At 42.1% G+C, this 72,089-nt stretch overlaps 1 protein-coding gene and 1 pseudogene across 4 annotated transcripts; both read right to left on the bottom strand.

Annotated features, from left to right (window-relative positions):
* Positions 1-4,360: 4,360 nt before the first annotated feature.
* Positions 4,361-21,457, bottom strand: LOC133258892 (ankyrin repeat domain-containing protein 26-like). Of its 4 annotated transcripts, XR_009740190.1 has the most exons (5): positions 15,011-15,122; positions 11,877-11,944; positions 9,082-9,115; positions 7,887-7,956; positions 4,361-4,878 (listed from the first exon to the last, which is right to left on the bottom strand). XR_009740190.1 is itself a non-coding variant. In XM_061435577.1 (4 exons), exons 1-4 carry the CDS (start codon positions 15,117-15,119, stop codon positions 4,780-4,782), a joined length of 312 nt encoding a protein of 103 aa, XP_061291561.1. In that variant the 5' UTR covers positions 15,120-15,130; the 3' UTR covers positions 4,361-4,779. The 4 variants fall into 4 exon arrangements, 1 of the variants encoding a protein (XP_061291561.1); XR_009740191.1 differs by lacking the exons at positions 11,877-11,944; positions 15,011-15,122 and adding an exon at positions 21,324-21,457; XR_009740192.1 differs by lacking the exon at positions 7,887-7,956 and having other exon boundaries at positions 15,011-15,127.
* A 9,894-nt stretch (positions 21,458-31,351) lies between these two features.
* On the bottom strand, positions 31,352-59,712 carry LOC133258893 (liprin-alpha-1-like; annotated as a pseudogene).
* Positions 59,713-72,089: the final 12,377 nt, after the last annotated feature.

The raw sequence follows: 72,089 nt of genomic DNA on the forward strand, positions 1-72,089 counted from the left end.
CAGCATAGAAATACAAATGATCATAAGAGACTACTATCAGCAACTATATGCCAATAAAATGGACAATTTGGAAGAAATGGACACATTCTTAGAAAAGTATAACTTTCTAAAACTAAACCAGGAAGAAACAGAAAATCCTAACAGACCCATCACAAGCATGGAAATTGAAACTGTAATCAGAAATCTTCCAGCAAACAAAAGCGCAGGTCCAGACGGCTTCACAGCTGAATTCTACCAAAAATTTAGAGAAGAGCTAACACCTATCCTACTCAAACTCTTCCAGAAAATTACAGAGGAAAGTAAACTTCCAAACTCAATCTAGGAGGTCACCATCACCCTAATACCAAAAGCAGACAAAGATGCCACAAAAAAAAAAAAACGAAAACTACAGGCCAATATCACTGATGAACATAGATGCAAGGATCCTTAACAAAATTCTAGCAAACAGAATCCAACAACATATTAAAAAGATCATACATCATGACCAAGTGGGCTTTATCCCAGGGATGCAAGCATTCTTCAATATCCGGAAATTAATCAATGTAATACACCACATTAACAAATTGAAAGATAAAATCCATATGATTATCTCAATAGATGCAGAGAAAGCCTTTGACAAAATTCAACATCCATTTATGATAAAAACTTTCCAGAAAGCAGGAACAGAAGGAACATACCTCAACATAATAAAAGCTATATATGACAAACTCACAGCAAACATTATCCTCAGTGATGAAAAATTGAAAGCATTTTCCCTCAAGTCAGGAACAAGACAAGGGTACCCACTCTCACCACAAGGGTGCCCACTCTATTCAACATAGTTCTGGCCACAGCAATCAGAGCAGAAAAAGAAATAAAAGGAATCCAGATTGGAAAAGAAGAATAAAACTTTCACTGTTTGCAGATGACATGATCTGCTACATAGAAAACCCTAAAGAATCCACTAGAAAATTACTAGAGCTAATCAATGAATATAGTAAAGTTGCAGAATATAAAATTAACACAGAGAAATCCCTTGCATTCCTATACACGAACAATAGAAAACAGAAAGAGAAATTAAGAAAACAATTCCATTCACCATTGCAACGAAAAGAACAAAATACTTAGAATATATCTACCTAAAGAAACTAAAGACCTATATATAGAAAACTATAAAACACTGTTGAAAGAAATCAGAGGACACAAATAGATGGAGAAATATACCATGTTCATGGATTGGAAGAATCAATACAGTGAAAATGAGTATACTACCCAAAGCAATCTCTAGATTCAATGCAATCGCTATCAAGCTACCGACGGCATTTTTCACATAACGAGAACAAATAATATCACAATTTGTACGGAAATACAAAAAAAAAAAAAAAAAAAACTTCAAATAGCCAAAGCAATCTTGTGAAAGAAGAATGGAACGGGAGGAATCAACCTGCTTGACTTCAGGCTATACTACAAAGCTACAGTCATCAAGACAGTATGGTACTGGCACAAAGACAGAAATATAGATCAGTGGAACAAAATAGAAAGCCCAGAGATAAATCCATGCACATATGGACACCTTATTGATGACAAAGAAGGCAAGAATATACAATGAACAAAAGACAGTCTCTTTAACAAGTGGTGCTGGGAAAACTGGTCAACCACTTATAAAAGAATGAAACTAGAGCACTTTCTAACACCATACACAAAAATAAACTAAAAATGGATTAAATGTCTAAACATAAGACCAGAAACTATAAAATTCCTATAGGGAAACATAGGTAAAACACTCTCCGACATAAATCACAGCAGGGTCCTCTATGACCCACCTCCCAGAGTCATGCAAATAAAAGCAAAAATAAACAAAGGGGTCCTAATTAAACTTAAAGGTTTTTGCACAACGAAGGAAACTATAAGGATGGTGAAGAGAGAGCCTTCAGAATGGGAAAAAATAATAGCAAATGAAGCAACTGACAAATAATTAATCTCAAAAATATACAAGCAGCTCCTGCACCTCATTCCAGAAAAATAAACGACCCAATCAAAAAATGGGCCAAAGAACTAAACAGACATTTCTCCAAACAAGACATGCAGATGGCTAACAAACACATGAAAAGATGCTCAACATCACTCATTATCAGGAAAATGCAAATCAAAACCACTTTGAGGTACCATCTCACGCCAGTCAGAATGGCTGCTATCCAAAAGTCTACAAACAATAAATGCTGGAGAGAGTGTGGAGAAAAGGGAACCCTCTTACATTGTTGGTGGGAATGCGAACTAGCACAGCCACTATGGAGAACACTGTGGAGATTCCTTAAAAAACTGGAAATAGAACTGCCATATGACCCAGCAATCCCACTTCTGGGCATACACACTGAGAAAACCAGAAGTGAAAGAGACACATGTACCCCAATGTTCATTGCAGCACTGTTTATAATAGCCAGGACATGGAAGCAACCTTGATGTCCATCAGCAGATGAATGGATAAGAAAGCAGTGGTACATATACACAATGGGATATTACACAGGCATTAAAAAGAATATTTTTAAATCAGTTCTAATGAGGTGGATGAAACTGGAGCCTATTATACAGAGTGAAGTAAGCCAGAAAGAAAACCACCAATACAGTAATAACACATATATATGGAATTTAGAAAGATGGTAATGATAACCCTATATGCAAGACAGAAAAAGAGACATAGTTGTAAAAAACAGTCTTTTGGACTATATGAGAGAAGGCAAGGGTGGGATGACTTGAGATAATAGCATTGAAACATGCATATTATCATATGTGAAACAGATCGCCAGTCCAGGTTCGATGTATGAGACAGGGTGCTCAGGGCTGGTGCACTGGGATGACCCAGAGGGATGGGATGGGGAGGGAGGTAGGGGGGGAGTTCAGGATGGGGAACCCATGTACATCCATGGCTGATTCATGTCCGTGTATGGCAAAAGCACTATAATATTGTAAAGTAACTAGTCTCCAATTAAAATAAAAAATGAATAAACAAAAATAACGTGGAATGTACATCTTGCTAGAGATATTTGTAAAAGAAAACATATCTTCCACAGATAATTTTATAAGCTCTGGTGGTAAGTTTTCTTTCCTTATGGTTTAATAATAACAAGTAGTCTATATAAATGGCAACCCACTCCAGTGTTCTTGCCTGGAGAATCCCAGGGACAGGGGAACTTGGTGGGCTGCCGTCTATGGGGTCACACAGAGTTGGACATGACTGAAGCGACTTAGCAGCAGCAGCAGCAGTCTATATAAGAAAAAAGCATAAATCGTGATTTCATTCATTTAATGTATGTAATTACCCATTATTTGCTGACATTCAGAAAAAAGAAATCAGAATCTCTCCAGAGGAAAAAAATATACTTCTACATTTCTTCTTTAGGACTGTTGCAGCTGAAAATTTTTTTCATTTAATGAAGAGAAATTAAGAATCTCATTTATAAAATTATAAATTATAATTTTAGTAAAGAGAATAGATAAAATGCTTATGTATTTCCTCTTTATTTTCAGAAAGATCTAACCCACCAAAGTTATAGTGAACAGTAAGATAAATTCAACAAGTACATTAAGTATTTAGCGTTGGACACGACTGAGCAACGGAACTGAACTGAAGTTAGAAACCACGAGAAACAGAAGGGCCAGAAATTCTTAGTTCATAATACATCTCCAAAGGCCTAAAACAGGACTCATCTTGAATTATCTCTAAATGAAAGTTTTACTAGGTTAAATAGAAGACATCACTTCATTAATTTCAAAGTTAGAATTTTTTAAAAAAGAGAAATCACTTCAAATTTAAGTGAACTTTCAGAGGGAACTATATTAAATATATATATACATACATACATACATATATATGTACATATACATATATATATGTATATATACACAAATATAAACAAATCGCATTGCTGCACACCTGAAAATTACACAGTGTTTTAAACTGACTACACTTCAATTCAACGAAAAAACAAGAATCACCATCAACCTCGAAAACAACCACCAAAAAAAAAATAAGGAACACATTTTTTTTTAGTTATTCATAAAAATCAGCTATATGTCATTCAAAAGAGTATGAGAATTGTTTTTTTTTTTTTTTACAACCTCACTTTCTCTTCTTAAGTTGAATTTGAAATAATTTCTCACATATTTATAATATAGAGTTCCTGGTCTGACTGACCCCACTATTTCTGTTGTTTTTGTATAATCTCTGTCTCATCCTCACCCTCATTTCATCTTATATTCATCTTGTCCTTCTTAAATGAATTCTTCCCCTTTATTCTCCTCCCCATCTTCATATTCATCTAGTTGTTTTTCCTCAGTGCTTTGTAATTCTTTTCTTTCATAACAGCATACTTAGTATGCCAATATTTATAAATCTGAATCATGCACATGTGCGGCTCTTATTATCACACCATTTCATATCGTGACTTTGAGGGCTTCTATTTCTGTGGTGGGATCCTTTTTGTCACCATAAGGATCAGGGGACTGATATGTGAACAAATACAGGGAAAGAAGAGTTACAAACGGAACAACTTACCTTTGTACGACCAAGGCCTGCTACAGACTTGAGAAGTTTTGAAACAGGCTCAGGTGATGGGAAGGCAGGATGACAAATGCCCTCAAACCAGGGTGATGGTTTGGGAAATGTTTCAACCACATCTTCAATGTTACTATCAGAATTATTGTCCTGAGAGAAAGTTGTACTCTCTGGTCTCAAAATGCCACATTTTGCTTTTAGTACAGTGAAAAAAAGAGACAGTACATGAGAACATGTGTCATTTCAAATCAAGGAATAACACCAGGACAGTCTTCAAATAACTTACTGTTTCTCTTGGATTGCTGAGAAGCCTTCATTAGCTTCGTTAACTTTGACTTCAGGACATGCTGGAGAAGAAAATAAGAGCTTGAAGAATATAAAAAGTATCAACCTGAATAAAAGAATTATAACATCCCCCATTCCTCTATGATCTTACACAAAGAGCACAGGCTCTGGAGTCATTCAGATGTGGATTCAAATCCCAGTTCTTTCACTGACTGACCTGCTCATGGGGAAAGGATTATGACAGATGACATCAGAAGCCCCAGATGTTCCTCTCCTTACCCCTAATTGACTGCTATACAAATACTAGGACACCCACTAGATTACTTTCTCTACCAAAATGTTCTAGAGTAATAATTTATCCCCGGTAGTTTAGAGCATTATTGAAAATCTAAGACATTTAAATTAATTGCTATATTTTGAAATTTGCTTCCATGATTAATATATACATGGATTATCACTTGTGAAGGGAAATATGAAAGTTTAGGTTTTAACAGAACCTTATTTAAATGGGCTAGAACTGCAAACACAACAAGCTACTTCTATTCTGTTTGTAAAACAGCTAGAGACCAGTGAAACAGGGGAAAAAATTCAGCTGCTTCCATGAAACAGGGAAAAAACAAGGTTAAACCCATAGGGCAATGATTATGAGTGAAAGCCACACTCTAAGTAGAAAGCCATAAGCAAACATGTTCACAAATGGATTCATTTTGATGTTTGGCAAAACTAATACAATTACGTAAAGTTTAAAAATAAAATAAAATTTAAAAAAAAGAGACAGAGAGAGATGGAGTGAAAGACACTGAAGAAATGTGTTCTGCAAGGAAAAATTAGGTTAACAGTAAATATAAAAAATTTTTTTAAAAGGTAGAAGAGGAAGAAGAAAGGAAAAAATGAGGCATTCCTAGTCAAGAACAAACTTTACAGAAAAAAAAAGTATAATAAGGTATGTGGAGAAACACATATATTTAGACTTTATATACAATAGATCAGTAACATATCAGTATTATTAAGGATATACTATGAGCAAAGCCTCCATTTCATATGATTTTATTAATATATTTTTATGCATCTACACTGTTCTTCAAATTTTATGAAAATATCAACATCAGTTCAGCTCAGTTCAGTTGCACAGTTGTGTGCAACTCTCTGCAATCCCATGGACTGCAGTACACCAGGCTTCCCTGTTCATCACCAACTCCCAGAGGTTTTACAAACTCTGGTCCATGGAGTCGGGGATGCCATCCAACCATCTCATCCTCTGTCGTCCCCTTCTCCTCCAGCCTTCAAACTTTCCCAGAACTGGTATTTTCCAATGAGTCGATTCTTCGCATCACCAAACTATTGGAGTTTCAGCTTCAGCATCAGTCCTTTCAATGACTATTCAGGACTGATTTCCTTTAGAATGGACTAATTAGATCTCCTTGCAGTCCAAGGGAATCTGAAGAGTCTTCTCCAATACCACAGTTCAAAAGCAGCAATTATTTGGTGCTCAGCCTGCTTTATAGTCCAACTCTCACATCCATATGTGACTACTATAAAAACCATAGCTTAGACTAGACAGAACTTTGCTGGCAAAGTAATGTCCCTGCTTTTCAATCTGCTGTCTAGGTTGTGCATAGCTTTTCATCCAAGAAGCAAGCGTCCTTTAATTTCATGGCTGCAGTCACCATCTGCAGTGATTTTGAAGCCCCCCAAAAGAAGTCTGTCACCGTTTCCATTGTTTCCCCATCTATTTGCCATGAAGTGATGGGATCAGATGCCATGATCTTAGTTTTCTGAATGTTTTGTTGTAAGTCAACTTTTTCACTCTCCTCTTTCATTTTCATCAAAAGTTCTTTAGTTTTTCAGTTTCTGCCATCATGATGGTGTTATCTGCATATCTGAAGTTATTGATATTTCTTCTAGCTATCTTGATTTCAGCTTGTGCTTCATCCAGCCTGGCATTTCGCATGATGTCCTCTGCATATAAGTAAAATAAGCAGGGTGACAATTTATATCCTTGATGTACTCCTTTCCTGATTTGGAACCAGTCTACTGTTCCATATCCAGTTCTAACTGTTGCTTCTTGTCCTGTATACAGATTTCTCCGGAGGCAGGTCACATGGTCTGATATTCCCATCTCTGGTTCCTCTGCCTTTTCTAAATCCAGCTTGAACATCTGAAGTTCATGGTTCACGTACTCTTGAAGCCTGGCTTGGAAAATTTTGAGCATTACTTTGCTAGCATGTGAGATGTGTGAAATTATGTGGTAGTTTGAACGTTCTTTGGCATTGCCTTTCTTTGGGATTGGAAGGAAAACTGACCTTTTCCAGTCCTGTGGCCACTGATGAGTTTTCCAGATTTGCTGGCATATTGAGTGCAGCACTTTCACAGCATCATCTTTGAGGATTTGAAATAGCTCAACTGCAATTCCATTACCTCCACTAGCTTTGGTAATAGTGATGCTTCTTAAGGCCTACCTGACTTCGCATTCCAAGATGTTTGGCTCTAGGTGAGTGATAACACCATCCTGGTTATCTGGATTATAAAGATCTTTTTTGTAGAGTTCTGTGTATTCTTGCCACCTCATCTTAATATTTTCTGCTTCTCTTAGGTCCATACCATTTCGTAATTTATGGTGTCCTTCTTTGCATGAAATGTCCCCATGGTATCTCTAATTTTCTTCAAGAGATCTCTAGCCTTTCCCATTCTATTGTTTCCTCAATTTCTTTGCATTCATCACTGAGAAAGTCTTTCTTATCTCTCTTTGCTATTCTTTGGAACTCTGCATTCAAATGGGTATATCTTTCCATTTCTCCTTTGCCTTTTGCTTCTCTTCTTTCCTCAGGTATTTAGAAGGCCTCCTCAGACAACCATTTTGCCTTTTTGCTTTTCTTTTTCTTGGGGATGGTCTTGATAACTGCCTCTTATACAATGTCACGAATCTCCATCCATAGTTCTTCAGGCACTCTGTTTATCAGATCTAATCCCTTGAATCTATTTGTCACTTCCACTGTCTAATCATAAGAGTAAACACTACATGAAACTAATTTCAGAGCAGGAAAACTAATTTCACAACAGAACACTTTACCTTGGTTTTAAAATCTAAGACTTCATCATTTGATGTAGGCCCTAAATCAATGCCAGGTTTGTTGGGAAACCTTTAAAGCAAAAACATACAATAAAAATGAGTGAGCTCATGTCATTGAACAAAAGAAAAAAAAAAAACAAGTTAAAGTTTGTCTATATATTAAATGAACTTTCTTGACAATTTGGCCTGAATACAATTAGCCTGTTTTAAAACAGCTTAAAAAAAATTTTTTTTTTAAGATTTCTTGATGTGGACCACTTTTAAAGTCTTTACTGAAATAGTTCCAATGGTGCTTCTATTTTATGTTTTGGCTGTCTGACCCTGGGTCATGTGAGATCTTAGCTTCTCTGACCAAGTATCGAACCCACACTGCCTACACTGGAAGATGTCTTACTAACCATCTTAACCACTGCACCCCCAGGGAAGTCTCCAGGAAAGTTTTTCGTTACCTATTTCTGCATTCATCTCTCCCAACCTATGAAATATGTAGTTAACACTCATTCTTAGTTTCCATAACAGAGAGTGACAGCCAATGTATCAGCAGAGCCTAAAAATAATTTTTCACTAAAAGTTCTAATAGCTGAACTGAAAATTCAGTTGATGGATTGAAATAATTCTTGTTTGTCCAAACTGGAATAAACCTGATGACTTAAAACAAAGTGGAAGAATAGGCTTTTCCTTCTCCATTTTCTTTTCAAGGTTCAGAGACAAATCTGAGTCCATCCAAAATGGGAGTATTGGTCCATCAGCAGGGATACCACTTACTGAGATGGCACCACTTCTCTCCTTTACTCTAAGGGAGTACAAGGAGTTTCCCCACAATGTCGAAAATTAAAATGTACACAAGCCAAAAAACTAATTGATATCTTTAAATTATATGCTACATGGGAACTTCTGAGTCTCTGCTGAGGGCCATGGGAGTGTACATGAGAGTAAGGAAGGCCAATTGTCAAATTACAGGTCAGCTCATTTAAACCAGGGTCAATTCATTAACCTCCTGAAACCACAGTTGCCTAATTAAGTAAAAGTAGGACACAGCTACTTTACAAAGCTGCTGTGATGACTCTATGAGGTCACAAATGTTAAGCACATAATGCAGTGTCTAACCCAGAGTAGAACACTCAACAACCATTAGTTTCTCTTGTCCATTTTCCCTTAGTTAAACATATAATTTAAAACATCAATAAAATCCTACCTCCTTGAAGAGTCCTCTTCAGAACTCTCATCCACTATTAAAGAAAAAAGCAAGATACATTTTAAATCAATGGAAGAAAAATACAGAATATTAAAATCTCAAGACTGAGGCTTTGTTTAAAAGCATTCCTTTCAAACCACACCTGGAGGCCACACTAGAGGAAGGGAACAGTGGTTGTACTATACTGGTAGGCCACTAATGCCTAAGAATCACTCTTCACCTTTATAGTCATCAAATGCAAAACAAAACAACAAAGAAAAGAATTGCTGTTTACAATGACCTAACCAAACTCCAGGAGACTGACAGAAAATGATACTATACCATTAATACAATAACTACTATAAGCTGACAATAGCACACTTAAACAGCATGGTATTTCTGGATTTCTATTGCCTGGAGGACTGAACAGAGACTATAGGTGTCTTGCTGGGACATGACTACTCTGGATCTTCAGTTCACAATGAAAACACCCTATCACAGGGAAGCTTGGTCAAAGGCACTGGACCTCAGAGCAAGGTAAAACATTGGAAACAAAAGTCTTCTCTTCCTGGCCCTCTTTCCAAAGGCAAGAGAAGTATGAAATATGTAGTGATTTCAGGTTTAGTAAGGATAATCTCTTGAAAGGCAGGTGGGGGTGAGCAAATGGGTAAAGGGGCTAAATTCAGTGGTGAGAATGGGGACTAGACTTTGTAGTGGTGAGCATGAAGTAGGGTACACAGAAGCTGAACTTTTTTAAAAAGTTCCATAAATATATATGGAACTTTTTAGAAAACATTTTTAAAACTTTTTTTAAAAAGTTCAGCTTCTATGTGTGTGTGTGTATACACATACATACTAACATGTTCAAAAAGAATCTCTTGAGACTATCTCCTCCCATTACTCAAGAGTATCTGGACCACACAGATCAGGATGGTCCAAAGAGTGCTGTTTACTAGTGAAGGATATAATTATATCAGTCCTTCCCATTATATGGCAAATATTTATAGAAATCATGCTTTTTAAGCTTGGAAGGCATACATCATCACACCCTAAACTGATGAACTAGGGGAGGGAGGGAGGGATGGAGGGAACCATGGACTCTGGTGCTGTTGGACATTTCCCAGGGTCGTCATGATCTGATGCTGGAGGGATGACGCACATGCAGTGACTCCACGGGGAGAGGAGCACTGCAAGCTTGAGCAAGGAGAGCAGGGGCAGTGATTTTTAAATGTTTTCACCCTGTGACATCAGAACAATGCTTAGTACATAAAAGACACTTGAAATGTGTCTGTTTAGTGAACAAATGAACAAATAAATAAGCATGTTTTCTTTGAAAATTTATTTAGAAAAATACAGAAATTAACCAGAGAAAAACTCTATTCTGAGCGTATTGAAGACCAAGACACTGTCATCTCTGTATCTCCTCTGACTAGTGTAGTAAACCAACCTACAGTTCTTTGATAGACGTTTTTGTGGTTCAGTCACCAAATCGTGTCTGACTCTTGTGATCCCATGGACTACAGCTAACCAGGCCCTTCTGTCCATGGGATTTCCCAGGCAAGAGTATAGGAGTGTGTTGCCATTTTCTTCTCCATGGGATCTTCCCGACACAGGGATCAAGCCGTATCTCCTGCATTGGCAGGTGGATTCTTTACTACTGAGCCACCTGGGAAGCACCCTTTGATTAGACAGAGGTCTACTCAGTTAAAGGTATCCTTGGATACCCTGTACAATGTGCTAGATGCCACATCCAGTGGACCTAATGCTGTTTTTGTTAATGCAAAGTATTTTTGTGCTTTTATTAGAACCTGCAGATTCCCAAGTTGTCCCAAGTCCCAAGAATATCTATTATGATAATCTTTTAACTGATGGCAAGAGAATATCTTTTTCTTACAAAACTATACTCTCATGACAATTGGCCAACACACAAAAGAAAATATCCGATCCTAATGAAGTCAACCTATCTCACTCTCTCTGGATCTGTAAGGAAAGAAGTTGGTAATCTAGACCTGCTTGGTACAACAGGCAAAATAACTGGTTCTCAACCAGGCATTGCTTTTCTGCCTTCTGTACAATTGGTAGGTATCTTTCAGAAATAATCTCTCACTACTATGCTGCACACTGCCTCAGCTTTGCAGTTATTGTTTATCATTTCTTATCCTACCAGGAAGGGATTATTTAAGTTCCCAGTTTTAATGATGGTAACTATTTTAGTGAGACTAATCACTACACAGTGAAAGTCAAGTCACTCAGTCCTGTCCGCCTCTTTGTGACCCCATGGACTGTAGCCTACCAGACTCCTCTGTCCTTGGGATTTTCCAGGCAATAATATTGGAGTGGATTGCCATTTCCTTCTCCAGGGGATCTTCCTGACCCAGGGATCGAACCCGGGTCTCCTGCATTGTAGACAGGCGCTTTACCATCTGAGCCATCATTCACTAAATACAAACCATTTCTAAAAATGAAAGTTCACTTTCATAAGACATCCAATCTGCTGTACTATGACTATAGATGAAATATACATCATACTCACTTAATTATTTTTTCTGATTTACACAAAGATCTAATATAGGACTTTAGGGGCCATATTAAAGAGATGGATTTCTTTTCAAATAGTACTGTCTTTGATGTTAAATCAATTACAATTAACTTGTTAAAGAATTCTGAATACTAGAGTATAAAGAAATTAATTTAAAAATGAAATTCACATGCAATTTACACTACTTTTGTCATAGTTCTTTCATTATTGAAACTTCCTCATTCCTACTTTATCTATGGTAGAATCACCGAGAGTAATTCGGTATCAGATGACGTACCTGGGTTGCTATTTTCAGGAGAAGTTTTAGATCTCTTTTCTTTATATTCAGAAATCAGTTGGCAAAAGCTATGTATTAAAAATGTGATAAATAATATTTTAACACTGATACGAAAAACAACTATCAAATTCTTAGATCATTTCAGACAATGTCAGAGATAATATCAAAACTTCAATTGTCATATACATTTCAAGTTTCTAAGTTCTATAAACTTATATTTAGCATGTAGTAAAGGAGAAAGTAAAGGTATATTTTCACTCTGCTTATTTAATTTATACACAGAGTGCATCATGAGAAACACTGGGCAGGATGAAGCACAAGCTGGAATCAAGATTGCCAGGAGAAATATCAATAACCTCAGATATGCAGATGACACCACCCTTACGGCAGAAAGTGAAAAACTAAAAAGCCTCTCGATGAAAGTGAAAGAAGAGAGTGAAAAAGTTGCCTTAAAGCTCAACATTCAGAAAACGAAGATCATGGCATCTGGTCCCATCACTTCATGGCAAATAGATGGGGAAACAGTGACTGACTTTGTTTTTTTTTGGGCTCCAAAATCACTGCAGATGGTGACTGCAGCCATGAAATTAAAAGATGCTTACTCCATGGGAAGCAAGTTAGACCAACTTAGCATATTCAAAAGCAGAGATATTACTTTCTCAACATAGGTCCATCTAATCAAGGTTATGGTTTTTCCAGTAGTCATGTATGGATGTGAGAGTTGGACTATAAAGAAAGCTGAGCACAGGAGAATTGATGCTTCTAAACTGCAGTCTTGGAAAAGATACTTGAGAGTCCCTTGGACTGCAAGGAGATCCAACCAGTCCATCCTAAAGGAAATGAGTCCTGGGTGTTCATTGGAAGGACTGATGTTGAAGCTGAAACTCCAATATTTTGGCCACCTGATGCGAAGAGCAGACTCATTTGAAAAGACCCTGATGCTGGAAAAGATTGAAGGCAGGAGGAGAATGGGACAACAGAGGATGAGATGGTTGGATGGCATTACCGACTCAATGGACATGATTTGGGGTAAACTCTGGGAGTTGGTGATGGACAGGGAGGCTGGGCGTGCTGCAGTTCATGGGGTCCCAAAGAGTCAAACACAACTGAGCAACTGAACTGAACTGAAAGGAGAAAGAAAAGGAAAATGAAGTAGTCCTGATCTCAGGGCAGTACAGCTCCAATAATTAACTAGATTTAGCTTGGCATATGAAAAATCTCTCGAGCTTGCAAATCCTACCTCTATAACCAACTGCTCTTTGTTCCTGGAGGAGTTGTTTCTCTTCAGTTCAAAGTCCTTCCTCTACACAACTGGGATATTACTATCTTATTTCAAAAGAGGATTAATAGGATGTAATGAGATAATATACCCCCAAAATGCTTGCAGAAACAAAGAGTGGAATAATTCCATCTTCAACTTTATTGCTGTAACTACTTTGGAATTCCAAGTAAATCCCAATGTGTGCTTTTTCATGCATCTAACGTTCAAGTGTTGTATGAAACTGTTATTAATTCTGGTGATTAGCTGTTCTTTGTTGTTTGTAATTTAGGGAATCTCAGCTTTTAGATAATGTGTACCTAAATTTATTTATAACATATGAATTCACTGCATTAGAGAACATAATGAACCCCCATTATTGCAGCTAATTACACCAAGAGCAGAAAACTAATCACAATCAAGACCTGGCCTGGACCACCACTCTTCCTTCTCTACCTACTCAAACTCTGAACCAGCAGATCTTTCTGACAATGATGTTTAATCTCCATGTTCCTCTCCAATTCACTTGGAAGACATATCCCTACTCTTACAGTGGGTACTTGAAAGTTCTAGACAGGGCTTACCTCTCTGAATTTCAACTATCTTACTTGAGATTTAGGGATTTCTGTTGAATGGGTTCCTTAAGGGGCAGATTCTGAAAACATTTAAGTTGGAGGCAGACAGAAACCCGTTGGAAGATTTTCATTATTACAGAAATGGATCCCATGAGGGGCCAAGCATAATTAGGGAATCTCAGACAAGCTGGCACCCACTACTCTGGGAAGGATGACAGGGAACCTGTGACCTAAGAAAAGGTGCCCCCACAGGACAGAAAGCCACATTGAGGTTCAAGTCTAGACACAAAGGAGAAAGGGAAGTCTGCTCAATCCCTGCAAGAGCACTTGACCCTCTCTGACAGCCTAAAATGGCCCCCACTGACATCTGCTAGAAGAAAAGATAAATAAGAGCCTCAAGAGCACCTTATCATGAAGATCTAGGCTTCCACGTGGGCTCCACATAAGGTCTCTGAGTGAGGGGGAAAGCTAGGCAGCCCAGCTGCCCAAACCGGGTGCTGGAGCTTTGTTTGCAGCAGTGACTGAGTGACAAGCATACATATGAGAAGAAAGGAGCTCTCACTCTGAAGTCGAGATGTGCATCACCTTAAAGGCTGGGGAACCTGGACCCAGAGGGGCGGCCTGGGAGCAAAGGTTAATCATGAGCCCACTGCAGGATGAGGGTTTTTTTTTTTTTTTTTTTTTCCTTTTAAAATGATTTTATTGAAGGTCTTTATAGAGCCACATCCAGACTGCAGATCCAGCTGCCAAGCAGACCCTGTCAAGACCAGCTGTAGCAGCAGTGCTGCAGCAGTAGAATCAATGCAAGGAACAGAATGATGAGAAGGAACTATTTTCTCCCCTCAAATGACTTGTGGAAGAGGACTATTTTGTTGATCTTAGGGAATCCTCCAGGTTCTTGGAAAATTCAAGCAGAAGTGTATAGAGAGGCAAGCCCTCAAGGGAAAACAGGATTTGATGCTGAAATAAATATTTCAAGACCCAAAGAACTAGTTAGAAATATCACAACTGTGACACTGTTCATACGATCAAGGGGTCACACTTGGAATGAAATAGCTAATGTCAAGCTTCCTAAGGATCAAGGTCTACATGTCCTGAGATAAAGCACCCCCGAGCCCACAGCCAAGAGTCACTAATTGGCCTTTGCTTGGCTTTCAGCTCTTGAGGGGGAACATCTCACCACCATTCTCCAAACTGCCTGCACCAAACTGGAACTCTCACTGGTCACATAGAAAGTTAACAGTTAAAATTATTTTTGGCTGCAGTTTAGTGAGAACTGGCATTTTAATGTGAACAGTTACATATTAAAACCACTAATAACAGCATATTCTTCTGTAGTCCACCCAAAAACATCTTGAGAAAAGATGTCAGCACATGGTTGAAGAAGTCTGACGACATTTGTTGATTCATACTTGACAGCAAGCATGAGGGCTGTTCTAAAACAACAGAGAGATGACTTCAGCCCAGGAAGTTGAGTTGACTTACTTAAACAGTTAATTTGATATGCTTTACCAACTGAATGCCTTGCCCTTTCATGAAGAGCTGACCATTTACAGGCTCAAGTGTTCATCTTTGCAAATTACCTCCAATGCTAAAATGAAGGGACAGAAAAGAAGCCTCCTATCCCACTGGGATGCCATGTAGCAGCACTTACTATTTCAAAAGTCCTTGATGGGGACTTCCCTGGTGGGCCAGTGGATAAGACTCCAGGCTCCCAATGCAGGGGGCTTAGGTTCCATCCCTGGTCAGGGAACTTGATCCCATATGCTGCAACTAAGAGTTCCCACAACTAGGACCCCATGTAGCCAAATAAATAAATGTTTTTTAAAAATAATAATAAAGTCCTTGATGGAAAAGAAATGATGCTGAGGTCACTTATCTAAGGCAGATGACTATTTAAGGGTTAAATTCCCTATTTCCTCCTTAGTCTGATATATTCGGCTTCAAAGTCAGCTAGAGGTTGGGTTAAGGAAAGGCTACTTGCAGGTTTAAATCAAAAATATTGATAATAATGGGAATAAAAATAGTCATGGTGTCAGTTAATGATGTGGACAAGCATGTGCTAGGCACTAAAAATGAAATACTATATATAAAACCTTTCTTACACACAGGCACCTTTGAAAGATGCATTACTATTTGCCTTTTGTATCAGGAAACTTATTTGCTGATGATAATCCTAATTGGTAGAAACCTAGGAATTGAACCTAGCCTGAATCTAAAGCCCATCATTTTCTTCTGTATCATTCACCTCTGACTTGTCTTGGTTAAAGGAACTGTTTATCTGATCAAAGCTATCTTTCTTGCTTCTACCTGCATTAAAAACAAAAATATCAAAATGTACTAAAATGAGAAAGCATAAAAACTGATGAGCCACAGGATCAGATGACCGTGAGTAATAATCACATTTTTGTGGCTGTTGTTCTTTAGTTGCTATGTTTTATCTGACTCTTTTGTAACCTAGTAACATCAGCATTCTTCAAACAAAGTAGTAATTTAAAGCAAAGAGTTATCCAAAAGGCAAAATCAAGTCTTTTAGTTTTACTATGCATCTTTTAAATATATATATAGTAGATACAAAGTAGAGGTTAAAGAATTCTTTTAAAAGAATTAAGAAACTCGATACTGTCATGAGGTAAACTCAAAAGCGGAATCCATATTTCACAAAGCTAATAAAACTAATTTGAAATACCTCAGCTATTACAAGATCAACCAACCAAACAAAAAGAGGCTGAATATGACATCGGTCAATATTATAAAGGAATATGAATCCTGGAGAAGGCAATGGCACCCCACTCTAGTTCTCTTGCCTGGAAAATCCCATGGATGGTGAAGCCTGGTAGGCTGCAGTTCATGGGGTCGCTAAGAATCGGACTCGACTGAGCGACTTCACTTTCACTTTTCACTTTCATGCATTGGAGAAGGATATGGCAACCTGCTCCAATGTTCTTGCCTGGAGAATCCCAGGGATGGTGGAGCCTGGTGGGCTGCCGTCTCTGGGGTCGCACAGAGTCGGACACGACTGAAGCAACTTAGCAGCAGCAGCAGCATACATTCCTGCTATATATTGTTCATGATTCCTGGTCAGAATAATTGATTTTCTACCTAAGTAGATCACAAATGAATCCTCTTATTCGTTAAATCTTGATATTACCATCCTAGAACAGCACTAAGGGTTTTAAAAAGAAAAACAACAACGGTACCTTCTCATTTATCAACTGCATGTATATTTGCTTCTTAACTAAAAACTCCACCATTTGCCCTCTCCTTTCACATATCGCAAGTAACAGTGGTGTCAGGTCATCCTGTAAAACAGGGAAAACCATTTCTAATGTACACAGTTAACCTATTACTAAACTGAAATTAAAATCGTGCAATAGATTCTCTGAACTTAAAAATAAAAGTCAGAAAGTAAATGAAAGAGAGCCCCCTCCTCATTGCCCTGTGCATCTTCTTTCTCTTTAATATGCTCCTCCTCTGGGCCTTCCCTGGTGGTCCAGTGGCTAAGTGTCAAGTTCCCAAATGCAGGGGGTGCAGGTATCATTAAGCTACTGTATCAACTGCATATTTTAGGGACAATGCTGAGGCAGAAATATATAATACTATCTGTAGCATGCATAACCTATCCAAGGATGACCATGAGTAAACTCAAAAGTTTTACAGACATTCCAGTGGGAATATTATTCTCTACATGAACATGCAAAGAGAGAAACTTTTTTTTTTCTTTTTCAAAAAGTCAACTGTGGGAACCCTGTTTTACTGCTTTCTCAGAAATGTCTCCTGGAATTTAATCTTACTCATTCTCTCTCCCTTGCTTGCTCTTTCTACCACACTTCCTTAAGTTAGACATTCTGGCTGAGAGGTCAGCATTAGCTATATGCTAACTGCATGGAGAATGAGCACCCTCCCCACCTTATCTTCAAAGACCCTTCTTGATGACTCTTATGTGATTACCTCCAGACTATCAGAAGAAATCTTCCAAAATCCTAGAGTTCTGGTGTCTGTCTTGCTTTACTGCTTTTAGTTAAAGATTGCAACATAAAATTACCAATAAATACATGCTCAACATTTTCTCGGGGATTTGCTCTGCCACCAGCTATTCCTCCACTGTCTATTATAATCTTGTGTGTTTGTGAGAGTTATTCAGTGCAAAACAGCCACAACCAACTTAAAAATTCTAATTTAAAAATTCAATCCCATTCTTAAAAGATTTTTAAATTATGAAATCAATTATAGATTAATTAGACTGTTTTTAAAAACCTTCAAATATTTATCAAAATAAACTATAAACCAACAATTGGAAACTCAAATGCTTATGGATGGAAAGCTGATTACCTGAGTAAGAGAAAAATCCAGGTGAGACCAGTAACTCCAAAAACACATGTCCCACACAGAAGGGGTGGCCTCTGCATGCAGACCAAACAGTAGGATGGGCTCAAGGGGGTCCAGATTTGGTCCTTAGAAAAGCCTGAACTTCTGCATGAGCCTTCTAAATTTGAAATGTTGACTCAATGTATGGAGGTAAACTAAGCATATCCAAGGGCCATGTTTGGTTTATGGCCCACTTTTGGTTTTATGTTTGCTGTTTCCAAACAGGTGGGTATAAAGCAAATATTTGTATGTGAAACCTTTCCTTTCTTTAGTATCATATGTTTCACAAAAAAACTGGGTCCCAATATGTAATAAATATGGCTATTAAGACTCATAATTCAATTAAACATAAATTCTTTTAAAAAGACTCATAATGCACAGTCAAGAATGTTTCCACTGCCTGTTGAAACTACAATCTGTCTCTAGAATTCTTCTAGATTGTTAATAAAATGGATCACGAGTTTCCAAGCCTGCTCAAAATAAATGCTGAAAACAATTCCCCTCTGTACTGTTACTAACTTCATGGGTTTTAAAGCTCTCATCTGCTTATGCCAGGGATCAGCAATTCTAACAGACATACTGCAAGAGTCTGTCCTGCAGCTGACACCAAAAAAGGCTCGTGAGTTACTATTACTGCAGTCAGGAAAACCCTATTGGTAACAAACATCTGTTGACCTAATGACCTGGATGATAAGTGAAGGTGCAAAATCCTTAAAGGGTCAGACTCTGCAGACGAAGTGACTTCACCATGAGCAAATCGCTAAAGACTCTCGGAGTGTCACTGAATGATGAGTGGTTGGAAGGAAAAGGAGTTATCGTTCAAGCCCATAGATATTGCCAAAGACACTCCTTTAATATCTCAAGCACAGGGGCAGAGAAAAAGTGAGGCTAATATTTTTGGAAAGAAGGGAGCTGATGGACATAGCTAGCATTGATCAAACTCCAATGCCTCAGGAGACTACTTTCTTCTTTGAAGGGTGCATTTAGAAATTACATGTATTCACTTCATAGTTATTCATCAGGATTGGATTAGAATCTCAAGGGAATAGTTCTAAATACACATGTCCAAGTGTTCCTCGATTTACTCAGTCAGAATCTACAATGAACAGCCTAGGCTTATACATTTTTAAAATAAGTTTTCCCAAATAATTGTGGTTCACCAGCAGAATATAGCTGAGAATTAGTGCAGCAACCACTCCAGTCTCATCTCTTACTCACATGGCCAATTCCTTCTCTTATGTGAAGGTTTGAATAAAAAAGAAAAGTAAGAGGCAAGAGTCATCAAAACTGCAATTTTTAAAAATTTTCCTGGGTAAACAGTGGTAGAACAGGGACTAGTAAACCCAAAAGGCAACCTGATCTCATTATTTATAAACCCCTTACTTCCTTCCCATCAAGACATTCTAGATGAGAGAGCAGAGTCTAGATTCTTATCTACGTGGATGGTTCTGCCAGAATAGGATAAATCAGGTAGTTATTTGTTCTTCTCTCTTAATTCCCACTTAATCACCACCTGTTCACTGTCAGTCTGTTTTGATCAGTCTTCTTAAAACTGGCACCTAGGCAAGTTTACAATTCACTCACACTCTTTTTCAAAATAACAACTATTATCCCTGAAAATGGAAAAGCATATAAGAAATATATAAACTGAAGGGAATAAAAAGCACAACCCAAAATCTCAGGACTTCTGTGGTGGTCCTGTGGCTGGGTCTCAGTGCTCCCAGGAAAGAGGGCCTGGGTTCGACCCCTGGTCAGGAAACTAGATCCTACATGCTGAAACGAAGCCCAGCTCAGCCAAATAAATAAATATTAAAATAAATAAATCCTCTTTTTGGCATTTCCCAACTGCCAAAATTCCAGCTTGACTTGCACTTTTCACTTGCTTGTTCCTTTTCCTTTCCTTTTACTCTCTTAAGACTTGGGCAATGAGAGAAAAACTGTATTTATATAACCATTTTTCATAAAATGGGAATTTGTGAACAGCAGCAAGATTTCTAATATGTTGTAAAATGCTTTCGTTATGTTTGAATTTTAAGATAAAGTCTACTGAGCCAAATTTTGCTTTACTGTGTTATTTTAGACTGATTACCAAAAAAAAAAAAAAACCCCTTAATTGGGGGAAAATATTTGGAAAATGTTTTACCTTTAACAAGTGCAGTGTTATCATGAATACCAGCCATAAACGCATAAATAAATGTTTTACTCTCTAATGCTTGAGAAATATCATGATTTAAAGTGAAATCTTAGACAATTTTGTTCCTTCAAAATACTTTCACTCAGGGAAGGCTGGAGCTTCCAAAGAAGGAAAGCAGCCCACCTGTAAGAGTGGAGGGAGTTCCTGGTGGGGCTGCAGCTGCAGGACGTCACGTGTGTCCTGGATAAAGCAGGAGGGGTGGCTTCGCCATCACTAGCTCCACACACACAGCTGCAACCCCACCAAGCAGCTCCCCAGGGCTGAGCACGGGAGACCCTGAGGTGTACATCGCGAACCAAGTTGTCACCAGCACAAGTGAACACCCTTGCTTGGAGTCAAACATGACCTGACCTTCTTGGCCAGATCTCAGAACCTGGGTCCTGGAGGGCTCAGGGCTCCAGGCCTGCTGCCTCCCAGGCCCACTTGCACTCACCTGGCTCCCCCTCATGGGCACTGAGTCTTCTTCCTCCTCCCACCCACCCCCAGGGGCACCCATTCTTTGAGCCCCTGGAAGCAGCCACTTCTCACATCACTTTACTCCCCCCAGGTCTTCATTATTTGTGGGCTCTGAGTCTACCACCCACTCCTGGGCATGTTCTGATGGGAAATCTTCCTTCTGGGGTAGACGGCTGGCTGGGAGACACAGCTTTGCCCTCTCTGTGGGCTCCAACATTTTTCTTCCTGCAGTGGCTTTGGAGTTGTTTCCATGGTAACAGGGCTTGATGGACACTATTCACTTTACCTATTTACATAGTTAGAAATAAAACACTTCTACTCTTGCCTGGAAAATCCCATGGATGGAGGAGCCTGGTAGGCTGCAGTCCATGGGGGTCGCAAAGAGTGGGACACGACTGAGCGACTTCACTTTCACTTTCCACTTTTGTGCATTGGAGAAGGAAATGGCAACCCACTCCAGTGTTCTTGCCTGGAGAATCCCAGGAATGAGGGAGCCTGGTGGGCTGCCGTCTATGGGGTCGCACAGAGTAAGATAGGACTGAAGCAACTTAGCAGCAGCAGCAAATATTTTGAAAATAAAGCTAGTTGAGATATACCTTGTTCCTGGCTTCTATATTGGTGTCGCAGGAAAGCAGCTTTGCTGCAAGTGATATATTCTGGCAAAAAACAGTGTAGTGGAGAGTGGTGTTCCCACAGACGTTCATGACATTTGGGTCAGCACCATGCTGCACACTCCTCTTCTTAACATTCTATGGCCTGACAGTGATGTGCCAAGAAACAGAGTGTAAATTCTAGGAATTCCAAGTAAACAGTCCACAAGCTTCCCCGGTTTGCTATATCTAAATGAGATGAATTCACTTTTAGTCTTAGTAGTTAAATCACATCCACCTCGTGTGGACACGGTTCGCTGCCCCATACCTTCATCAGTGCTGTCCTGTTTTCATTGTCACAGAGGTTAAGTAGGCATTTTCTCTCCAGGAGCAGAGTGACCACCGCTGAATGGCCATTGGCACAGGCCAAGTGGAGGACAGTCCAAAGAAAGCAAGAGGAGTTTTCAGGAAACTAGTGTTACTGTTTCAAAACAAATAATTATTTCTGTGATTGAAAACATTCAATAGCATGCTATTCCTATCCCTCTAACACAAATATTTTGTTTCCTTCTGGAGAAAGAACATTATATATTAGCATTAGCTCTTTTTAACACAGTAATGAAAGAACAATTTACTTGAATAGAATGCCATGACCTTGAGATTCAGCTCAACTTGGCTTTGAATCTGACTTTCACTCTGTCACTTAGCTGTCACTCAGCCTCTCTGTGCCTCAATTTTCTCATCAGCAAAATGGAGAGAGAGAAGTAGTTCTCTCACAGGACAGCACTGCGATGCTTAAATGAGATCCATGCAAGAGTTTAGAACCGTTCCTGGCACAGGTAACAGCTCAGTAACTGTTAGGTAATATAATCATACTATTGCTGCTGCTGCTGCTGCTGCTAAGTCGCCGCAGTCGTGTCTGACTCTGTGCGACCCCAGAGACAGCAGCCCTGTCCCTGGGATTCTCCAGGCAAGAGTACTGGAGTGGGGTGCCATTGCCTTCTCTGATTTAACAAGGACAACATCTCAGTGAAGTCAAAGGATATCATACCTCCTTTGCAGATACATTTTGAGGATTAGAGACAACACTGTGCTTCAATGATTCTAATACCTTCCTTTTCTGACATTTTAACGTCTCTGACATTGGAATGAAATTTATAATTCACGATGCCTGTACAACTATAATTGGTAGCATTTTTGTTTGCTCATTTCTCATTTTTCCCGTTGATCTAATTACCATAAGGTCTTTTTTGCCTAAGGTTGCTTCTTTTTAGTTAAAATATCAGATCAGATCAGATCAGTCACTCAGTCGTGTCTCACTCTTTGCGATCCCATGAATCGCAGCACGCCAGGCCTCCCTGTCCAACACCAACTCCCGGAGTTCACTGAGACTCACGTCCATCGAGTCAGAGATGCCATCCAGCCATCTCATCCTCTGTCATCCCCTTCTTCTCCTGCCCCCAATCCCTCCCAGCATCAGAGTCTTTTCCAATGAGTCAACTCTTCGCATTAGGTGGCCAAAGTACTGGAGTTTCAGCTTTAGCATCATTCCTTCCAAAGAAATCCCAGAGCTGATGCCTTCAGAATGGACTGGTTGGATCTCCTTGCAGACCAAGGGACTCTCAAGAGTCTTCTCCAATGCCACAGTTCAAAAGCATCAATTCTTCGGTGCTCAGCATTCTTCATAGTCCAACTCTCACATCCATACATGACCACAGGAAAAACCATAGCCTTGATTAGACGAATCTTTTTTTGGCAAAGTAATGTCTCTGCTTTTGAATATGCTATCTAGGTTGGTTATAACTTTCCTTCCAAGGAGTAAGCATCTTTTAATTTCATGGCTACAGTCACCATCTGCAGTGATTTGGGGGCCCAGAAAAATAAAGTCTGACACTGTTTCCACTGTTTCCCCATCTATTTCCCATGAAATGATGGGACCGGATGCCATGATCTTCGTTTTCTGAATGTTGAGCTTTAAGCCAACTTTGTCACTCTCCACTTTCACTTTCATCAAGAGGCTTTTGAGTTCCTCTTCACTTTCTGCCATAAGGGTGGTGTCATCTGCATATCTGAGGTGATTGATATTTCTCCCAGCAATCTTGATTTCAGCTTGTGTTTCTTCCAGTCCAGCGTTTCTCATGATGTACTCTGCATATAGGTTAAATAAGCAGGGTGACAATATACAGCCTTGACGTACTCCTTTTCCTATTTGGAACCAGTCTGTTGTTCCATGTCCAGTTCTAACTGTTGCTTCCTGACCTGCATACAAATTTCTCAAGAGGCAGGTCAGGTGGTCTGGTATTCCCATCTCTTTCAGAATTTTCCACAGTTGATTGTGATCCACACAGTCAAAGGCTTTGGCATAGTCAATTAAGCAGAAATAGATGTTTTTCATATTATTGTATACTACAGGTACACAACATAGTGATGCACAATTTTTATAGGTCATACTCCATTAAAAGTTATTATATGATATTTGCTATATCCCCATGTTGTACAATACATCCCAGTTCCTGGCAGGATTTTAGTTCCCCCACCAGGTATCAAACCCTGGGCCCACAGCAGTGAGTCTTAACCACTGGATGACCAAGGAACTCCCTAGACTCCCTTGGCTTCTGAAAATTGTCAGAAAATATTAATCCTCAAAAAAAATTCTAAAAAAAAATTGAAAGTGACAAATCATTTTTTTTTTTCTGTGCCACATTCCTATTAGTGCCAAAAAGACAAGCCCTGTCTGCTAATCCGACTTGCCTATAGACAGCTTGATCTACAGAGAGTTTTAAATTTTTTGTGTTCTTAAAATGTTAAATCAACATCCAGATTTCTTTTCTTTTTTCTTTCGTTTGGTGTGTGTGTGTGTCAAAATCCAGGAAACTACAGAATTCTTACTTTTGAAATCATTTTTAGAAAGGTCTTTGTGGTGGGAGGGAGGCTCACAAGGAAGGGGATATATGTATACTTACAACTGATTTATGATGTTATACAACAGCAAACTACACAACATGGTAAAGCAATTATTCTCCAATTTAAAAAAAAAAAGTAAGGTTAAGAAATAGCAGAAATAGAAAAAACAGAAGGTTTTGTCAGCAGATAAAAAATGTATAAATAGGAATCTGAGTTTTTTTCTGGTACTTTTCTCACTGTGTATATTTGAAATGTTTGATCCATATTCTATCTGAAAGTTTTTGGTGAGATAAAAATTGAGTTACTTTTCTCTTTTACCAGCTTATTTCTCCACCATCTACACACAGTTTATCATTTCTAACAGAAAAGGTCAACATTTTCAAGTTCTAAAGTTTTACATACATGTGGGTGTTTGGCATTCTGTTCCATTCATTTATATATCTTTTCAGTTGTTAGTAAATGAACACTTTGTGGGCACTTATAGCACATTTTGATATCTAGAAGGGCAAATCTTCTACTATACAAAACTTTTAATTTCACCACAACAATTAAAGACAGCATATGTAACCCAAAATCTTTAAAACCATCAAATGTTGATTTGGTTTAAATATAGAAAGAACATACATCCTAAGAAAATGTCTTCCTATTCAAGGACACAGCCAGCTTCCTACTTCAAAACTGTCTTCTAAGGTCCTTCAGAAAAGAACACATATATCTAAGTGTACACTGATATAAATAGATACTGAATTGTATCTGAAGAATTTTTAATCCAGAAATTGATTTGGCATGGGAATTATTTTGCTCACTATGCAGTTGTCTGTAATATATAACCTTACTGTATAAAAAATATATACATTAAAAATAAGATATTGACAACATCAGAAATCTGTCCACTGCCATGATCTACAATAGGCGATCCATGAAGAAGTGTTTTCATAAATCACATGAGAAAAAATGTGAGAGCCATAAGGTTCAGATGATTTCTTGAAGGCTATATAATTTGAGAGCTTTTACTCATGAGTACATCATGCTAACCCATGCAAATAAAAAGTAGGAGGAAGAAAGGAAAAACAGATGCTAACCATGTTTCATTACATTTCTGTGATTACCAACATTCAGTTAAATGACTTCAAAACTATCAGTAAAGCTCTATAAGGGGAATTATAAGTGGGTCCAAAACCAGCTAAGGTTTTTTGCTGCCTATAAAGTCTGCAGGGTGCTGGATCCCAGGAAGGTATCCAGAAGCCTTGGAGGGATGTCTGCCAGGCCCTTCCACCTCGCTTACCTATTCATCTTGTCCCTGTCGTTCAGTCCATTTTTTCCAAATGCTGCACTTTGGCTACGTTGCCCACAATGGCAGCTTTCTGGATCTTTCTGAGGACTTTGTCTCAGATGCAGTACCTGGCCTGGAAGTTGATTCCATGACTGCTGTCTCTCACTGGGTTGATGGAGGAGCCAAAGGGCAACACATCCTTCTTACTCCAAAAGCCAAAAATCTTCTTCATTGCAGAGCCTATGGACTCCAAATACACCTCACCTCTCCCTCGGCTCGTCACAGTCCCCTAAACCCAACACAAGCACTACAGGTAAGCCAGAGCCATCCCGCCACAACCTCCCGGCTGGGAAGCTCAACGGTTTGAGATCTTTGATCCCAGAATGATCATTGCTAAGCAACACCTCTAAACACATTGCCCACGGAGGCCTGGTGTGCCAGCCCAGTGCTCATATGCAAGAACTATAAGTTCATTTCCTGAAAGAAACAAACAATATCAATAAACCCTTACCTAAACTCAGAAGGAAAGAGAGGAAACTGAAATACAAAAATGAAAGTGACATTATACCTATATAACTGTCAAAATAACTATAGTATCCAAAGCAACCTACAGATTCAGTGCAATTTCTATTAAACTACCAATGGCATTTTTCACACAACTAGAACAAAAAATTTTTACAGTGTGTATGGAAACAAAAGACCCCAAATAGACAAAGCAATCTTGAGAAAGAAAAGCAAAGAGCCAACAGAATCAGGTACCCTGACTGCAGACTACTCTGCAAGTTTCAGTAATCAAAACACAGTACTAGCACAAAAACAGAAATATATTGAATGATCAACAGAACAAGACAGAAAGTCCAGAGGGAAACCTACATACCTGTGGTCAATTATTCTAGGATAAAGGAGGCAAGACTGTACAAAGGAGAAAAGGCAGGCCCTTCAATAAGTAGTGCTGAGAAAACTCAACAGCTACATGTATAAGAAGGAAATTAGAAGACTCCCTAACATCATACACAAAAATAAACTCAAAATGGATTAAGCACCTAAATATAAGACAGGTCCTGTAAGACTCAGAGGAGAATATAGGCAGAACACACTCTGACATAAATTACAGCAGGATCTTTTTTCATCCACCTCTTAGAGTAATGAAAATAAAAACAGAAATAAGCAAATGGGATATAATCAAACGTAAAAGTTTTTGTGCAGTGCAGGAAATCATAAACAAGACAGACAACAACCCACAGAATGGGATACAATATTTGCAAATGATGTAATTGACAAGGGATTAATCTCCAACATATTCAAACAGCTCAAAGAACTCAATATAAAAAAACAAACAACCTGATCAAAAAATGAGTATAAGATCTAAATACACATTTCTATAAGGAACACCTATAGACAACCAAAAAGCACATGAGGGATGCTCAGAAAGGATGCTCCACATCACTATTTATTATAGAAATTCAGAAATACTATAATAAGGTATCATTTCACACCAATCAGAATCAGATCAGATCAGTCACTCACTCGTGTCCGACTCTTTGCAACCCCATGAATCGTAGCATGACAGGCCTCCCTGTCCGTCACCAACTCCCGGAGATCACCCAGACTCACATCCATTGAGTCAGTGATGCCATCCAGCCATCTCATCCTCTGTCGTCCCCTTCTCCTCTTGCCCTCAATCTCTTCCAGCATCAGGGTCTTTTCCAATGAGTCAACTCTTTGCATGAGGTGGCCAAAGTACTGGAGTTTCAGCTTTAGCATCATTCCTTCCAAAGAAATCCCAGGGCTGAGCTCCTTCAGAATGGACTGGTTGGATCTCCTTGCAGTCCAAGGGACTCTCAAGAGTCTTCTCCAACGCCACAGTTCAAAAGCATCAATTCTTCGGCGCTCAGCCTTCTTCACAGTCGAATTCTCACATCCATACATGACCACAGGAAAAACCATAGCCTTGACTAGACGGACCTTTGTTGGCAAAGTAGTGTCTCTGCTTTTGAATATGCTATCTAGGTTGGTCATAACTTTCCTTCCAAGGAGTAAGCATCTTTTAATTTCATGGCTACAGTCACCATCTGCAGTGATTTTGGAGCCCAGAAAAATAAAGTCTGACACGGTTTCCACTGTTTCCCCATCTATTTCCCATGAAGTGATGGGACCGGATGCCATGATCTTCGTTTTCTGAATGTTGAGCTTTAAGCCAACTTTTTCATTCTCCTCTTTCACTTTCATCAAGAGGCTTTTGAGTTCCTCTTCACTTTCTGCCATAAGGGTGGTGTCTGAGGTTATTGATATGTCTCCTGGAAATCTTGATTCCAGTTTGTGTTTCTTCCAGTCCAGCGTTTCTGATGATGTACTCTGCATATAAGTTAAACAAGCAGGGTGACAATATACAGCCTTGATGTACTCCTTTTCCTATTTGGAACCAGTTTGTTGTTCCATGTCCAGTTCTAACTGTTGCTTCCTGACCTGCATACAAATTTCTCAAGAGGCAGATCAGGTGGTCTGGTATTCCCATCTCTTTCAGAATTTTCCACAGTTGATTATGATCCACACAGTCAAAGGCTTTGGCATAGTCAATAAAGCAGAAATAGATGTTTTTCTGGAACTCTCTTGCTTTTTCCATGATCGAGCAGATGTTGGCAATTTGATCTCTGGTTCCTCTGCCTTTTCTAAAACCAGCTTGAATATCAGGAAGTTTATGGTTCACATATTGCTGAAGGCTGGCTTGGAGAATTTTGAGCATTACTTTACTAGCGTGTGAGATGAGTGCAATTGTGCAGTAGTTGGAGCATTCTTTGGCATTGCCTTTCTTTGGGATTGGAATGAAATGACCTTTTCCAGTCCTGTGGCCACTGCTGAGTTTTCCAAATTTGCTGGCATATTGAGTGCAGCACTTTCACAGCATCATCTTTCAGGATTTGGAAGAGCTCAACTGGAATTCTATCACCTCCACTAGCTTTGTTTGTAGTGATGCTTTCTAAGGCCTACTTGACTTTGCATTCCAGGATGTCTGGCTCTAGGTGAGTGATCACACCATCGTGATTATCTTGGTCGTGAAGATTTTTTTTGTACAGTTCTTCTGTGTATTCTTGCCATCTGTTCTTAATATCTTCTGCTTCTGTTAGGTCCATACCATTTCTGTCCTTAATTGAGCCCATGTTTGCATGAAATGCTCCTTTGGTATCTGTGATTTTCTTGAAGAGATCCCTAGTCTTTCCCATTCTGTTGTTTTCCTCTATTTCTTTGCATTGATCGCTGAAGAAGGCTTTCTTATCTCTTCTTGCTATTCTTTGGAACTCTGCATTCAGATGTTTATATCTTTCTTTTTCTCCTTTGCTTTTCACAGCTATTTGTAAGGCCTTCCCAGACAGCCATTTTGCTTTTTTGCATTTCTTTTCCATGGGGATGGTCTTGATCCCTGCCTCCTGTACAATGTCACAAACCTCATTCCATAGTTCATCAGGCACTCTATCAGATCTAGGCCCTTAAATCTATTTCTCACTTCCACTGTATAATCATAAGGAATTTGATTTACGTCATACCTGAATGGTCTGGTGGTTTTCCCTACTTTCTTCAACTTAAGTCTGAATTTGGCAATAAGGAGTTCATGGTCTGAGCCACAGTCAGCTCCTGGTCTTGTTTTTGCTGACTGTATAGAGCTTCTCCATCTTTGGCTGCAAGGAACATAATCAATCTGATTTCGATGTTGACCATCTGGTGATGTCCATGTGTAGAGTCTTCTCTTGTGTTGTTGGAAGAGGGTGTTTGTTATGACCAGTGCATTTTCTTGTCAAAACTCTATTAGTCTTTGCCCTGCTTCATTCTGTATTCCAAGGCCAAATTTGCCTGTTACTCCAGGTGTTTCTTGACTTCCTACTTTTGCATTCCAGTCCCCTATAATGAAAAGGACATCTTTTGGGGGTGTTAGTTCTGAAAGGTCTTGTAGGTCTTCATAGGAGCTTCAACTTCAGCTTCTTCAGCGTTACTGGTTGGGGCATAGACTTGGATTACTGTGATATTGAATGGTTTGCCTTGGAAACAAACAGAGATCATTCTGTCGTTTATGAGATTGCATCCAAGTACTGCATTTCAGACTCTTTTTTTGACCATGATGGCTACTCCATTTCTTCTGAGGGATTCCTGCCCGCAGTAGTAGATAAATTGATCATCTGAATTAAATTCACCCATTCCAGTCCATTTGAGTTCGCTGATTCCTAGAATGTCGACATTCACTCTTGCCATCTCTTGTTTGACCACTTCCAATTTGCCTTGATTCTTGGACCTGACATTCTAGGTTCCTATGCAATATTGCTCTTTACAGCATCGGACCTTGCTTCTATCACCAGACACATCCACAGCTGGGTCTTCTTTTTGCTTTGGCTCCATCCCTTCATTCTTTCTGGAGTTATTTCTCCACTGATCTCCAGTAGCATATTGGGCACCTACTGACCTGGGGAGTTTCTCTTTCAGTATCCTATCATTTTGCCTTTTCATACTGTTCATGGGGTTCTCAATGCAAGAATATTGAAGTGGTTTTCCATTCCCTTCTCCAATCAGAATAGCCACCATCAAAAAATATACAAACAATAAATGCTGGAGAGAGTGTAGAGAAAAGTGAATCCTTCTACACCACTTATGGAATGCAACTAGGTACACCCACTGTAGAAAACTCTATAAAGGTTGCTATAAAAACTAAATATAGAGTTGCCATATGATTCAGCAATCTCAGTCCTGGGCATATATCTGGAGAAAACCATAATTCAAAAAGGTACATGCACCCCAATGTTCACTGCAGAACCATTTACAATAGCAAAGACATTAAAGCAACCTAAGTGTCCATCAACAGAAGAATGGATAAAGAAGATGTGGTATACACACACACACACAGACACAACGAAAACGGAATATTACTCGGCCATAAAAAGAAATAATAATGGCATTTGCAGCAACACAGATGGATCTCAAAATTACAATACTAGTGAGGTAACTCAGAGAAAAACAAGTATCACATTACTTACACGTGGAATTTAATAAAAATAAACTTATTTACACAACAGAAAACAACTCAAAATATATGAAAATCAAATTATGGTTATGAAAGGGGAAACATGAGGGGAAGGACAAATTAGGAGATTGGGGTTAACATATATACACTATTTTCTAGTAGTCATGTATGGATATGAGAGTTATACAATAAAGAAGGCTGACTGCCAAAGAATTAATGCTTTTGAACTGTGGTGTTGGGAGTAGACTCTCGAGAGTCCTCGCACTGCAAGGAGATTAAACCAGTCAATCCTAAAGGAAATCAATCCTGAATATTCATTGGAAGGACTGATGTTGAGGCTGAAGCTCCAATACTTCAGCCACTTGATGTGAAGAGCTGACTCATCAGAAAATACTCTTATGCTGGGAAAGATGGAAGGCAGGAGGAGAAAGGGGACAACAGAGGACGAGAGGGTTGGATAGCATCACCAACTCAATGGGCATGAACTTGAGCTAACCCCACAAGATAGTGGAGGACAGAGGAGGCTGGCGGGCTGCAGTCCATTGGTCGCAGAGTCAGACACGACTGAGTGACTAACACTTTCAATTTGAATATGGAAAACTTAACAGTGCTGGTTTTTAAATTGCTTAAGTTAGCTGCAGAGAAAATACTTAGTACCAAAAGTACTTGGATACTACTGTTTAAAAGTAGTATTAATACTACTTAAAAGTAGTATTTTTAAAATACCATATAAATTTTCATCATACACACAAAAGTATTTCCCTTTAATAAAGATTTTCTCATCATGTTTAATGAGAAACAACTAAAATGTCATGAAAACAGAAAAGAGGGGAAATTTTTACTATTTATTTTTCAGATCATATATTTTTTTTCTTCAAACATTCTTGTGATGTTTTCAAAAGCAGGTCCTGAGACAGATTTGACCCATCTGTAGCTCCTAGAGGAGACAATCCATAGGACTCAGATTCAAATTCAGCAGCAGCTGGAAAGAAAAAGGATTATGTCCTTTATCTAAAATACTTGAGTTAACTCAGTATTAGTTAAAAAAAAAAGCCTAAGATATTTCTAGGTGCTCTGAAAAATGAAACATAGCTATAAATGACAGAAAACAAAATACAAGATTACAATTATATAATCAGCCCATGGTCCCATATGCGGCTGAGTATCAGAGCTTCTGGCTTTCTCATTCTTCATTCATTTACTCAATAACTATCTGCTAAGGTGCTGTGACAAACACTGGAATTACAAGATGAAGGTGACCCAGTCACCCTGAGAAATGATAATGCCATAAAATGTAAAAACAGATGAGCAGACAATTTCCATAGAGTCATAAATACTAAGACACGTATACAATATGGAACAAGGAACACTAAGAAGGGACAGCCTCCTTTTTGGTGGAGGTGTTATGGAAGTAGCTACCTGAATGACAGGAAAAAGTACAAGAGTCAGAGGGGAGAAGCACATACAAAGACCAGAGGTGAGGAAACGAATCTGTGGGATCCTACACAGTCTGGCTGGTTAGATGCACAGCTAAGCGGCAGAATAAGGTGGTAAAGAGATAAGATAAGGCCAACTACTTTGGAAGGACCCAAATTGATGCAGGTGTTTGGAGCTTTTCCTGAGGGCAAGAGATAAACTAGTGACAAAGTCAATGACACAGAAATTATAAAGTTGCCCACCAAGTGACAGGTATGCAAACATAACTGCTTGAGTCTGGGTGTTCTAGCCTTAACCACTACCAGACACTTGAGACATTGATGAACTCCATGCTTTCTGAAAATGGTGTCAGGGTGCAGATGGACAGTTCCACAGGGATGGCAGTAGTAGAGAAAGGATACAGCCAGAAATAAATAGAACTACATAGACCTTTTGAGATTTTTTTTTAAACTATGGAACATGATGAATAAATGAGGAAGAAGAATATTTTTCACTATGACTGGTCATGCTTTCACATTTTTCATTAGCTATGTATAAGAAAAAAAAATTAACATAGCATCTGTTATCCAAACAATGGAAAGAGATGCCATTTATTGTTTACAGTGTATTTCAGAAATCAATATCTAAATTTAATTCATACATTTTGGCAACATACCTTCTCTTAGTTCTCTAGTTATACTCCTGTCCAACTCCTGCCGCATCTGAAATAAGTCAAATATTATTTATCTTTAAGTTAAGCAAGAGATATTATCATAGGAATGTTATACAGATTACTAAATGTGACATTTAAATAATATTTTTATGATTTGGGAGAATGGCATTGAACTACATATAATATCATATATGGAACGAGTCGCCAGTCCAGGTTCAATGCACGATACTGGATGCTTGGGGCTGGTGCACTGGGAGGACGCAGAGGGATGGTATGGGGAGGGAGGAGGGAGGAGGGTTCAGGATGGGGAACACATGTATACCTGTGGTGGATTCATTTTGATATTTGGCAAAATCAATACAATATTGTAAAGTTTAAAAATAAAATAAAATTTAAAAATAAATAAATAATACTTTTAGAGACTAGACCTAACTTGAAGATTACTTAAGTAGAAAAATAATCACATAAATAAAAGAATGCATTCCTACTTATTCCGCTTATAAATAACAGAGAACATATATATGGAAGGTTAATCTGATAAAAAGTACAATAAATATCAGTCTATCAAGTATACATAATTTCAAAGAATTAGAGAATGACCCATGATCCTAGGAATGACCCACAAGATTACTATCTTCTCCCCTTAACAGCTCCTGCCCTAAATACATACTTCTGAGACCTTTATTTTGATTTCTAGGTGAGGATCCTGTTCAAATGGAGGAAGTAGTTTGAGATGAATGTTATTAAGGAGAACACACCTGCAATTTTCTTTGAACTTTTCCATTTAACAAAAACACAGAAAGGCGAGAAAGTTATACACAATAGAACAATGAACCAGCAAGTTTTTATTCTAAAGGTGTTTAGTGAGAAGGATTAACACAGAACTGTTAGTTTCTGAACTATGTCCCATAGAAGGGAAAGGTCCCACCGGGGTCACTGCAGGGTTGAGGAACTGAGAAGTCACAAGTACAGGACCTCTGGCCATTCCTTTGGCTAAAAGGCTTTATACTTGTCTCCGTTTTATATAATATGGTTCCACACACAAGTTTTTTTTTTTTTTAATAAAGGTTGTTTTCTTTGAAAAAATACAAACTTTTTTTAAGGTATGAGAGTCATGATGTAGGCAAAGTTTGTAATTCTACAAAAGAAGTAAGAAAGGTAATGACTTTCTTACTGAGTCCAGAGTCCTATGCCAGCTACTTCCTCAGATTAAGAAAAAACACACATATTTTTAACTATAATGCAGAGAAAATGAATATGTAAAACTTTATTACATAGTTCAATAATGCTTGTGGCATGACATGACATAGTAGCTTTCTAACTAAATCTGTTTTAAAGGCAAGAACAAGAATAAATTAATGTCAAACTTCTATAGGTAGCAGTCAGTTGATATAGTTAATTTATGAAGCATAATTTTTTTAAAAAACACATGACAGGGAACTTGAAGGAGAAAAGTTTCAAGGTGAGGACTTATACTCCTACCCTCCTTATGAGAGGTGAGGAGATTTACCTAACCGGTGAGTTTGGGAGAAGGGCTTGCTTGGTTCCTCTACTTTGAAAAGATGTATGTGCCCACAGCACCGTGAACTTGGGTGTGCAGTAGGCAGCCTGTGTCTGGGACGGGGGTCAAGCATTTGCTTCCTCCTCTTAGGCCTGTGTGCGGAAGTGTCTAACTTGGGATGAAGTGTTCGGAGGCCCACTGTGACTGCACAGCTAAAGCACATCCTCCAGTTTCATAGCTCTCAAGTACTAAGACCCAATGTAGATGCAGTGCTGTGAAAGAAACCTAAATTGTTCTCCTATGATGGCAAGAAGTCAAATGAGAAAACAGGTTGAGACTGCATTTAACAAGGGCTACTTTTCCGTGCATCACAAACATCAGGAAAACACCATTAAAACTATAAACCTGTGTGCACTGACTGAAATAGATATTTTAATCACAATGATTCAACAGTGAAAACTGGTTGCAATTTAAAGACTCCCCATCATTGCTATCTTAGATATAATTCATCCAGGTGATGTCAAGATAGAGATAAAGTGAGCTTCATTTATAATGTTTAAAATGTTTGAATTAACTACAAATCTAGAAATGCTCAGCAAGATTTTTTTTAATTTTAAATAAAAATGCTATAGGTAAAAAAGCAATTAAAGAAACTTATAAAAATGTCATTTTTGTAAGAAATGACATTAATGTAAGAAAATGACAAAAAATGTTAAGCTAAAACTAGAAATTAATGTTTTGGTTTAGTATTGTAAGTTTATTTAAGTCATAAAAAGGATTTATCTAGGATTCCTTTAAACAAAAAGCATCCATATGTGGTTAGTGTTTAGATGCCAGTGATTCACTTATGCTTAGAGACAGAAAAACTTTGTTGGGTACAGCAGAGCTTGGAAATGATTATGAACCATCGCCAACTGAAATCAATTAGAAAGGAAGTGAAATATCTGAAAGAATACTTTTGGATACTAGGCAATAAGATTTCATTTCTAAAGTAGAATTTAAACGCAGTTTTTCAAGAAATTTAATAATGTAGTAAGTATCTCTTAAAATCAAGAACTCTGGGACAAAAAAAATCATAACATTTCTGTCTCCTTTATTAGCACAGCTAATTATGACTTTTACTTAGTGTGCATTAAGTCAAATAAACAACTCAGAAGTTCACGAAATTAAAAACAAGGATCATTCATATCAGAAATCTGAAACCCAGTGGAAAAAAGATAATAGAACTAACCTTGGTCAAGTGAGTCTCCATGCTGTTATTCAAAGGGTGTGGAATTGAGGTAGAAAACCCTACGTTTGCTCTTGGAGTAAGATTTCCATTGAGCACTAAAGGATTACTGAAATTTCCAACACAAGGGGGCTCCAGGACTGGCCTCGTGCTAAGAGTGCCAAGTAAAGATTTGTTCTGCTCTTTCTCCACCTCAAGTTTGCTGCTGATAACTGCCAGCCTCTCATGAGTCCTGAGGAAGACGAAAAACACCAACTTAATGATCTGCATTTTTAAAGTTGCCATATAGTAAATGGAATTCCCAATAAACTGTTTGAACACTGAAAACACAGAGCAGACCTCCTGTAAACAATGATAGCTGTAACCCTGTTCTAAAGAAGTACACATGTGTCTAGGGCTTCTCAAGTAACAAGTCACAGTTGGGAGAGGAGAGAAAGGGCATCAGAGAGAGAGGGAGGTGGCCTCACACAGTGACACCTGCTGCCCTCTGGGACACACCTGCCTCCAGGAAACAGTTCAGGGATGAAGAAACACCCCATCCCACAAAGCCACTTTCAAGCATTTGCTTTCACCACGCTTGTATACACATTTCACTCATGACCTCAGAGAAATTAAACTTTTGCCTCTGAGGAATCATCTAGAGTCACAATCTAGAGGGGAGGACAAGAAAGTCAATGGGTGATTGAAAAGAGCTAAAACAGCCCCAGGAACAATTACAAGTATCCCCTACTTTTCCAAAGTTCACTTTATGTTACTTCACTTCTAGGAAAGGCCTACGTCAGCATCTTTTTTGATAATCAAAAAAAAAAATTTTTTTAAAGAGACTTTTTGAGTTCATATAAAAAGGTTCAGTGTACGTTTTACAGTGAGAGGCATCGCGCTCCCCAAGCAGGGAGACTGGCCCCACTGAGCTCCTTCCCTGGAAGCCACACCCCACATCTCAGTGTCAAGTCACCACAACCCTGAACCCTGTCTGGGAGCACCTGTGCTTCACTTGTGCATATTCATTTTAGGCTTTAACTAGGAGAATATGACCTCGGGTACCTGCTTCTTTGCTGTATGCTGTTTTGGCTTATGAAAGGCTTCCTAGGAGTGCTCTGCTTTCAGACAGTGGGAAAACCTGGACTAGGCACTGGAGGTGCCATCTGCCCTTTCCATCATCCACACCCCCGCTCAGTCAGGTCATACTGACTATTATGACAGTATGACAGTATGTCATACTGACATACTATTTCTAGCCACTCTGTGAATTATCCTGCCTTTCACTCCAGTGTTAATTGCCCCCAATTTCACATGCCTTTATGCAGTGTGCTGCTGCTGCTAAGTCACTCCAGTCGTTTCCGACTCTGTGTGGTAAAACTTAAAAGGACACAGTATTAATAGTTTATCTTAGGGCGCCCTCTAGCACTGACCATCTAGTTAGCTTTCCATTTCTACTAATCTCATGAACTGCGCTCTATAAAAATTAGGCTTTAGAGACAAATTAACAAACTAAATTTACTTTCTGTGATTCTGTGTTTTCACTTGTCTAGTTTACCTTCCAATGACTTTCTAACTTCTACTTCTACTAGGTAGAGTTGCTTATATTTTTCCAACTCTGCTTTATGAGAATCTTGCAAAGTTTTCATCTTGGAGAGTTCAGATTCCAAGTCTTTAATTCTGAGTTCCATCTGACTTCTTATGGAAGCATTATTCTTCTCTTGTAACTGCTCTAAGTTATCCTGAGAGCTGCTTTTATCTAAGGCCAATTTAAAAAGATAACATTTTAAAAATAATCATTAACCTGAAAATGATATTTGCTCCCTTTAGTTTTGAGTCAGTGATTCAGAAAGCAATTTTAAAGGTTAAAAAAAAAAAAGAGCAGAAGTTTAGAACAATTATCATCAATGTGAAGTGAATTAAATGTGAATTATAAAATTAAAGTGGAATTATTGTTATAGTGGTGCTTATATAATCTGATAATTCAAAGAACAAGAGGATCAACTTAAAATTTTTTTAAAAATTAACAAGACAACTTAAAAATAATTCAAGAGGATGGTACCAGTTCTAAACCACACTATTTTCTTTTCCTCTTAGTAGTCTTGTTTTATACCAATTGGTCTTATAAATGAAAGGATTTTCTAGTGAGAATCATTCTGATAGGTCAATTTGGTGATAACTGTGATGGAAACAGAAATATTTAAAGGGAGAAACAAGTGTCCCCTTCCTTCCAGAAAACTACCAAGCCAATTGCTCAAAGGGAAGTAGAGGAAACACATAAGCTTTATAGATCCAAAACGTAATTTACAATGAGGTGAATTCAAGCACATGACAGATGAACAAATTAACCTGAAAAAATAGGTTGACTCAGTTTAATTTCTCTACGAGATCCTGTTTAGCCCTTTCTTCAATCTCCCATTTATACTGCTCTACTTGACTGTGTTCTACAATATACATTTCTATATAACTTCTGAGGTTCACTACTTCTTGCTCCAAATTCTTTTTATTCTTCTCTAGTTTTTCACATTTCTTTTACATTCCTTTCATAGATAATAACTCCTCTTGAAGAACTTGATTTTTTGCATCCAGGTGCAGACATTTTGACAATGCAGTTTCCAGCTCTGCTGTAAGATCCTCAATCTGCAAGAATAAAACAATACTGTTTGGTAATGAGGCAAGTGGACTGAGCACAGCCTAACTCAAACCCAGGATCAAATAGATACGATGGTATCTGTATGGTAGAACGTAGGACCAGGGATTACTCAGAGAATCAAGAGAGAAGTTCAAACCACCAAGAGTCACAACATATATTCTTCACTGTGATCATCTTTGTCACACAACATTTGCACTTGATTTTACACTCTTTTCTATTTTTTTTTTCTCCATAAAATGACTACAAGTCACCTCTTAGTAGAATGTCTCTACTCCTTCCCCCCATCTTAATGCCCCATGTTTTAAAGAAGTTTGAGGGATACTGTATTGAGTTATCTAGGGCTGAGTTAATAAACGCTTCCCAAAAGAAGATTGTGAAAATAAGACTCTCATTAATAAATCTTGTAAATATGGATTCTAATCCCATAAGTCTTTTTCTGAACTAAATAGTTTTTGCTAATTTGAACTGCATTCCAAAGAAAAATAATTCAAAAGGTTAAAGAAATCCCATCTCTTAATAGCTTAGTGAGATGATCCATACATTTTTCTGAACAACAACAACAAAAATGCCTCATTTTTGTAACCATTTGTTACTCTTCACAGAACAGAATATATCAAACAAAACAACAAACAAAATTTGCGGGAATTTCAGTGACACCGAGTTGCAAAGAACTTTCCTTTAGACAGAATGATTACTCAGTAAGTCGAGGTGAGTGGAGGTGGTGGTATTGAAACTGTCTACAAATTCTTTGACACTTTTCTCTGCAATTCCCTCCCCTTAAATATGTGTTGGCCTCAGTAACTGATTTCTACTGGACAGAGTCTGGGGAACCTGACTTTTGCTCTGTGGGAAAGCCCACCCTTAGCATCAGTCACTATGCTGTGAAGAAGCCAAGACCACATACTGAGCACCTTGTCAGTGCCTCCAATGACCGCTCCCAACTAATGCCCCATCCAAAAGCCAGCTCCAACTGCCAGACATGTGCATGAGCTAATTTTCAGATGACTCTGGCCCCCACCTTCATGACATCCCAGCTGATGCTGACTGGAAAAGAAACGTGCTGGCCTCACTCACTAAGCTTTGCCCCAACACAACTTTTCAAACAAAGTAAATGCTGTTTTGAGCCACTACGCTTTGACGTGCTTTATTATACAATTTGTTGGCAATAAATACCTGGCACAGATACTGATATTAAAAATGCCATTAAAAAAGAACTAAAAGATGTGAGAATGTCTTTTAACCTGGAGGTAGGTGAGATCTGAATGGACTCATAGAAAGAGATGAAAACCCAAAGGGCTTCATGACATTGTAAACTGAATCCTGATGGCCCTTAAAGAGGCTGTTGGTGACAGCTTCTAGGCAAGAGAAGAAAATGACACTGAAACACAGGGGAAAGGAGACTCTTCCTATGAACCAGTTGAAAGTAACATCAATGAGAAGGATAAGCCATCAAAAAAAGGGGGGGGACTATTAAATATAAAGGAACCAGGCTCAATTATATTTGGGTTCAATATCTGTTATCTCCTTTACAGCATCTTCACATGTCCAGTGGTCACATGATGCTAAAAGAGAAAAACAGCTACTGGGCTAAGATCAAATCTAGGGTGCTGCCAGGAAAACACGGACTAAAGGTGAAGCCTGTAGACTATAAAACCCTTCATTAGGACCATGGGAAGACTTAAGGTGGTGCCTCAAATTCCTTTAAAGATCTTAAGGGCATAAGAATTTTAAAGGCATCATCCTACAAAGCTTCACAAGAAGCCCAAGGTGCAGAGCTTCTCTCAAAAAAGATTTGTGAGGGTAGCCTCTCCAATAATGTGAATCCCAATCCAATTCACAGGACACTAAAAGCTTTAAAGAGAACCTTGGCAGCAAAAAAACGATGCTTGACCTAACAGAGACCAAGACATACAAATGAGAATAGGCCTTTAGGATTTTCTTAGAAGTTCAATGAAGAGGAAGTGGCTTAAGAAACATGACTCAGCTACAGACAGAGGTCATTTCTTATGAAAAGGACAGCACACAGAGCTCAGAGGGTAGAGCAAAGGAGAAGCACTCCTATGGGCAGGACCAAGTCCTCATCACAGAGCTGGCAGCACCAAACTGGACCTCAGAGCTGCTATGGACTACGGTGCCTCCCGTTTCCCATTTCTGAACAGGAGAGTCTAGTCATTCAGCAGAATGGTGGGAGTGTGGGTGGAAGATAACTTGTCCCTTTAGTTCTCAAGGCTTAGTACTGAGAGGGTTGTGCTCACAGGGTCACGTTCTAGAAATCACACCCAGAAACCTCATCCCCATGTGCCATCTGTACCTGATGAAGATGGCAAGACCTCTACTTGAGCCTGGACCTGACACTGTTAACAACTGAGACTTGTGAGGGAACGGGTAGGGAAAAGGGTACTTTTCATTGGAAGGAATATAAAAAATTGTGGCCAGGGAGTAACTGTGCTAGTTTTTAAATGTACCCATTAGTTTTAAAAAACTTTATTCTGTAAGAGAGGTAGAATATAGGCCAAGTATAAGTGACTTGCTCCTATTGAACAGAAGATGATGAAAGTGATGCTGTGTGAACTGCAAAGCGAGGTTAGACAAGGCAGCAGAGCTTCTGCCTGGCTCTCAACCTGGGAACCAGGCTCCATGTTGCGAGTAAGCCCAGGCTGCAAAGAGAGCCTAGGTGTTCAGGGTAGGTGTTTCACTTGTCTGCCTTCACCAAAGTCCAGCCGACCACAGACACCAACTATCAGACATGGGCATGAACACACCTTCACCCGATTCCAGCCCCCAGCCCTCAAGCTGCCCCACCTGAAGCCGAGGGGACGAGAAGCCAGCCATCCTGGCCACCTTTTCCTAAGTGTAGGTTTTGAATGAAACCAATGTTGTTTATTGAAGCCACTAAACTTAAAGCTGATTAGAAAAAAAACAGAAAAATGGATTTTTGAAAAAGAGAAAATAAAGAAACATAACTTAAATGCAGGTAGGAACTGGTCTCCTATAAAGTGGAATATAATAAAGGGTGAGATTTTTAATGACAATGTTGATGAGAAGAAGCATATAACTAGAAGGAAGACTTAAGGACTATTCAGGAAGAAGTTTTTTCAGGGTTCCCTTCAATTACAATTTCTTACACATAGGCAGTTGTGACTCCTTAGAATTTCTGCTCAAGTTTGAAAACAATGAAGACTAGTAAGCAATGAGGCATATGATTTGAACTATAAGAAATAACTAGAAATAGTTTAATTACCAAAATCAGACTTTTGACCTCATCTCAATTTACTAAAATTCTAAAAGAGATGGGTAGCTTTGAGTAGTTACTAATCTAGAACTCAATCTTCATTGTCCTCTCCTCAGAGAGAGAAATAAAACACCACAAGATGCCACTTCATACTTGCTAGGATGGCTATACTCACAGAGACAGGTAATGACTAGTGTTGACAGGATTGTATAGAAATGGGAATGTTTCACATACTTTGGATAAAAATATAAAATGATGCAGCCATGCTGGAAAACAGTATGGCAGGTCCTCAAAAGGTTAAACAGAGTTGCTGTTTAATACAGCAATTCTATTCATAACTGTTTTCCCAAAAGAAATGAAAAAACACATTCACATCAAAACTTAGACATAAATGTTCACAGTAACATTATTGACATTAGCCAAAAAGTAGAAAAACCCCAAAGGTCCATCAGATGATGAATGGATAAATACAATGTGATGTGTCCATACAATAGGATATTATTGAGCAATAAAATCAAGGAAATACTGATACATGTTAGATGTACCTTGAAGATATTACACTAAATGAAAGAAGGCAGTCACAAAGGATCCCATATTGTGTGATTCCACTGACACGAAATGTCCAGAAAAGGGACATCTACACAGTCAGTGAGTGGAGTCATGGTTCCCTCAGGCTGAGAAGATCAGGAAGGGAAAACTGGCACCCTTCTTTGGAGAGTGATTAAAATGTCCTAACGTGGTAATGCCTGTATAACTCTTTAAACACAATAAAGTCACTGAACTGTACAATTTAAATGAATGAACTGCATGGTATGTTCATTAGATTTCAACAAACCTGTCACCAAAAACAACGGATGCTTTGGGGTCATTAATGCTGTGCTGCTTAGCTTCAGATCACCAGCCAGGGTTCAAGACAGAGAGAGTCAAGAGTGTGCCCTTTTTATCTCAAAATGATATAAGGAAAAGTTGTCTTTTTTACTGGTGTCCAACCTAAAAAATTAATAGACAAATCTGTGTTTCACTGCTCAAAGCATGGAATGATTTATATTTCCCAAAATTAAGTGATTTGGGGGTTCTAAAACTGATTAAAAATCACCTTATGTTTTAGCATATTAATTTGAATATCCATTTCAGTTTGACTGTCTTTTAAATCTCCATGGAAACTAAGCTCTCCATTTTCATATTCACTTAACTTCCTTCTTGTCATTTTTAAGACTTTCTTAAATCTGTAGAAATGTATAGAATGAGTAAGTTCTTTAAGAGAAGATATTTAATAATTAAACAGATATATGTTCTATCAGATAAAACAAACAAATCTATAAATTATAATCCTTTCTCATTGTTCAAATTTAATATTCCTTGAAAGCATAATAACTAAATTCTAATCTTAGATAAATAGTATGAAGAAAAATTTTATCACATTTAAATATACTGTGTGATATATGTAATATATGAGTGCTTATAAATAAGTTAACATCAATTTTTAGTATGCTAGTGTGAAATATTAATTTATTATTTAATATTAATTATAAACCAGAGATCAGGGTACCTGGCCTCGCTACGCCTTAGTGTCCATGTCTGCTGAATGGGGATAGCAGCAGCCTGGACCTCACCTGGGGATGAGATGACAGACTCGGAAAGCACGTGCCTGGCGCACAGAGTCTCCTGCACACTGCTACCCACCATCATTAAATTGGCCTCCCGCAAATCGAACATCTATGGCTCTGATTCAGTCATTTCTTGTAAGAAAACACTAAGCGGAAATTCCACGGTGGTCCAGAGGTTAAGACTTGGCACTTTCACTGCCGGGACACTGGTCTGATCCCTGGCTGGAGAACTAAGATCCCATAAGCTGTGCAGCATGGCCAAAAAAATAAGTAAAGAAAATTTTAAATATAATAAATAATACTATGTCTATTATAAACAAGCATGAGATGATCAGAAGGTAAACAAGTGGGAGAAAGGCAAACTGTTGTAACTGTCCCAACGAATGACCAATTTTCAACAGAACCATCAGCACATTTTAAGTGGTGGGTGAGTTTCATTACTTCTATTAAAACGTCAATTATTCACCAGTACATAACCACACAGTGTTCATTCTTGTTAACGATAAGGACTCTTTAATACTTCACAGAGAAACAAAGGCATGCTAAATTACTAAACAGTTTACCTTTTGACGCTGCTTCCTTAAATCACTAGGCTGATAGATGCATGCAAAGAAATGAAGAGAAACTAGATTTATTGCGACTTTGAAGCTAAAAATTCAAGAATCAAGTCCAAGAAACCCAGAGAGTCCCAAACAGGAGAAACACCCCAAGACACATATTAATCAAATTAACAAAGATCAAACACAAAGAACAAATATTAAAAGCAGCAAGGGAAAAACAACAAATAACACACAAGGGAATTCCCATAAGGATAACAGCTGATCTTTCAATAGAAACTCTTCAAGCCAGGAGGGAATGGCAAGACATACTTAAAATGATGAAAGAAAATAACCTACAGCCCAGATTATTGTACCCAGCAAGGATCTCATTCAAGTATGAAGGAGAAATCAAAAGCTTTTCAGACAAGCAAAAGCTGAGAGAATTCTGCACCACCAAACCAGCTCTCCAACAAATACTAAAGGATATTCTCTAGACAGGAAACACAAAAACAGTGTATAAACTCGAACCCAAAACAATAAAGTAAATGGCAACGGGATCATACTTATCAGTAATTACCTTAAACGTAAATGGGTTGAATGCCCCAACCAAAAGACAAAGACTGGCTGAATGGATACAAAAACAAGACCCCTACATATGTTGTCTACAAGAGACCCACCTCAAAACAGGGGACACATACAGACTGAAAGTGAAGGGCTGGAAAAAGATTTTCCATGCAAATAGGGACCAAAAGAAAGCAGGAGTAGCAATACTCATATCAGATAAAATAGACTTTAAAACAAAGGCTGTGAAAAGAGACAAAGAAGGTCACTACATAATGATCAAAGGATCAATCCAAGAAGAAGATATAACAATTATAAATATATATGCACCCAACACGGGAGCACCACAGTACGTAAGACAAATGCTAACAAGTATGAAAGGAGAAATTAACAATAACACAATAATAGTGGGAGACTTTAATATCCCACTTACACCCATGGATAGATCAACTAAACAGAAAATTAACAAGGAAACACAAACTTTAAATGATACAATAGACCAGTTAGACCTAATTGATATCTATAGGACATTTCATCCCAAAACAATGAATTTCACCTTTTTCTCAAACTCACATGGAACCTTCTCCAGGATAGATCACATCCTGGGCCATAAAGCTAGCCTTGGTAAATTCAAAAAAATAGAAATCATTCCAAGCATCTTTTCTGACCACAATGCAGTAAGATTAGATCTCAATTACAGGAGAAAAACTATTAAAAATTCCAACATATGGAGGCTGAACAACACGCTGCTGAATAACCAACAAATCACAGAAGAAATCAAAAAAGAAATCAAAATTTGCATAGAAACGAATGAAAATGAAAACACAACAACCCAAAACCTGTGGGACACAGTAAAAGCAGTCCTAAGGGGAAAGTTCGTAGCAATACAGGCACACCTCAAGAAACAAGAAAAAAGTCAAATAAATAACCTAACTCTACACCTAAAGCAACTAGAAAAGGAAGAAATAAAGAACCCCAGGGTTAGTAGAAGGAAAGAAATCTTAAAAATTAGAGCAGAAATAAATGCAAAAGAAACAAAAGAGACCATAGCAAAAATCAACAAAGCCAAAAGCTGGTTCTTTGAAAGGATAAATAAAATTGACAAACCATTAGCCAGACTCATCAAGAAACAAAGGGAGAAAAATCAAATCAACAAAATTAGAAACGAAAATGGAGAGATCACAACAGACAACATAGAAATACAAAGGATCATAAGAGACTACTATCAACAACTATATGCCAATAAAATGGACAACGTGGAAGAAATGGACAAATTCTTAGAAAAGTACAACTTTCCAAAACTCGACCAGGAAGAAATATAAAATCTTAACAGACCCATCACAAGCATGGAAATTGCAACTGTAATCAAAAATCTTCCAGCAAACAAAAGCCCCGGTCCAGACGGCTTCACAGCTGAATTCTACCAAGAATCAGTATAGACAAATACAGTAAAGCAAATATGATGGCAAGCATATAAGCGAGATGAAGATTTAGAGAACATGTGACTGGAAACAGAACATTTTTTTTTGACCACAGAAGTTAAATAAGCTATTCAAGATTTACTAGAGAAACACTATAAATTATTACTCAGGAAGATACAATTCTATTACAACATCATGATTTATTAAAGCACAGAATTCTGTACAACAAAGGGCCTTAGCAGTTGTCTATTCTTAGCCAAACTTCTCTATAAGTTAGTTTCTCTTAATAAAAAACATGTTATACTTTAAATTAGTAATTTAACTGATGAGGAATTTACCATAATACCTATTTTAACATTGAACAAATCTAACCACCTACTGGACATTAATGTAAAATCCTGACATAGAATTTGATTTAAAACTTCTCAAAATAAATTCATTAAAGAGGTTCCCTGTGAAAATATGTAAGAATGAAAGCTAGCTTAATAGCAGGTGCAGTCTTTACATTTTATTAACCATAGAAGATACTTTTTAAGAGTTTAATAGAGACATTAACTGTGCAAAAGCTGATGAGATTCACAGTCTTAAATACAAGCACCAACACAGAAAGGATATTGTGTCAGTTCAGTTCAGTTCAGTTCAGTCGCTCAGTCATGTCCAACTCTTCACGACCCCAGGAATCACAGCACACCAGACCTCCTTGTCCATCACCAACTCCCAGAGTTCACCCAAACTCATGTCCATCGAGTCAGTGATGCCATCCAGCCATCTCATCCTCTGTCATCCCCTTCTTCTCCTGCCCCCCATCCCTCCCAGCATCAGAGTCTTTTCCAATGAGTCAGCTTTTCGCATAAGGTGGCCAAAGTATTGGAGTTTCAGCTTTAGTATCAGTCCTTCCAAAGAACACCCAGGACTGATCTCCTTTAGAATGGACTGGTTGGATCTTCTTGCAGTCCAAGGGACTCTCAATAGTCTTCTCCAACACCACAGTTCAAATGCATCAATTCTTCGGGCTCAGCTTTCTTCATAGTCCAACTTTCACATCCATACATGACCACAGGAAAAACCATAGCCTTGACTAGACGAAACTTTGTTGGCAAACTAATGTCTCTGCTTTTGAATATGCTGTCTAGGTTGGTCATAACTTTCCTTCCAAGGAGTAAGCATCTTTTAATTTCATGGCTGCAATTACCATCTGCAGTGATTTTGGAACCCCAAAAAATAAAGTCTGACACTGTTTCCACTGTTTCCCATCTATTTCCCATGAAGCGATGGGACCAGATGCCATGATCTTGGTTTTCTGAATGTTGAGCTTGAAGCCAACTTTTTCACTCTCCTCTTTCACTTTCATCAAGAGGCTTTTTAGTTCTTCACTTTCTGCCTTAAGGGTAGTGTCATCTGCATATCTAAAATTCCACTAATTCTACACTTAAGAGGATCATTTCTTTATGTAAGGATAATCTCATTTATGAATTACACATGATTTGTAGTTTAGGATCCATCTACATTATGCTTGTAACTGCATGCTGCTGCTGCTGCTGCTGCTAAGTCACTTCAGTCGTGTCTGACTCTGTGCGACCCCATGGACTGCAGCCTACCAGGCTCCTCCATCCATGGGATTTTCCAGGCAAGAGTACTGGAGTGGGTTGCCATTGCCTTCTCCTGTAACTGCATAGTGAAACACCAATTCAAACTTACTGCTATGGGGGAAAAACACCATTTAATGAGACATGAAGAAAAAGCACAACCTGACTAAAGGGACACATGCTGTGGACCACAGCACGGCTATGACCAGAGCAAATGGGGCGACAGGGGAAGGAAGATGGATGGGTAAACTACAGCCTTGGGGGTGGGGGTTCTGGATTGACGACGACTAAGCAGACAACAGGATGAGACAGGAAATCAAAACCAATGATGAAAGCAGACACACCGTCAGAGAACTCCAACAGCAAGGAAAACATACACAGAACTGTTCTTTTACAAATACTTGGAAAGAAATTAAGCATGAAACCACAGAGAAATCATCAAAGAATTTTAAATATCAACTAATTAGCCAATGATGCAAATTATAAAAACAGTGTATCAAAAGACCACAAAATGGACTAGTTACCACTTCACATGCCTCTAAAAGATTCATGGTTAATTTAATTATAAGCTGACTAACAATGCAACTAACATGAAATGGGTGGTAACAGAAAAAAAGTGATAATACAAGTGCAGTTATAAAGCAGAGTATTGTATACATGATTTCATGGGGTAAATAGCAATGCACTCACAAAACCTAAGCTAAACATGGAAGAAAGCTGAAACATGTGCTTTAGAGCCGCACACTCTGTCACCAAAAGCCCTAGGTCGTCATCCCATTTTTAGACTCGGAAAAGTGAGGCAGCCCGACGTCTACCCTGGGGCCCTGGGCACCGGGCTTTTAACCTGGTTTCACACGCAAAGCTGGCCTGAGCGTGCAGCCAGGTCCATTAGCAAGCAGACCAGTTTAGATTCTTGGTTTTGTTCCCATCGCATACCCTGCAGCCAGGCATCCCCAATGGAAAATGTGCTGCACGGCTTTCACGCTCCATGAGAGCTGCCTATGGTTACTTTCATGAAGCTCTCTGCTCCCTGAGAACAGAAACTTCCCTGCAGCTGCTGTGCCCAGCACAGGCCAGGCCCAACGTTACAGAGGCAGGCTCTGGCTGAGTTCATGATGACGTGCTAAGCCGGTGGTCCAAATATCAAGACTAATTTGTCACTGTGACATTGTGGAATGATTCAAGACTAGGCAGTTTAAAAAATTTTAGATCTCCGAGCATAGCAAATGTACCTGATTTTCTTCTGGGTAAAAAGAGAAAAAACAAAAACAAACAAACAAAAAAGAAAATCAGTGTGCTGAGGGAGGGATATGGCAGGGAGGAGGCAGACACATACGAGTCATGATGCCCAGCCGGTCTCCCTCTTGCGCTGGGCTGTGCCGCCACCTTCCGGGCTTGGAGCGCCCACTGCTGGGCGGGCAGGAGGCAGGATGCCGGTTGAGGGAGCTCACTGATTTAAAACGACGGAGGTTGCCTAGGCTCCGCCTGCCCTCCATGCTCTCAGTCTCCTCGGCCCACTGCTCTGTGTTCTCCTTCTCTTCTTTGATCAACCTAAAATAGAATAAAACCTGTCACCTGCCTCTGTCAGCAGAGGAACATGTCTGGACAACAAATTTGGGCTGGCATTCTGTGTCACGATTAGCAAATTCAAGAAATAGTTGCTCAATTAACATCTCAGCAAAAAAGTTTGACTTTTCCTCTTTTGAATATTCTCAAACTTAGAATAACTTAGCATTGAGTCTTACAAACTGGCCCCTGATCATTCACGTTTGATTTCACTTCTTTACTCTAACATTCTGAAGGGGCCCTGGTGGCGACTCTCTTCCTGTGAGGAGATACCTCAAGTTGACAACCTTTACCTTCCCTGCTCTCAGGGCAGAGATGCACGTCAGTGCCTCAAGTCTTTTCCACTGGGAATCGGGAACTCTGTACAATCAAAACAGCAATTCATGAACAAGCTGGAGTTTATAAACACAAGTCTCCAGACCAGATGAAGTGCTGAGTTGATCCTGTTTTTTGTTTTTATTTTTGTTTTTTTAAGGTTGTATATGTACAAACGCATCACTCGATGAAGTTCTCCACCAGCTTTGTGTGAGTTTCTGGATTCATGTCAATGTGCTGCATTAACCTAGAATTCACGGTTTCTGCTCTTCTCCCCTAATGCGTCGTGGATGATTTTATATAGCAGTTTAAATACATGATCATGCAAATAAAATGATTTTCAAATTAAAATACAAGATTCTTACAGGAAGTAAACCCTCCAGTTCCACTTCTACTTATACATCTTGAAAGTTTTTCACTGTTGATAACAAGTTGATGGACAGAATTTACCATTTACATCAAGTCAACTTGTTGCATAAGGAAAAATCACTTTTACTTGACAACATGCTGTAAAAATAAAAATATTAATATATAACCATTCCATATTTCCTGCGGGGACAGGGAAAGACAATCTTTCTGAGCTCATCTGTGCTCAAACACGGCCCACAAAGCCATCTGTCTCAGCGTCAAATGGGCAGGCGGCACCACCTGCATTTGCTGGTTGTCCCGTTCACCCCCTGCCTTTCCCCCAGGCCCCCCGCACTCGGCCGACAGGAACGGGCCTCTCAGCCTGGGCCGACGTGACGAGAACAGTCTGAGCAGCAGCTCTGCCAAGTCCTGTGCAGGGTCACTGGCCTGCGGCCACTCTGAACATGGACTTGGGACATGGGCATAGCTGTGCGGGTGTGGCACCAGGCAGGCCTTGGGGCCCCCAGCCACCCGGCTGCACCCAGCCCCAAGGCCCCCTGCTCACCACGAGGCGGGCCTTTGGATTCTATCCGTTTTGTAAATTGTTATAACTGCCAAGACGGTGTCTAAAGAAAACATCTTAAATATACTGATGAGATGAGAAAAACTCAAACACATGTCCTTGGACCACTGTCTTACAACAAGGCAATCTTCACACTGTATTAAGTTAAAAAGGAAAATGCAGATCTGAGTGGGAATTTGCCAAACCCAAAACCCCAACTTTTCTGTTCCCGGTGGCTTTTCACCAGAACGTGGGAGGCTCCGAGGGAGGGTGCATGGGCCACAGGGGACACCACCTCAGCACCTCACCCACCTAGGGGCTCAGAGCTGGGGAGGACACCCCACAACACCCCCTCACAGAGTGCTGACACCACATCATGGACAGAATGCCCTGGCTGACTGAGCTCTATAATCAAGGGCAATCTCAAAACTGAAAATTCTTGAAGCAGACCTGAAGTCAGGTTTCTTACTATGGAACACTCAGACTTCCCTAGGAGAAGACAGCTCCTCAGAGAAACCGAGTTTCCGGTGAGCTGAGTTCAGGTGCACCCACCTGATCTCTTCATTGATGGCGTCCAGCTGCTCCTGCAGCATCACAGTCGGAGTCTTGGCATGGGCCTGCCCACTGGGTGACAGCTGAGTGGCCGAGCTGAAAAGGGTGACCCTGTCGCCCTTGCCAGAGACATGCCCTCATCACTCTCGAACACCTGGGCCACGTTGGCCAGCACGCTGGCTTGCTGCACCCGCTCTCAGTCCTGCTCCTTCAGGGTCTGCACCTGGGCATGAGAGGACCACGTCTCGTCAAAGACATTCAGGGCAGGAACTGAACACAATTTTACATGGAAGCCTTGACTGTGGATAAATGGGCCATGCTCATGAGACACTGCCATCTCTTAAGCGAGCAGCACTAAAGAAACGGGCAGGAGGAGAATCCAGTTCCTAGATGGCCTGGTGACACTCAGGTCTTAGCGTGGACGGAAGGCAATCCTATGAGGTTATTCACAAGGGTGGGCTGATGGAGTCAGAGACAAAAACTGAAAATTAAAAAAAAATACATTCATGCCTCCATCAGCCAGGCTGGAGGAAAATAAGAAAAAAGAATCCTTCAGCTCGGCAGCTGCTGGGTCTCCCTCAGTGGTCATCACTGGTCCTGGTTCACTGGGGAGTGCCGTCCTCGCAGGCTCCCAGCCCTCCGTTTCCAGGCTGGTCTGAACACCAACACACAGGAGCAAGAAGGGACAGCCAGGGGATGGGAGGGCCAGCCCCCCGCGGCTCTCCTCAGGGCACAGGCCCTCGGGCTGTTCTGGGGGACATCCCCTCACACCGCAAGGGTGGCTCTGTCATCAGAGACACACAGGAGAGTGCCCACGGGGCCCCGCTCCACCCTCCTGCTCTCAAACCTCACACCCTTCTCTCTGCAAACCTCCCCCTGCCACACTGTCACCCAGGTCCTGCCTGCTTTTCCAAGACATGATCTAAAAGCAACTGAGGGGCAGCCTTGAGGTGCTGGCTTACCAGCTCCCTGTCCCCGGTGGCCAGTGCTCTCGCCCCCTGTCTTCATCACGACCCCGCCCCAGGGCTGGACCACCTCCTTCACTGGCTCCAAAACCACCTGCCATCATTCCTGCTCTGCTCCAGCGAACCAGCTGCCTATGGGTTCACCCCCATCAGCCCGGTCAGCAGGTCCTCTCCCTTCTCTCGCCTTCCAATCACACAACAGGAATCAGCAGATTCCTCCTCCAGGGCTCCCTGCAGCGCCCACTGCGGGTCTCTGAAAGCTCCCTGGGAGCAGCCTCTACTGTCCCCATCCCCGCCCAGTCTCCAGCTCTCTGCCAGCAGGCGGTGTGCCCCGCCCCGCAGGGCAGCTCCCCGGGGGCTCGAGGAACCCATGTTACCAAGCCCCCTCCCCTCCTTGCCCTCCACCATGCCCCCCCATCATGTCTCTCCCTGGGCTCCAGGCCCCGCCCTCCCTGGGGTTATTCTTCATTCCCTTGTGCCCCTTCTCAGCTTTGGAATGCAGGGTGCCCCACAGCTCTACCCTTGCACCCCATCTCTCTCCACTGGCACCCGCCTGGTGACTTTACCGTGCTCGTGCCTTTAAATGCCATCTGTATGCCCATGACCCCAAGTTCACCCTGAGCTGAGTGAGTCCTCTCCCCGATGCAGGCCAGAACACTCAGCTGCTCTCCTGACACGTCCCCTGGATACCTCATGGGCTCGTCCACCTCAGCAGGGCTGAGGTCTGGCTCTTAGCTCCCCACCCCAGCAACCCTCCTCACCTCAAAAAAAAAGGATCTGGCCTCGAGCTGCTCAGGCCTGAGCCTGGGGTCCTCCCTGATACGGCCCGCTCTCTCCCTTGTCCCCGCTGGCTGACACGACCCTTTTTCTATCTCTGAGTAGCTACTTCTTTTCCTGCCTCCGGGTCTCTGGTTCAAGGTCACTCTCCTGGTGTCACCTTGCTGGCCACCCTGTTCACACATGATCGTCCCCTCCTCCTCGGACAACTCGGGCACTCTGGTCTCCTTTCCCTGCTCATTACTGTCTGACAGGTTGTGCGGGTTTAAAACGGGGTCCACAAATTCTTTCATCCTCCTCCATTCAAGAGGCAGAAGGGGCAACTCCTGCTCAGCCCCTGAGCGAGGCAGGACTTCACAGCTCACTCTCGCAAACAGAAGTGAAGGTGTGCAGCTTTGAGACTGGGGTGCAAAAGGCCCTGGGCTACACCCCACGCTCTCGCTCTCAGAGGGTGTTCCAAGGAAAGCCAGGCCATGAAGAGGTCCACACAGCAGCGACCTGGGCCTATCCCCAGCAGCCAGGTGAGTCTGGAAGCCTGCCATCCAGCCCTGTGGGGCCTTCCTGTGTCTGTGCCTTCAGGAGGCCCTGAACCAGGCCCGCCTGCTACAATGCATAGGAACTGTGGACTGTGAGCTGTTCACTGGGAAGTCACTAAGCTTGGCAGTGATCCATTATGTAGCAGTGGATAAAGAATGCACACGGTTTTTAATTCACTGCTGGAGTCCTACTTCTGACGATGTCTGGCCCAAACTAACTGCTCACTGAATACGGAAGCTCAAAACACAGGCCTGTATGAAAAAATACATGCCATGAATGAGGTGAAAATATAAGGCACTTAAACTTCCAATGAGAATTCTCCTTACTATAAGCTGATGGATATGTGTATCCATTTACTCGTAGGACGATTTCAAAACTGTGCTAATTAGTACCATGCTGGGCCTCACAGTAGGCCACAAGTTATAAAAATTGGTTATTTTAAGGAAAAAAAAAAGCATGCCTTAAAAGTAAACTCTTAGCCAGAAAAAGGAAAATGGGAAGATGTAAGCGATCTATCAATGCTTTGTTCCAAACCCACCTCAGGACCACAGTGTGAGGGGGCAGGTGCCTCACAAGGTGCCCACCAGGGACGGGAAGGGGGCGGCGGGGGTCCTTGCCTTGGACGGCTCATCGTGCAGCGCTGCCAGCCGGCCTTTCTGAGGGCACCGCAGCACCACCCCATTGCAGGAGGAGTCTGCTGGCCAGTCCGCCACAGGGAACCTGAGGTCCGGGGTGCTACCCAAGTAGGGTCGGCTGAAACACATGGGAAAGAACAGCGCTTTTAGAAGAAAAGAGAGCTCACTCTGTCAGTCAAGCCAGAGCCTGTCAATTTGGAAGATTGGCAATTTCACAGCAAAAGGGCCCCCGAGAGGGCACTGCCCTCCTGGCTCCAACAGCAACAGGCCGCCCACTGCTCTGCAAACACTCAGGGCTCATCCCCACCAGCTGGAAAACTCCCGCATGTGGAGAAGGCACTGCTGACACGAGGGTGTGGAGCTGACTAGGACAGGATCAGCTATCTGGGGTTGGGGAGTTCAGGGTCCCCCCGGAGCCCACCCTCAGGTCCCAGGGCGGAGACTGCACCTGCTCTGCTTTCTCCTTGGCATCCTACCTCCCCTCCGGCCCATGCCTGCTCAGACCTCCCTTTCCCGCATGAAGTCTGTGGATCACAATCACCTGTCTGCCTGGAACACTGTCTGCACCACTCTCCGTGCTTCTAAAGTGGCCTCAGACAACCCACAGCAGAAAGGCCTTGGACCCACAGCTCGGAGCTAAGCCACATTGGTGTTTCCCATTAAAGTAGAGGTAGCATGTCACCAGACTCTGGGCTGAACAAGGCCCAGCACAGATGCTCAGGCCCTGAGTACTAAGGTCTGGGTCTCCCGGTGCCAGGAACTCAGTCAGCAGGGGCCTGCTGAGAGGCAGGGCGGCCCTGCCTTGACTATGAGTGGCCTGCACTGCAGGACCACCTGGGCTCTGCTCAGTCTTCTCTCTGGGAAGAGGGTGGCGCCTTCACGTGCAGGAGTCCGTAAACTCGGGAGACAGAGCCCTCCCAGGACACCCCATATGTCTGCAGAGCAGCCAGGGCCAACCACCAGCTCAGCCTGCTCGGGGTCACACTCTGCTCTGCTCCACGGTTTTGCAAGGAAAACTGTGCTGCACAGGAGATGGAGGTCTGGAATCTCCCCGAGCCACGCCTGTATCCCTCCCGTCTCCCTTCCCTCCTGCCAGAACCAATCCTTTCTCTGCTCCACTTCTACCCAAGGGCCTGGGGCCAGAGCACACTTGGGAACTGGGTCAGGGGTACGACACAGTCCCGCCATGGACTGCGGACCCTCGTGGGTCCTCTGAGGGCCACAGAGGCCTCCTGGTTGGGTCGCCCCCCAACCATCACCTCCCAGTCCCCTCGCGGGGTGTAGCCTCCATCTCTCTCCCCCTCCTCACCCTAAGCTCTTTCCTCTGGGAGGAGGTCTCAGAGACAAGGTGACCAATTCCTCTGGGAGGTCCCACCAAATACGCCTTGTCTGCCCTGCCTGTGAGCCAGGTTTTAAGTCCCCACTCCCTCCCTCCTGAGCCAGCATAGTGCCCCCCACCCAGCCCACACTGCCCGCAAACCCCACTCTGAGGCCCCACCTGTGCTGCTAAGTCACTGCCATGACCCCTCGAGAGCTGCCTCCTGGAGACACCCCTCCCTCGCACCAGCTGCTGCGGCCCACTGTCTTCAGAGCACAGAGGCCCCTCCCGCCCTGTGGCTGCTTCCTCTTCTCATCCCTCACTCTCACTGACACACAGGGGACTGGTGACCAGGCCCCAGGCTTTCCATCTGAACTCCACAAACGAGCCAGGCCTCGGGTCTGGGCACCAGGGACCTCCTCATTACCCAAAAACCCCCAAGAGCAGGAGGCTGTGTCCACCTCCTCTTCCTCCACTGTCTAAGCAGTCCTCCTCACACTCACCTTGTTTACCCTGGGAGCAGGGGTTCCCCACCTCTGACAGCACCAGCCCCTCACCATGGAGGAGCTCTGCCAGCAAGTTTGGCCGTGTCTCCTATCTGTTCTGCAGGGCACGTGCTCTCCTTGAACTCCACCCGTCATGGTTTCAGACACAGGGCCAGTTTCTGGCTCTGCCTTTGTCTCAAATGATACCCCCTTACTCTAGAAGAAGGCTGGGTGGGGGCCCTGGACTGAGAGGATCCCCTAAGCACACAAACACAGAAATATGCGTATGGGCTTCAAACTGTCTCCTAACTCAGGATTCAAGCAGTAGTCAATTTCCTACAGATGAATGAATGTCACCAGTTAAGCACTTAATAACCTTTGCTCACGTTTATCTCTCACTTGTGACAATTTTCCGTGAAGAAGCCAAAGAAACATTTAAATACTTAATAGAATTACTGCCCCTATAATATTGAGTAAGAAAAAATCAGGATGCTCAGTAATCTGCTCGCCTCATTCACAAGCCAGGTGATTCCTCCCACCACAGTCAACGGCAAGTCATGTCTCAGTCTCCATTCACGTAAAAAAGACTACAGGTCATTAACCTTCTTCGACTCTTCAGAAACATCAGTGTCACAGTCTGTCACGCCCCTCAAATGAATACACCCAAATATCAACTGGTCGGCCCCCCACTTCCAAACCTCTGCCTGTGGTTTTGAGTGTTGTCAATACTGTGACTACCACTCCGTGGTACCAAGCTGGACCCTAAGGAACAATGCTTGTCTCTTCCCTTTCACTGGCCACGAAGCTACAGGCTCCTTGAGATACGACCATGAGTGACACCCAGTCATACTGTCCACACACAAGACAGGCCCTTGTCACACTCGACAGCACTGAGGGGAACTACCTGGGGGAGCAGTCTACCCGTGGTGGAAGGGAGCCCCTCGCAGTCTCGTCTGGTACAGTTTGGCTCTCAGGGTTTCCAGGTTTAGAATCAGCTGTTCCCACAAAACAGCAAATGACACAGCCTGCACCACTTACTTTCCGGATGTAAAATGACTTGCACCAAAATGTGCAGAACAGGTTATGTGAGTAGGTATCAACTCCGAACATTTTAATTCTGAGAAAATATTTTCTAAGAGTCCCATAGCAAATATAAACACTCAGAACAATATTAACCCTTATAAACCATAATGAATAGGAAGTTCCATCTCAGGTGTAGAAAAGCTTTCTCTGGAGGAAACATGGCAAGCCATTACCAACGACGAAGTCTGTAGAGAGAAGCTGGACTTGGGGCGGGGGTTCGGGTCAGGGGGACATGACTCACTCTATTGTCCTCACTCCTCTCATTGCTTTAAACTGTCTCCATGGAGCTCACCTGCATTCCTGGGCATTCCTCACATTCATTCCTCTACAGCCCACTTCACTTTCTCACGGGGTAAAACACGTCAAACGGGCCGTTTCCGAGTCACTTGACTCAACCTGGCAGCTCTATGCTGTCGGCCATGGCAGTCACTCACCTCGTGCAGCCCCTGAGCACATGAGACAGGCCGGTGCAAAGCTCGATGTGGAAATCACACAGAAGATTTCAAGACTCGCAGTGAAAGAAGGACGTCAAGTAGCCCATTGGTTTTTAGGACATTTTAGATTGTGTATGTGGCTCGTATTATCTTTCTGATGCACAGCACAGTCCACGTGAAAGGCTCACACTTTGTCTAAGCTTTCAGGTGAACCCAAAAAGGACTACTCAGAATTCTGAACCACACACAACAGCCACACACTCTAAATCCATCTATAATGCAAACACACTCAGTGTTCAAAACCAGAAATGCTATACGTGTTACAGCAGTGGATTAGCCATAAGGAAAATGTAACTTGACTTCTGCTAAGCATCTGCTCAAACTCATGTCCATTGAGTTGGTGATACCGTCCAACCATCTCATCCTCTGTCATCCACTCTCTTCCTGCCTTCAATCTTTCCCAGCATCAGGGTCTTTTCCAATATGAAAATTCATATTAAAAAACTGGAAATAATTACTTTAAGCAATTTTTAAATGTAATAACAAAGGTGGCAAGTCTGTGTTTTATAAAATGAGCATCAATTTCAATGTTTAGAAAGCTGTTTTAGGACCTACTGTATAAAAAAAAAAATGGAGAGAAGACAAAAGAATGATCTATTTGAGATTGGTTCTGTGTTAGAAATTGCTGAGACTAATTGACAGGTTATGGGTATTTATTATACTACTCCATCCACTTTTGTCCCTGTTTGAAATTTTCCATCGTAATACATTTAAAAAGTTTATATTTTGTTAAATATTTTCTGTTAAAACAGAGTCTTCTCCAGCAACACAATTTGAAAGCATCAATTCTTCAGTGCTCAGCCTTCTTTATGGTCCAACTCTCACACCCACACATGACTACCGGAAAAGCCAAAGCTTGGACTATATGGACTTTTGTCGGCAAAGTGATGTCTCTGCTTTTCAATATGCTATCTGTGTTTGTCATAGCTTTCCAAGGAGCAAGCATTTTTTAATCTCATGGCTGCAGTCACCATCTGCAGTGATTTTTGAGCCCAAGGAAACAAAATCTGTCACAGCTTCCACAATAAGGCATCGGCATTCAAATATTTTTAAAGCAAAACAAAAGTTTACTTTGAATTAGCTTAGTCATAAACAGCATCCCGATCTCAACAGCCTCTGAGCATCAGTTCTGAAAGTAAGGAAGTGCACCCCTGATTGGGAGACATTGAGCTCTCTGCCTAAGTGGGGAGGGCGCCTCACCGTGGGTCTCATGATGGGAGTCAGAACCACTGCCCCCTGGAAACCTGCCTGTGAGGCTCTGCAGTCCAGGCCCAAGAACACAGGCATAGTGGCGACAGTACTGACACATGAGGCTGGACTAGGAATCCCTACTCCATTTCCTGGATGGTCTGTATCACCCTATGGCCAACCTTTCCGGGAAACCTCTCTCAGGACTCGGTGATGCGAGCCTCCACCATCACCCTTTCCTGACGCGCCTTCTGTTGCAGCACAACTATGCTTCTCCTCCTGCCTAGGAGCAGCCATCCTACACACACACCATGTCTGGGCCAGCAGTTTGGCATGTGGGACTCCAGCGCCACGTCCAAGGCAAGCAGGCTCCACATCTGGGCGCCATGCCTTCAGTTTCATGGGCCCCGGGCTGGCACCCTCAGATTTGTCTGAGGGGCAGTCGTGAGGTCCACCTGTATCCCAAGCAGCTCCCCAGACTGGCTGGTCAGAGCAACAAGCAGCCTCTTTGAATGTGGGGACGCCCTGGCCCCTGCCCACCACCTATGGGCGACCACCTCTGGCCCTGCTCCCAAGGAGGTGGGTGCCCGGATCAGCAGATGGGACCACACACACACACACACTCGGTGGCAGAGATGGGAGCGGCGGAGAAAGGCAGCGCTGGCCCCCACCCAAGCTGTGTCTCCCGCTCAGACGCGGCCTCCCCGTCAGCACACACACCTGCTGCAGCTCCTTGTTCTTCTCCTCCAGTTGGGCCTCCATCTTGCGCAGCCTCTCCTCGATGCTGCCATGTCTCTCTCCCACCTGTCGACCAAGAACAGCATCACATCCTCTTACAATGACCCTGTCCTGACGGCACGCGGCCTGTGACTGCAGGGGCGGCAAGCAGGCCATGCTTTGTGCGGACCATTGGCCCACGGGCCCCTGCGCGGCTTCATGTGTGACACGTGGCTCATGGAGGGTGCTGGTGACCAGCTTGTGAGAGGAGACGTGCTCCCCCCAGCCCCAGGCCCGCACCCGTGGCCGCTGCGCCCCCTCCTTGGACTGCTGTGGTGAGCCAGTGCAAGCAGCAGGCATCAGCAAGTGCAAGACACGCAAGGCACACGTTCTACCTTCCTAAGCTGGGAAGTAAGTTCGAACCATTTAGCCTCCTTAGTGGCAGAGCTTCCGGAAGACAAAAGGTAGGACTACAAGGCCGACTGGGGACGGACAGCAGAGATGCCAGGGAAGAGGAGAAACCAAGCCTGGAGAGGAAGATCACAGGCAGAAGGGCGTCCCCTGGTGGCTATTAGTGACCCTGCTCTGGGAGGGTCTGTGAGCACCCGACACTGCTGGCCGCCGGCGACCAGAGGCCGCTCAGCCGCTCACTGACCTCCGGGCAATGCTCCCGTCAGCCGCCCCAGCACAAGCCCGACCTGACTCTCCATGCCCAGCCAGTGCCCACCGGCAGCACGGGGCAACATCTTTCCCGCCAGAAGGACAGGGTGGCTGGCTGGCTGGCAGTGGGGATGATGCCCCCAGCAGTGCCACATCCCCAGGAGGCGGCCTCTCACACGCGGGCTCCGGGACAGTGAGCTGGGAGTGGGGCCCCGGGTCTGCACGTGCCCCACTGTGACTTCTTCAACAAGTGTATGGATAATGACTTAAAACTGTGTTCATTACAGAGCTATTCTGGCCATCTCTTAAACGAGAATGGGATTTTTCTAGGTCTCTATCCTGCTAGGCTTTGAGTGGCTGACTGAACTCTGAGAGGCAGTGACTCGGAGCTGAAGCATCCTGGGGACACACAGAACACGGGACAAAACTGGAGGGAAATTAATGGAGGGATGATGCAGAAGTGGGGGCTGCCTGACACTCGGGGAGCACTCCCATCTCAGATAGGCAGCATGACCCAAGCGTCTACGCTCCTGTGTGGACTGAGCAGCATGGGCAGGGGTGTGGTGGGACAGCACGGGAACAGGCCCTCCCCGCGCTCGCCCCCCTACCCCCACCCCCCCAACCCCGCTGGGGACCCAGAGCAGCACCTTGGAGAGCGCAGCCACCCTCTGTGCCAGCTCGGCCTCCACCTCGGGCAGTGGAGTGGAATTCCACAAAATGGTTAAACCAAGTCTCAAATAATTCAAACCTGTAAGTTACAGTCACCCCCATTTTTTAAAAAATGTATTTCCTTCCAGTACAGCTGATTTACCATTAGGTACATCCACACTTTTGAATGCAATATTTTAGGGTCATAAGAATGTTACACTGGGACTTGATTTCCAACATGGGAGTCACATGAAAAGGTCTTTAACTTCCTTCCTCAGTTATTCACTACAATAAAAGTCAGAAACAGTTCAGTAAAGGCCATTACCTGTCGATGCACAGAATCCTTATTTGCAATTTCATTTTCAAGTTAATCATTGAGGTCATCCTCAGTTTCAAATCAAACATAAAGTTAACGTCCTCAAAATTAAAGTCCTAGACATGGCAGTTTTCTCAGATGTGAGCAAAAACACGCTTACCTCAAAGGTCACATTTGCCACGATTGGCACCCATCTGTCTTAACGTTCTGTCCAGCCACTCGGTTTACCAAGCTTCTTTTCTACAAAATAAACCCAAACAGCAAACAAAAAGTATACAAAACTACCCTGTTATTGCAAGAATTCCAGGAGGGAAGGTATCTGGCATGAAGTCAGGACCTCTGTCTGCTACACCTTACAGGCGGGCTTGACCCAGAACAGGGAGGGACCTTCAACAGAGCCAATGGGGAGCTCTGATGCTTGTTTCTTCGGATAAAAGTTGGAAAAATCTCATGCAATTTCCTCAGAATTAAAGAATATTAACGAGTGGAAACAGAAGTCAAAGTGTAACACAACTGGGCACAGCCTTCTCAAGCCTAGTTCTTCTAAAGCAGTTACACCACATATATAAAATGCTCAAACCAGGACCAGAACTTGCTGCTAGTGCAACTCCTGTCTGCCTGCTCAAAATCCATTTCAGGTCCCTCCCTGGTCACTAAGTAACCAATGTGGGCAAAGTCCTAACATTAAAAGTGAAAGGTCTTAAAAATGCTTTTTCCAGAATTCTATACGTATTAAACTCTGCCACCTAATCTCCTGTTGCCAAAGAGTAGTGTGAATAGGTTATACAAACATGTGCAAATATTTCTATTTTCAGTTTTCACACAGAATCACTCACACCAAGCTACTAAACAAGTACACCTGCTGTACCACATGTTGGAGGGGTTCTCTCTGAGACAGTCTCACGGCGGTGGGGGGAGGACAGGGTGGGTGTTGTCTGTCTGTGCACAGAGGTGAGGCAAGGCTCATAGGAGGAGGCCTGAACCCCCAGCACTCTTCTGTTTTCACAGTGACCGCTAGGGAGTTTCTCATAAATCATGACACCCGCAGACACGACTGCCAGAAACATTATGATTCCACATGGTTACACAGCTCGGACCTGAGGATCTGAGGGTGAGCAAATGCCACTCGACTTGTCTGATGGCCGATATCACTGTCACACACCCCTTCAAGGAGCAGAACCTCAGAAAACTACAGAAGATGGCCAGGAAAGCTGCCTCAGCAGAGCCCATACAGCATGTTCCCATCTCTCCGAGAGAATGGGCTCCACAGACGTCACCAGACTCACCTGAGTGAATCAGAAGGAAACTTCAGCATCATCAGGAACACATTCGACAGGCAGGCGGCGGGGGGATGAACCAGGAGACTGGGGTTGACATATATACAGTACTGATACTATGCATAAAGTCAACGAGTAAGGACCTAGTGTACAGCACAGAGAAGTCTACTCAGTGCTCTGTGGTGAAGTAAATGGGCAGGAAATCTAAAAGAGAGGGAGATAACATAGATAGATAGATAGATAGATGACTGATTCACTTTGCTGCACAGCAGAAATTGAAACAGCAGTGTAAAGCAACTACACACCAATAAATGAATGAATGGATGAATGAATTTTTTTAAAAAAGGAGTACACTGGGTCCCCTAGAACTTGTAGAAATGAGGAGTCCACACTCAGGGTGCAGCACAGCGCCAGGGCTGCCCTCATGTTGGTCCACTGCCAACGGACCGCCTGGACCAGGCCTCTTCTACCCCAGAGACCTTGACACAGAGGCGGGGAGGCAGCCAGTTGCGGTCTTGCCAGAGCTCTGCTCTTGCTCACGCAGCCATCCCAAGGCTGAGACCACTGGGAGAAAAAGGGACCCACATTCCACCTCAGAACAACAGACACGGCCGCCATCACTCATTTCACGGATGTCCCGCTGCAGTCTCGTGTTCACATCCTTGGACTTGAGGAGGTCCTTCATGGCTGTGTCCAGGTCCACCTCCAGCTTTTTCACGTGGGCAGAGAGGGCTGCCAGGGTTTCCTTCATCTGGCTCTGCTCCCGCGACTGCCTGTCTATGACTTCCTGGAGCTCGATCACCTCAGCCAGGTCTTCCTCGTGGCTTAGAGAGCTGTCGGAGGGTCTCTAAGGGGGAAAGGAAGCCTTAGACAGCCTTGTTTTGGGAGGGAGGGAACGCAGCATTTACGGGAAATTGGTGAGGTCAAAACTGCCTTCTGCGCTCTGGGAGCTCACACGACCCTCACGGACACTCAGACCTACATGGTGCATTGGTGAGAGGTCCCAACAGCCCCACACAGACTGGATGGTAAGACGAGAACCAGACAGAGAGCAAGATTGAGACTTGCCTTTCCATTGGCGCTTGGCATGTTTTCTGGCTCATGATTTACATCAAGCACCCTGTCCGTTAGTATCTTTTCCTGGTTATTCTGCTCTTTAAGAATCATCTGCTAAAACCAAAAAAAAAAAAAAAAAATGAATCAGAGTAAAAAATAAGTAAAGACAGCAAAACTCCACCTGGAAAAATTCAACTTTAAACTGAAAACGCAACATAAAAAGAAAATACATGGTGATGCTATCCATCCCGAATACAACCAAGTGATTAGAGTCAGAATTTGTCTTCTACTGGACAAAGGGGTACTTAAGAGATCCTGCAGCTCTGAGCCACAAGTCTACTTTATTAGTCATTAAAATAACCCAGGTGGGCGGGTCCTCAATCAGAAAGATAAATAACATCTGATGCCCACCACTACAGCCTTCAATCTTTTTTAAAATGAAAGGATGTAAATGACAAACCTTTAACTGAAATTACACGATGACTGATCAAACTTACCTCTTTATGTGTGGCACCTAATTCTTCTTCTAACAAACTACACCTTTCGAGTGCTACTCGTAATCATGCTCTCAACTCAAATAAAAGGGGCCGAGTCACTGTGTGTTGATGTGTGTATATACGTTAGTACACTTCTTAGTGTATACTCACCCTAATACATGGATACTGTCACAGAATACCTTTAATGTCTCTCATTGATCTTAATGTCAAGAGAATCTGGTTGTTAACAGCTTTAAATTCTAAGTTTGAGAGAACAAAATGTTCTCCTAAATTAATTATTACCCAGTTTTTAACTGCAAATTGATATACAGAATATAATAAATCTTGAGACATTCATGCCAACTAATACTTTTTAACTGGGGGCTTCCCAGGTGGCTCAGTGGTAAAGAATCCGCCTGCCAATGCAAGAGGGCAGGTTCGACCCCTGGGTTGGGAAGATCCCCTGGATTAGAAGACGGCCACCCACTCTAGTATTCATACCTGGGAAGCCCCATGAAGAGAGGAGCATGGTGGGCTACAGTCCACAGGGTCGCAAAGATTCAGACATGACTGAGCATATATGCAGGCAACGCTTTTTAACCATATAAAACTCTGACTTCTTACAGAAAAAATGTATATATAAGAATTCAAGAAGCTCAAAAGTCAACTAGTTATATAAATACGTGCATCATCCACCTAACAAGGCAGCAAGTGTACAAATCCAGGACGGCCGGGTGGCTGGTACCTTCTCGTCCAGGGCCTTGTGGTGCTCAAACAGCAATTTCAGCACCCTGAGCACCTCCACCTCACTGGTCATGCCGGCTGGGGACTGCGCCTGCCACTTGCCCGCCATCATCCAGAGGGATGGCACATACCAGGAAACCAGGCACTCCAGGTGCTCCAGCAGCAGCTGCAGGGCAGGGCCAAAGGAGCACCTTCAACCTCATGCTTGAATTCAGGGCCGATAACTCCTCTCAGCCTCACGCTAAAGCTGAAACCATGCTAAGGCACGTCAGAATCCCGCCAGTTCTGTCTAAAGTTAAGAGTGGACTTCCCCAGTGCCCCAGTAGTTAAGACTCCACACTTCTGCAGGGCTCATGGGTTTTAATCCCTGGTTGGGGAACTAAGATCCCACACAAAGTGTAGCATGGACAAAAATTTAAGTTAAGAGAACTCCCCCCTCAAATGTACTAAGATTACATTAGCTCTCATCATAAATTTGAAGCAAGCTATGAGAACCCCGAACTGATCCACCCCGGTCTGCCCAGGGGGAAGATGTGAAAAATGACTTGAAAATCAGACAAAGTTTAAAGACAGCAACACGGAGGCCAGCGGTGACCCCTGCGGGGCAAATGTCAACACGTGAGAATCCCCCTACTGACTCTGGTGTTGTTTCTTTCCGCTTTCAGCTCAGCGATTTCTTCTTCTCTTTTAAGAAGCTGCTCCCTGCATATTTTTAGTTCTTCAGTAGGAGTTGGAAACTCCTAGAAAAGTTAAATGAGAAACTAAATGCAAACATAAATTAAAGAGAGCGAGACAGTGAAGACTGACCCTGTCAAGTCTCTCTAGGCTCCACACAAAGGATCTCCAGGCCCCTCCAGTGAAGAGGGGTCCACTGACCCCAAGACCACACAGACCACCACAACTGAGACTGGCCTTCAGCCTCCACCTCAACCTGGCAGGCATGCGGCAGGGGAAAACCCAGAATCCAAGCCTACCTTCTCAAGACCCAGGAACATCTGAGGAGCTTTCCAAAACATAAGCCTAACAACAAAGTGGATAAAGAGATTCTTAAATGACACACAGACCAGTGACCTAGAGCCACTGGGGAGAGTGAAGAAAAAAGGGAAGGTCTACAAGGCCACCAAGCTTTGGAGTGTTCCTCTGGGAAAAAGGCTGATGGCACCCCAAGGCCATCTGTTAGCCTGACTCCACTGAAGTCACCCAGTCATTCAATCAACTGGTTAAAATGTTAAATTTATGTTATATGTATTTTACCACAATTTGCATGCATGCGGGGCCATCCACATGGTGAACTTGCTCAAACTGAACTACACGGAGTCTTTTGTTCTTCTATTTTTCTTTGCAGAAATAAAAAAATCCTGGGCTACATATCCCCTACTACATACTGTGTGTTCAGCACCCAGAAAAGTGCCCAGCACTTGTAAGAGGAATGTAGTAGACATGTGAAGCTATGAGGGTGTATGTCATACACGTAAGCAGTAGGTACCCATCATTAAAATACTGGACACACTGGTCTGTGCTTTGTAAGATGGGAGACATTAAGGGCTTAGCCTTTCTACTTCAAGGACTGACTCTCTAGCTTGATCTTAATGCCCCAGAGATTCCTCCAGCCTGCATATCCTTTCTTTGGAAGAAGGGAGACGTTAAGGGGCTTAGCCTTTCTGCTTCAACGACTGACTCTATAGCTCAGTCCACGTGCCCAGTGACTCCTCCAGTCAGTGTTCCCTTCTTGTGGGCCCCCCGCCCATCCTCCACGCAGCAACTGCACAACCTCTTACAAGGTAAACCTGCTGGGGTCGATCCTGCCCACTAAGGCCAAAACGCCCTGGCCGGCAGGGCCCACAACCATGCTAACAAAATGAAACACAACCCCAACGCTTCACTGGGTGAGGGGCAATCTGACGGGCCCAGCCCCTGGCTGCTCTCACCTCAGGCCACTCTGCTTCCATGACTTGGGCCGAGGCCAAGTCCTTCCTAGTCTTGGCCTTTGCCTTGGGGTTGCAGCGCTGGAATAACGGCCACAGGCAGGCCCTTCTGTGACCCATCCTCGCAGATGTGGGCAGCCCCCAACTCGGGGGCAACCACTGTTTCACGGTAGGATACCTCGGCTACCGAGCTATCACCACCGATCTCACACTACGACCACCGCTATTCACACTATGACAACTGCTCTCACACACACTGCTCTCACACACCACTCTCACACACACCCCTCTCACACTATGATCACTGCTCTCACACTATGACCACCAAATGGCACGAAGGCTCTGCCTCCAGCACGTCTCCCAGGAGCCCGGAACTGGAACCTGCTCAGTCACAAGGGGTTTCGTGGTAACAGGGGGGCTGGGCTCAGGCCCACTGTCAAGGGTGCAGAGGGGGGGGAGGGGCTGCCAAAAAGACGACAGGTGAGTGTGAGGTGCTGGAGAAGGAAGGCCATGCCTACGGCTCAGGCCCCCTGTCAAACATGACCCTGCAAGATGCTGGGTCACAGTCGAGCCGACCAGTATAAACTGCTTCAGAAACTACCACCCCTGGGAATGAGCAAGTCTTTTAACTGGGCTTCTGCCCCCTCTACCCCCCAAACAAGCCTCTAGTGAGGCTACTGAAAGGGCACTCCTGAACTCAAGGGCATCCCCAGAACCCACCCAGCTAAAGAGGACTCACCACGCTAGCTGCCCCTCACTCTCACCCTGAGCTCAGTCCTCCCTGACTACCTCCCTCACTCGAGCTCATCAAGGGCTTGACCAACCTCGCTCCAGGCACTTAAAATGAACCCACAGTGGGTACAGGGGTTCATTCAACCCACTGCAAATTCGCCCTCTTAACTTCAACCCTGGGCTACCAGACGACTCTGCTCCATGGGGGCTGCACGGTGGAGGTTCAGGGGTGTCCCTGCCTCGAGCCTCGACAGCCAGTGCCTCCTAGACCCCGCCAGGTACTGCCCCACCCTCCACCCCCGAGTCTCCCACCCCTCTCCTGGCTCCACTCCCACCCTTGCGGCTCTCCACTCGCCAGGGCACAGGCCACACTACTGGCTCAGCCCGGACCTCTGCTGTCACTTGAGGACCTCAGTCCCCAGGGTGCTTGGGGTCCTGTATCCACCCATCTCAGCGATTATAGACTCTGGGAGAGACAGAGTACAGTTTGGGGTCCCGCCCGCAGTTCACCCTGAACACATTCTCTTTTTTTTGGCTTTATCTACTGGAGTTCTCTGAGATGTCTTTTTAAAACCTCAACTGTTGCTTTCAAAAAGACTGTAAAATCACTGTGCTCAACGTTAAGAATAAAATCTTCATTTTCAACCTTAAAGTGAAACTGGAGGGAAGACTAAAAGCAGTCATTTTTTTTTTTTCAAATTGAAAAAGAAAACTACATGTGACCATGTCACAGCATACAGGTCACATAATCCCTCCCTCCTGAGCCTTCTCCTCCACCACCAGCAGCCCGTCATCACAAGGCCTGCCCTGGGCTGGCAGGAGCAGGGGAAGAGGGCAGACTGGCTCCTCTGTCTCCAGGCCACATGGGCCGCTTGCTCCACCTCCTTCCCAAGTTTATGTGGCACTGAAACAGCCCAGGCAAGCCGGGGATTCTGATCAGAAACACAACCGTGGGTACCAAGCAAGGACCCCTGGTTCTTGGTTTCCTCGGTATCAAATAAAGATGATCAATACAATTACTGTGACTGTTACATGTGGCTTCAGATGACAGAAGACACCCAGGGCGTCCCCACTTCCAGTGACAGACACAAGCAGCTAGCAGGTCAGCCTACCAAGAGCTAGAAAAGCTAAATATAGTTTAAAAGAGGTCCTTGCTGCTGCTGCTAGGTCACTTCAGTTGTGTCCAACTCTGTGCGATCCCATAGACGGCAGCCCTCCAGGCTCTGCCATCTCTGGCAGCCACAATCCAAGATTTCAAACAAAAGGGAAGCCCAGTGAGGGAGCTGGAGACTGAGAGGGCTGCTCCTTCCCTCGGGGCATCTGAACAAAGCTGACTCTGTGAAGAAAAGGCAGGGGAAAAGTCAAGCAGAGAGGACTGGCTAACACAGGTCTGGATGGTTCCTTGGGCTGGGAAGACAAAAATTTGAGCACAAGCCTGACGAGTCAGTCCGGATGTCAGAAAACGTACCCAACACTCTGCCCAAACCAGCTAAGCGCTGAGTATCAGTCACCTCATGGTACTCAGGAGACAGACGGTGGGCTTCAGGATGTGCCGAGAAGCGGGGTGGCCTGGGAGGCAGCCCAGGCTTCCAGACCGAGACACTGCAAAGCTCCTCCCTGGGGTCGGGGGGGAAGGTGGGTGAAGGCTGCTGAGACTGAGCTTACAAGGACCCCCCAGCTTCAAGTCCCTCAGGCCCTGAGTGAACAGACAGCTCTGTCCCCACTGGAGGTCTACGTCAGATGAAACTCTGGAGAAGATAGCATCACTCAGAACCTCTAGGGTTTTCCAAACATAATGTCCAACATGCAACCAAAAAAAGCAAAAAAAAAAAAAAAAGGGTGTAACAACAAACAGGACCAAGAGAAAAAGAACTGAACCAGATCCAGAGGTATCAGATGTATATCAGCACATCAGAGGTATGCTAGAGGCATCAGATGCAAACGTCAGCTGTTCAAAAATATACTTGACAAAAGGAAAAATTTCTGAGAATCAAAACCAACTCTAGAACTTTACAAAAACAGTGACTGAATTTAAGAACTCAGTCTCTGGGTTTAACATCAAATTGGACATAGCTGAAGAGGATCAGTGAATTGAAGGATGGATTGGTTAAAATATATATATATATATATATATATATATATATATATATATATATGAGGGGAAAAAGTAAAGAATATATTGAAGGAGCCCTTTGTTAAACTATGTTGTTAAAAACTATAAATGGGGACCCTCATTGTGGAGAAAAGACAGAAAGGGGAATAAGAAATGCCTCCAGGGGTTGAAACTAAAGAGCCTCTTAATGAAAGTGAAAGAGGAGAGTGAAAAAGCTGGCATAAAACTCAACATTCAAAAAATTAAGATCATGGCATCTGGCCCCATCACTTCATGGCAAATAAATAGGGAAACAATGGCAACAGTGACAGACTTTATTTTCTTGGGCTCCAAAATTACTGCAGACGGTGAAATTAAAAGATGCTTGCTCCGTGGAAGGAAAGCTATGACAAACCTAGACAGCATATTAAAAAGCAGAGACATTACTTTGCCAACAAAGTTCATTTAGTCAAAGCTATGGTTTTTCCAGTAGTCATGTATGCATGTGAGAGTTGGCCCATGAAGAAGGCTGAACGCTGAAGAATCAATGCTTCTGAACTGTGGAGTTGCAGAAGACTATTGAGAGCCCCGTGGACTGCTAAGAGATCCAATCAGTCAATCCTAAAGCAAATCAGTCCTGCATATTCATTGGAAAGACTGATGCTGAAGCTCCAATACTTTGGCCACCTGATGCAAAGAACTGACTCAATGGAAAAGAACCTGATGATGGGGAAGACTGAAGGCAGGAGGAGAAGGGGACAACAGAGTATGAGCTGGTTGGATGGCATCACCAACTCGATAGACATGAGCTTGAGCAAGCTCCGGGAGTTGGTGATGGACAGGGAAGCCTGGCGTCCTGCAGTTCATGGGGTCGCAACGGGTCAGACACTGAGCGACTGACTGACTGACAGGGACAGTGACAAGAGTTGGTTCAAGAATCAGACCACTGACTCAAAAATGAAAACCACATATTGGTTTCAGCTCCTCTGTGGGTGCCTAAGGCAAGAAGAAAATGTTCAAGCGCTCAGAGGAAAAAAAGGTGTGGCTTTTAATGTCACAACAACACTGAGAGCTGACTTTTCAAGAACAAGGAAGTCAGAAGATAATGGACTGGCATCTGTAAAATGCTGAAGAACAAATAACCACCAACCTGGAATTCTATACCCAAGAAAAACACTCTTCGAAAGTGAAAGCAAAATAAACACCTTTAGGGCAAATGGAAATGAGACAACTCATTACCCACAGACATGAGCTAAAAAAAATATTAAGGCAGTACTTTGGGAAAAATAAAAGTAGTCTCTGATGGAAAAATAAAAAACAAATAAAGACCAACAATGAGGTAACTCTGTGGGTAAATATTAACTCTACAAAACAATGATTTAATGCAAAAAATATACCTAACAATTTAAAGTATAACAGTGACAAGAAGGAAACTGTCATGTCAGGGAGGCAGTAAAAGTACTAAGTTAGACCTGAATGTAAAACACACGCTGTATCTGTGAATGTACACCCAACAACCTGACAGAGGAGCACAGAACTAGAAAAACACTTCATACTTCTAAAAGAAGGCAAAAGAAAAGAACACAGAACAGGTGGGACAAACAGAAAACAAACAGCAACATGGTGTCTACCCACTGAAAAATCAACATTATAAACAGAGCAAATACTCTCATTAAAAGATAAAGTGTCAAACTGATTACAATGAAAACTATACACAGAGATATATACACTATTCACAGAGATACATGTTAAGATGGAAGATCTTTTAGACAGGTGAAAGTAAAAGATACCCAGGCAAACAAGGACAGAAAACTGATGTGGCAATATGACTGTCAAATAGTGTCTAAAGAAAGAAGCATTACTAGTGATAAAAAGGAGCATCTCATACTGATACAAGTTCAGTCTAGCAAGATGAGGATTCTAAATTTGAATGTACCTAATAACATAACCTCAAAATGTCAATACATAAAAACCGACAGAAATAGAAAAGGAGTAACAGCCAAGTTCATAATCCCAGTGGGAGACGTTAAAGACACATCTCTCATGGAACTGGGCTCCCTGTTATGAAGTCACCTGCAGCCATGAAGTACCTGAAATGCAGCTGGCTCTACAATGAGATGTGCTGCAAGCAGGAAACACAGATTGGGTTTTAAAGACTCAGCATGAAAAAAAGAACGTGAACTATTTCATTAGGTTTTATCATGTTGATTACACACTGAAATGATAATATTTTGAGTGTATTAAAATGAAATATATTACAGGTAATTTCACCTACTTCTGCTTTTGCTCAGCGTGGCTACCAGAATCTGAATTACATGAGTGACAAGCCTGATCTGACTGATACACACAGAACACTGCATTCCCACTGATAGATATTATTTTCAAGAGCCCAAGGAACACATAACAAAAAGTATATTGGGCCATTAGGAAAGCTCAAATTATTTCAAAGGACTGATATAATGCAGGGTATACTTATAGAATGCGATGGGCTGACGGTTTATGTGCCCTCAAATTTCACCCCACACGTGATGATGATCCTAGGAGGCAGGGACTCTGGGAGGGGTCAGGCCACGAGGGAATGGGCTCCTGTGCTGCGAGGACAGGGAGAAGCAGCAGGCAGTCTAGGAACCAGGAAACAGGCCTCACCAGACGTGGCACTTGCCAGTGATCTTGGGACTCCCCAGCCTCCAAGACTACAAGAAACAACTTTCTTTTGTTTATCAGCTAGTCTATGGTATTTATAACAGTAGGCCAAAACAGACTAATACAGGGCTCTTCATGGAATTAAGTTAGAAATCAAAAAGGGGTCACTAGAAAAACCTCCCCAAACATTGGGAAGTTAAATAACATACTGCTTGAAGAATTTCATGAATAATAATTTTAAAAAACACAATGAAAATTAGAAAGTACTTTTCCATAAAAGATAATGAAAATCTGGCTTATTCAAACTTGTGGAATGCAGCGAACTATGTTTAGAGGGTAACTTGAAGCCTTAAACACATATACTGGAAAAGAAGGAACACCAAAAATCAATTAAGCCTCTCTCCCAAGAAACCAGACAAAAAGCATAGCAAAAGAAACACAAGGCAGATGGAAAAAAAAAAGGAGCAGAAAACAACAAAACAGAAAGCAAATATGAAGTTTTTTTTAGAAAAACAAAGCCAAAAGTTCGCTCTTTGAAAGGACTGATAAAACTGATAAACCCCTAGAGAGATGCTTTACTTAAATAAACCCAAGAAGACACAAAATCAGAAAATTTTATTTGCATGAAAACAATTAAATCTGAAATTAAAAGCCTCCCCACAATGAAACCAACTGGTTTTGCCAATCAATTCTTCCAAAAATCTAGGGAAGAAAACAGTAATCTCACAGGAACTCTCAGGGTAAACAAGGAACACTCTCCAATCTTGTTTTATAAGACTAGCATAACCTTGATACTAAAACCAACAAGGAAGAAGTACAAGAAAGTAAAATTACAGACTCTAAGTACAGATTAAATAATCCTAAATAAAATACTAACAAATAAAGTCCAACTGAAGGAGAATACATCAAGATCAGTTTGGGGTTGTTTTAGAATCAGAAAATTTTTTAAAGTTAAATCACCACATAAAAGAAAAATCACCTGTTTCAAAATCTGGAGAAAATAAACTTAAGAAAATTTAATGTAATAATTTTAGTGCATGACTAAGAAAAACTTTTAGTAAACTAACAGAGAAGAATTTACAT

The sequence above is a fragment of the Bos javanicus genome, chromosome 13 (genome assembly GCF_032452875.1).
Source record: "Bos javanicus breed banteng chromosome 13, ARS-OSU_banteng_1.0, whole genome shotgun sequence".
In the NCBI taxonomy this organism is placed as follows: domain Eukaryota; kingdom Metazoa; phylum Chordata; class Mammalia; order Artiodactyla; family Bovidae; genus Bos; species Bos javanicus.

What these genes read in the sequence shown, in the direction of transcription:
- LOC133258892 (XM_061435577.1), bottom strand. Translation starts at nt 15,119, where the DNA reads ATGAATCAACAAATGTCGTCAGACTTCTTCAACCATGTGCTGACATCT. An exon ending in GTTATTAGTGGTTTTAATAT is followed by an intron (nt 9,116 to 15,010) that starts GTAACTGTTCAC and finishes TTTCTTTAATAG; the next exon opens with TGGATGAGAGTTCTGAAGAG. An exon ending in TCTTAGATTTTAAAACCAAG is followed by an intron (nt 4,879 to 7,886) that starts GTAAAGTGTTCT and finishes TTTCTTCTCCAG; the next exon opens with CATGTCCTGAAGTCAAAGTT.